This window comes from Carassius auratus, chromosome 28, assembly GCF_003368295.1.
Source record: "Carassius auratus strain Wakin chromosome 28, ASM336829v1, whole genome shotgun sequence".
Classification (NCBI taxonomy): domain Eukaryota; kingdom Metazoa; phylum Chordata; class Actinopteri; order Cypriniformes; family Cyprinidae; genus Carassius; species Carassius auratus.
In genome coordinates this window covers 4,506,663-4,578,751 of record NC_039270.1, presented here as the reverse complement: position 1 = coordinate 4,578,751, position 72,089 = coordinate 4,506,663, and the positions used below count along the sequence as shown (strand labels likewise).

The 72,089-nt window shown below is 39.4% G+C and overlaps 2 protein-coding genes across 3 annotated transcripts; both read right to left on the bottom strand.

The window, feature by feature from the left end:
• Nucleotides 1-24,266: 24,266 nt before the first annotated feature.
• On the bottom strand, nucleotides 24,267-45,522 carry LOC113047443 (gastrula zinc finger protein XlCGF57.1-like). The gene is made up of 2 exons (XM_026208813.1): nucleotides 45,124-45,522; nucleotides 24,267-26,093 (listed from the first exon to the last, which is right to left on the bottom strand). The coding sequence occupies exons 1-2, from the start codon at nucleotides 45,281-45,283 to the stop codon at nucleotides 24,601-24,603; spliced, it is 1,653 nt and encodes a 550-aa protein (XP_026064598.1). The 5' UTR covers nucleotides 45,284-45,522; the 3' UTR covers nucleotides 24,267-24,600.
• Nucleotides 45,523-46,876: 1,354 nt separating this feature from the next.
• Nucleotides 46,877-50,708, bottom strand: LOC113047498 (uncharacterized). 2 transcript variants are annotated; one of them, XM_026208888.1, is made up of 3 exons: nucleotides 50,089-50,708; nucleotides 49,831-50,003; nucleotides 49,032-49,692 (listed from the first exon to the last, which is right to left on the bottom strand). In XM_026208888.1, the coding sequence occupies exons 1-3, from the start codon at nucleotides 50,189-50,191 to the stop codon at nucleotides 49,228-49,230; spliced, it is 741 nt and encodes a 246-aa protein (XP_026064673.1). In that variant the 5' UTR covers nucleotides 50,192-50,708; the 3' UTR covers nucleotides 49,032-49,227. The 2 variants fall into 2 exon arrangements, 1 of the variants encoding a protein (XP_026064673.1); XR_003276260.1 differs by lacking the exons at nucleotides 49,032-49,692; nucleotides 49,831-50,003 and adding an exon at nucleotides 46,877-47,395.
• Nucleotides 50,709-72,089: the final 21,381 nt, after the last annotated feature.

Here is a 72,089-nt window from a genome sequence, read left to right as displayed (position 1 = left end):
ATAATTAAAATGTCTCCTTTTCCACAATTATTAGGGTACTTCTGTGGCAAACTTAATGCAAGTTCTTGAGCTCATTATGGATAAGACTGTTAATTTAGTATAAACGTGTGATTAAAGTTAAGTGACATACATCACTCAGAATTCATGCTCTGCATTTTCCCATCCAAAGTGCACACACACAGCAGTGAATACACACACAGCAGTGAACACACACCCGGAGCAGTGGGCAGCCATTTAAGCTGCAGCTCCCAGGAAGCAGTTGTGGGCTCAGTGCCTTGCTCAGACTCGAACCCACAACCCTAAAGCTGGGGAACAATATTCTGTTAAGGAGGGGGAAGAAATGTAAGGAGAAAAAGGGAAAAAATTAGGAGAAAATTGAAGAAAGGAAATGTTTTGCCTCTAACCTCCGAAGTAATGTTTTAAGCAGTGTATGCTTGCAATAAATTACATAAAAAATATATATATATTTTTTTTTTCCTATACATCTATACGGAGGAAAGGTTGATCACAAGGTTGCTAGTTCGAATTCCACTGTTGCCAGAAATTGAAGTTGTTACTTAATTCTGTAAATTGCCATCTTTCAGTAAAACTCACATAAATGATGTCCACATTAATGAAATTAGTTCTGAAATTACAAATGAACATTTTATTAACTCTATATTAATTATTGTTGATATGTTATTCACAGTTCTGAGTTGTTGCGTTTTTAGTATAAATATATTTCTGTTACAGTTATTTTCTAAAAAATTATAGTAAAAAATAGTCAATTTATTTCCGAAAGAATTCTTAAATTTCTCAACATTTTCAGTAAAACATACAAAAAAAAAAAAAAAGTTAATCATGAAAAAACTTTTATTTTTCAACCAGTAATAGACAATTATTGTAATTATAATTTTATAATTTTATTATTTTAGTTATAATGTTGCATATGCAAAAGAACAGAAAACAGCAAAATACACATGAATAATTTTTTTAAATATTCATGACTCTTGTGCATTCTTTGCAAGTGCAAAAGAACAGAAAACAAAACTATATACATACAACTTTTCAAATGTCCATGGCTCTTGTACATTCTTTAAACAAATAAAACTCAAATAAATAAAACTCAAAAAAAAAGGAAAAAGAACTATACACAAATAATTTTTCATATTCATTTTTTTTTTAAATCCTCCAACCATTGCTCCTTTGGCACAGTCTCTACAGAGACAGTTGTCGCTGGGTTTGAGGTCTCTCAGCTGGCGGTGACAAAACCACTGTGGCTGAAGGTTTTTTCCTCTTCCTCTTTGTCTGTGCCTGGCCCTCGGTGCTACTAGCCAGGTGGTATTGGTGAGCTGAGCCACAGCTGCGTGCACATTGGCAGGGAGTAGAGGGTCAGCCGCCATAGACAAGCGGCTAGGCAGTTGCAGCCCTTGCATCAATACTGCACTGTCCTCCCTTTTAACGCTCTTGTTGTGCTACTGAACCAATGTTGTGTGACTCACATCTACCAGCTGCAGGGTGGTCTGCTGCATAACAGAAGCATTGGCCAGAATGCGCTGCCTGATTTTCTTGTTGTCCTCCAACATGAGGACCCACCTGGACACTGTGCTTGTCCCCTTCTTTTTGGGAATCTTATGGATGTTGCAGCGCTTTACAAAAATGGTCTCTATCAGGCGACAACAATCTGGCCACTGGGCAAGTAGGGCTGTGGTGGTGAGAGCGTGCCTCTTCACATTTTCCACCCCTGGAGTGAACTCCTGCCTCTTCTTGGAGGACCTGAACCTCGCTGTGTCCAGCCTGCTCTGGTGTCTGGCATCAAACACCACCTTTTGCTTTTCATAATCAAGCAGGTTCTGCCAAAGAGCAATTGTATTGCTCAACTAGGTAGAGAGAACATATAATACATGGCATATGAGTAAACAAAACATGTGCAAGTGTTAATGTATAACAGGTCAAGGTGGGAAAGTAGAGAAACTTGAATGTTCCTTACCTGCTGGTTGGTGAGGACCAGAGGTCTGGTTCCTAAGCTCCACCAGATACTCCGCCAGGCTGTCGACTCTGTCCATGCCTGGCCCTGGCATACCAGCACTATCCAAAGCCTTGAAAAACAACAACAACCAAAAAAAAAAAAAAATCCCCAAAATGAGCAACATTATGAGGACGGTTAAGTGGGACAAAAAACAAATACATATATACATATTTCAAGATGTCTTTTTGTTGACAAGCGTCAACTTCAGAAGATACCATTTTCTTAAACGACCTAGTTATAACCGCTAGCTTTGCCTAACCGCTGCACGGTTCTTCTTCGCTGCTCAGAATGCATTGACAACACAGGAAGTTGTGCTGTGTTGCCACAAGCAATCAATGTTTAGAGCAGCGAAGAAGAAATGAAAACGCGTTAGCAGCACTGATCTATATATGACTGGATCGCTCATCGCATTCTAAACTGCCAACAGACAGTGAAGCCCCTTCTATATTATAGATCAGTGGTTAGCAGTATGTCCGCTGTTTATCAGTATTTCAGACTGGACCAACCAGACAGTAAAACGGTGACTAGGGATGCCACAAGTACTGGCACTTCACTACCAAGTCGGTGCTGAAAATTAAAAAATGTGATGATACCAGCGTCTCTGTAGAACCGGTAGTAAGTTTGAGTATATTCATTATCCGCAGCTGCGTTCAGTCGCTTCCGTGTTAGTCTAAGCGCAGGGCTCCAGACTGTAGCTGAATAGATTGAGATTGAGGAGTCACGTGCCGATTTGGGTTGATTTGGGAGGGGTCTGAGCCCGGTCGGCCCTGATGGCAGGATACGCTATCTGTTGCCAGGGGCAATGCCTTCAGAACTTCACTGAGGCGCGACTAAACATTTCAGGGCGCTTTCATTTTTGCGCATTTATTTTGTCGGCGGAACAGATCGAGACGGATCTACGAATACGCGGAAGAATAGGAAGAAAGTAAAGCAATGCAAAAACATAAGGCGAAAGAAAGGGGACCTTACAGGAACAAGCTCAAACCAAGCGCAAAACAGCGGTGTTTGGAGAAGCTCTCAGGCAGCTCCCTGCAGCGGCACGGAGACCTGAACAATTTACCTCAGTGCACACATATGTACATTGGGAATTATACTGTTTACGATGTAAGTCACTTTGCATTCACGCTGTTAATGGCTTTAATCTAACCCGGACATTTACATCTCGCAATCACACATTTAACTACCCTAGCTAACCCAGAACTGGTTTGTCCACTTTGCAGCCCCCAACAAAAAAACCTGGTACAGTATGTGTCATTGGGTTAAAATCAAATTATAACTAAGCATACACAGCTTTAGCCTACATCAAAACATGTTGGAAACGTTCGTATACATTGAACATCTCGTTACAATCTAGTGTTCAGCCGCAGTTAATTACTTTGTCATTTTGGTCAAGAAGTGCATTCTAAATGCAATGTAATTACAATACGCTAAAACGCATGTGAATAAACTTACTTTGGCCAGTACAACACTGTTTTCTTCACCTGCTGTAGATGGACCCAGCCACAGCAGAAAGCCTCGTAACTTTCCAAAGACTTGTGGCTTTTAAACTCCTGCATTGTGTAGTAACTTAAACTAAAAAATATATACAGTCTTGTTCAAAATAATAGCAGTACAATGTGACTAACCAGAATAATCAAGGTTTTTCTTATATTTTTTTATTGCTACGTGGCAAACAAGTTACCAGTAGGTTCAGTAGATTCTCAGAAAACAAATGAGACCCAGCATTCATGATATGCACGCTCTTAAGGCTGTGCAATTGGGCAATTAGTTGAATTAGTTGAAAGGGGTGTGTTCAAAAAAATAGCAGTGTGGCATTCAATCACTGAGGTCATCAATTTTGTGAAGAAACGGGTGTGAATCAGGTGGCCCCTATTTAAGGATGAAGCCAACACTTGTTGAACATGCATTTGAAAGCTGAGGAAAATGGGTCGTTCAAGACATTGTTCAGAAGAACAGCGTACTTTGATTAAAAAGTTGATTAGAGAGGGGAAAACCTATAAAGAGGTGCAAAAAATGATAGGCTGTTCAGCTAAAATGATCTCCAATGCCTTAAAATGGAGAGCAAAACCAGAGAGACGTGGAAGAAAACGGAAGACAACCATCAAAATGGATAGAAGAATAACCAGAATGGCAAAGGCTCAGCCAATGATCACCTCCAGGATGATCAAAGACAGTCTGGAGTTACCTGTAAGTACTGTGACAGTTAGAAGACGTCTGTGTGAAGCTAATCTATTTTCAAGAATCCCCCGCAAAGTCCCTCTGTTAAAAAAAAGGCATGTGCAGAAGAGGTTACAATTTGCCAAAGAACACATCAACTGGCCTAAAGAGAAATGGAGGAACATTTTGTGGACTGATGAGAGTAAAATTGTTCTTTTTGGGTCCAAGGGCCACAGGCAGTTTGTGAGACGACCCCCAAACTCTGAATTCAAGCCACAGTACACAGTGAAGACAGTGAAGCATGGAGGTGCAAGCATCATGATATGGGCATGTTTCTCCTACTATGGTGTTGGGCCTATTTATCGCATACCAGGGATCATGGATCAGTTTGCATATGTTAAAATACTTGAAGAGGTCATGTTGCCCTATGCTGAAGAGGACATGCCCTTGAAATGGTTGTTTCAACAAGACAATGACCCAAAACACACTAGTAAACGGGCAAAGTCTTGGCTCCAAACCAACAAAATTAATGTTATGGAGTGGCCAGCCCAATCTCCAGACCTTAATCCAATTGAGAACTTGTGGGGTGATATCAAAAATGCTGTTTCTGAAGCAAAACCAAGAAATGTGAATGAATTGTGGAATGTTGTTAAAGAATCATGGAGTGGAATAACAGCTGAGAGGTGCCACAAGTTGGTTGACTCCATGCCACACAGATGTCAAGCAGTTTTAAAAAACTGTGGTCGTACAACTAAATATTAGTTTAGTGATTCACAGGATTGCTAAATCCCAGAAAAAAAAATGTTTGTACAAAATAGTTTTGAGTTTGTACAGTCAAAGGTAGACACTGCTATTTTTTTGAACACACCCCTTTCAACTAATTGCCCAATTGCACAGCCTTAAGAGCGTGCATATCATGAATGCTGGGTCTTGTTTGTTTTCTGACAATCTACTGAACCTACTGGTAACTTGTTTGCCACGTAGCAATAAAAAATATACTAAAAACCTTGATTATTCTGGTTAGTCACATTGTACTGCTATTATTTTGAACAAGACTGTAATTCCCAATGCCCATATGTGTGCATGGAGGTAAATGGTCCAGGTCTCTGTGCCGCTTGAGAGCTTCTCCAAATACCGCTGTTTTGCGCTTGGTGTAACCTAAAAAAAACTGTATTCCATTGTTCCTATGTTTTCCATATGTATCGTGTGAGGTACTGCAGCAGTTTTTAACGCAGCAGTAACTTCCAGGGATGGTAAAACAGTGCAGAATTGCGAGAACCTCCTCTTAACAACACATGTAAACATGTAAACAATCCTGTTTCGCCGCTGGTATCCTTCCAACATGGCGGAGACTGTGATATCGAGGGAGGGGCTTTGTACTATGACGACGACAACTCATTCTCAATCTAGTGTCTGTGAATATTAAACTGTAAAATACTATTTAAATATTACTCCTGCAAATTTTACATCTCTGTGGGTGACGGGCACAGGTGCGCGGGAGCGCGCTGTTTTGTAGTCTCTGCCGTGTGTCACTATATGAGGACACGAACGCATATACCGTCACTTCATGAGAATTTAACGTTTCATTTGTGAAAACTGTTCGGTTTAACGTGAGTAAATTGACAATATATTAAGCTACTGTTGTAGCCTACAGTAGATTTAGCTATGTCCATGTAGTAATAATAATAATACATCTCTATTAAAAATAATTATGCCTTGACGGTTCCTTGTTTTTTACTTGTTTTGTTGTAAAGAGATTATCTGATTAATACATCATTTTTTATAATCCTAGACTTATTTGTTGCAGTTTTTTATACAGTTATATTGTAAAACTAAAATACCATTTTTAGTTTGCGGTGTTAGATTTTTGGCTGCATTTGAAGTTCTTTTTCGCTTAAGAAAATAAATAATACTGTCTAAAAAAAAAAAAAAATTGTAATAAATACAGTAGTTCACCATGTATTTGTTCATGTTTTATTAAGGGATAAGTCTGAAGCACACCATAAAATAATTCTAGCAATTTACACAGGGCTAGTAGTATATACAGCTGTATATACAGATACACAACCAGGTATCGGATCAGTACTCGGTATCGGCCGATACCCTGAGCCCAGGTATCGGAATCGGGAAGAGAAAAAGGGTATCAGAACATCTCTAATATTATGTGACAACAGGGGGGTGTTTTGTTTCCTTGAGTTAAATTTCTTGGACTTTCACAGAAAATATTCAACAAGTCATGTTTATTTATATACGTTAAATTCAGTGCTGGGGATCACGAGTTACAAAGTAACGGATTACAGTAACTATATGACTTTTTTGGGTAATGAAGTAAAGTAACGCATTACACTAATAATATTGGTAACTACACTACTTTACTAGACTATAGGAACGCGCTTTCCTGCGTTACACATGCCGTGTTTGCCTGTGTGTAAAGTTCTGGGCCGGGTTTCCCGATAACGATTGATCTTATAGTTTCAGAGTTTTTTCTACGAGTAACTTTACGATCGTTCATTATTGTTTGACGTGCATTTCCCAACAATGAACGTAAAGCAATCGCACAGCTGTGCTTCAAGTGCTTCGTAGGAGTCGCTTTCCGTTTATCAAGCGCTGAAATGTCATCTTATAGACGGTTTCATGGGGCGCATGCGTCTGGCCCTAAGTTAACTTCTGGTCTGTGGTGTGTATATCGGTCTGGCTGCGGTGCCTTCTACAAATGCAGTTAAAGTCAAGGTGATGAGAAGACTGAAGTTGGGCTCAGGTGGTTGTGATGTGGGATGTGTTTCCCATACATTTATTTATTCTTGGAGACTCCCCACGATTTTAAAACTAAATGATTTTCCAAAAGGCTTTGTTGAATAAACATGAGCACGTACTGCACGTTTAATAATAATAATAATAATTCCTTACATTTATATGTTTAAATATCAAAACGAGACACCGGTGTTTCTATATCACCGAATTTCTGAAGGAAGACTTGCATGTCATATGCCTGATAAAGCAGCATTTGTGAGCTCAGCTCTGCTTTGTTTACAGCTGTTATTTCTTTCATGTTTTATTTTTAATAATAAATCCCATTTGTTTACCAAAATATAAAGTTTGCTTACTTTTCAATATTTAAAAGAAAATCTATGCCTTATGCCTTAATTTGATAAACAGACAAATGTAAATACACAACAGAATTTCTGAGGGGAAAAAACATTTTATAAGGCTATTTTAAGAAAAATTGAATAATTGCAAATGCTATAAAAATCAAACGTGGTGAAGAAAAAATAAAACATTTCATAGGGCCCTAAACATGTAATTTTTTTTTTTACTTTTAATAAATTGCTGTGAAAATGTATGTGTTATGATTTAAATTAATTAGACATGCTTTTTGATTAATACAATTAAATTTAACCATTAAAAAGGAGTTGAAAAAAAATAAAACAGAAAAAAATGGAATCCAGAAAAATTTAAATGGAAAACAGAATTTGGAAAAATTTAAGTAAAGTAATAAGTAGTGAAGTTACTTTTCAAATGCAGTAACTAGTAAAGTAATCTCATTACAATTTACAGAAGTAAATAGTAACTAACTAATTACATTTTGAGTAACTACCCCGATACTGGTTCAATTATAGTAAACAACTTCAGTTTCAAATGTAAATTAGCAGTACAGAGTATAATACAGTGTCATTAAGTTGTTCTTCAGCAACTGCTGTTGATCTAACTCAATTCTCAATTGTTGTCTAATTTAATTAATAATATTGCTTGTAATCTGTTGCCACAATTTTATTGAGTAGATGTTGGGTTATTTATTTTTTTTACAGAGAAGCGATCGGAACAAAAGAATCACCACAAATTTAACAGGGCTCGTTTCCCACGGTTGCAAGCAATGACGTTATAAACTATCCTTTTGGGAAACACAGGGCTCGCAAAATTTCAAGATGCCTGGTAGCCCTTCGGGCAGGCTTAATGAACTTCTGGGGCCCGTTCTTCATACGTCGCTAACTCAGTAAGCTGGATTTGAATGTTGACGATTTGGCATGATCTTGGATCATTTGGTTCTTCGAAGCTCATCCCGGAGCAGCTGTCATAGCAACAGGTCCATAAGCTTAAACCTGCTCGGGAGCAGGCTTATTTCATGTAAACAGGATTAGATCGCTTCTTTTCAACCAGAACTGATACTCAAAATATGTTTGCTACCACCGCTACTTTATTACAAGAGTATCGTACGGATCCAGCGACAATAATTTAAAATAATAATCATTAAAAAATTTTTTTAGCTGTGTAGTCCATAACAGCCTACTATAGACACAGCCAGTGTTCCTCACTGAAATATTTATTTGTCGTAAAATTATTACTTCATAATTGTATTAGAGTCTTACACACATGCTATACAGATAATAGAGTCGTGCATTATTTTGAGTGATGACTGCTATTATAAGAGTGGCTTGATGGAGTGCAGGAGATGCAGATAATATGATATTGAAATGAAATGAATAGAAAATTATCTACATTGAAATAAAAATGTAAAGACTGCAAAACTATTATAAATGGCAAATCTAAATAATTGGAAATCATGAAAAATAAAAAATAAAAAAAAACATGTATCTATTATCTGTTTCATGTATCTATTAACATTTATGAAGTTTTGTTTGCTTGGCCGTTTCCTTATAAAAGTCCAGAAATGTATGTAATTGCAGTGCTCCACTGGATCCAAATTGGGCTTTTTTAAAATGGGGCTTATCACTGCCTGTTTATAAAAATTTGGGACGATCCCAGTGGAAAGTGAAATGTTAATAATTTTGACAACAATAGGACCAAGAAGATCTATTACTTTAACAAACATGGATGTTGGTAATATATCCAATGAGCAAGAAGATGGCTTCATCTTTTTAAGTAAGATCATGAGATCATCTAATGAGATGACAGAAAATTTAGCCCAGGAGCAATTTGGGGTAGCTACCACAATTGGGCTCTCATCAGATGCTTTTACACTAGATTTGATTTCATTCACCTTATTTACGAAATATTTAAAGAAATTATTGCAGTCCTTAATGGTGAAAACAGGCACCAATGGAGTAGAGGGTGAAACAATATTCTGAATAGTATCAGAGACAACTTTTGTCAGGAGAAATGGGCAGGATTCAATTGTGGTTTACACAAGGCTTTATTTAAAGCAGAGGAGTCAGAGCAGATGAGTCACGTTCACTGGATTACTCGTAGTGACTGGATGAATAGTCGAAGCATATGAATCACAGCTGATGAGTAACGCTCCACGGTAATTCGTCTGACCGCTGAGACCGGAGTGATGAGGACAGGAAGCTTCCAAGAGCTCTGTGCTTTGTAAGAACAGGGGGCAGAGAAATCAGCTAAACACACAGGACAAGATACGACAAAGGTGAGTGCCAAGAACAGCTAGAAGATCCGAGCTATTGAAACGAGTAACAACAGTCTGACAATAGACAGAGAAACACAGGGAATGATAAAGGGAAAAAATTAGAAGAACATAGAAAACAGGTGGCGGGCAATTAAGGTTCACAACACAGAAACAAGGAGGGCGGGGAAAACTCAAACAGGTAGACGCGGTGAGCTGACAAGTGATACAAACACACACACACCAAAAAGGCAGGTGATTAGACCCGAGACCCGACAGTACCCCCCCTCCCAGGAGCGTCACCTGACGCTCTAGGAAGGGCCCTACCTCGATGCCGCCGGAAGTCCTCAATCAACGAGCGGTCCAGAATGTCCCGGGACGGCACCCAGCACCTCTCCTCTGGACCATACCCCTCCCAGTCCACAAGATACTGAAACCCCCTGCCGCGGCGCCGCTCATCGAGTAATCTCTTAACCGTATAGGTAGGAGATCCATCCACAAGACGAGGGGGGGTGGGGGTGGGCCAACTACAAGCAGGATTAAGGGGGGGAAGAGAACACCGGCTTGACCCTGGAAACATGAAACACCGGGTGAACCCGACCAAAAGTTGGAGGGAGCTTGAGCCTGATCGCCACCGGACTAACCACCTTGGTGATGCGGAATGGCCCAATGAATCTGGGTGCCAGCTTACGAGAAGGTGCCCGGAGAGGCAGATCCTTGGTAGAAAGCCAAATCGGTGACCACACACATAGGCAGGAGGAGAGGACCGGCGACGATCAGCTGCGGTCTTGGTTCGGCCAGAGGTTTGGATCAAAATCCTCCTGACTTTCTCCCAGGTGCGACGGCAGCGCTGGACGAAAGCCAGGGCGGATGGAACCGCTGCGTCGGGTTCCTGTGACGGGAACAGAGGTGGGTTATAACCAACAGAACACTCAAAAGGGGACATACCTGACGCGGCCACCGGAAGAGTGTTATGAGCGTATTCTGCCCAGGAGAGCTGCTGGCACCAGGAACTCGGATTGTTGGATGCTAGACAGCGGAGCATTCTTCCTAGATCCTGGTTGGCCCGCTCACACTGCCCATTGGTCTGGGGATGAAACCCTGAAGACAGACTTGCGGAGGCCCCAATCTGTCTACAAAATTCCCTCCAGAACCGGGAGACGAACTGGGGACCCCTATCAGAAACCACATCCACCGGAAACCCATGGAGACGGAAGACGTGGTCCACCACCAGTTGGGCGGTCTCCCGGGCGAAGGGCAGCTTGGGCAGGGGGATCCACCACCTTGAGAACAACAGTGTTACCCTTCGAGGGAGGAAGCCCAGAGACGAAATCAAGGGCAATGTGTGACCAAGGACGGGAAGGGATAGGGAGAGGGGTTAGCAGACCATCAGGAGGACGATTGACCGGCTTACTTTGGGCACATGTGGGGCAGGCCAACACAAACTGTCTAACATCGGCGGCCATAGTAGGCCACCAGAAACGCTGTCGGATGGCAGACAACGTTCTCCGAATACCTGGATGGCAGACTAACCTGGATGAGTGACCCCACTCAAGGACCTCAGAGCGCAGCGCAGCCGGCACCGGCAACCTGCCCGCTGGGCACTCTCCTGGCACCTGCACCCCTCGACCGGCCTCGTCAACTCGCTGCTCGATACCCCATGAAAGAGCCCCGACCACCATCCCCTCAGGAAGGATGGCCTCGGCCGCAACCTCCCCCCCCGGAGCACCGAACAGACGAGAGAGGGCATCGGGTTTGGTGTTCTTAGAGCCCGGCCGGTACGAGAGGGTGAAGTTGAACCTGGCAAAGAAGAGCGCCCAACGGGCCTGGCGCGAGCTCAGCCTCTTGGCCGAACGGATGTATTCCAGGTTCTTGTGATCCGTCCAGACCAAGAAGGGCTGCACTGACCCCTCCAACCAGCCACTCACCCAAGGCCAATCGTACCGCCAACAGTTCTCTATTGCCGATGTCGTAGTTACGTTCTGCAGGGCTGAGACGACGAGAGAAGAATGCACAAGGGTGGAGCTTCCCATCGTGGAGGGAACGCTGAGATAGAACTGTGCCAACCCCGACGTCCGAAGCATCAACCTCAACAATGAACTGGGCTTCAGGATCTGGAACCAACAGAACAGGTGCAGAGACAAAACGGGACTTTAAAATGTCAAAGGCTACCTGTGCCTCCCGGTTCCATCTGAAGGACACCTTAGTGGAGGTTAAGGCTGTGAGCGGTGCAGCGATCTGACCAAAATTTCTGATGAATCGCTGGTAGAAGTTGGCAAAACCCAGGAATCGCTGCAGAGCCTTCCGGGAGTCAGGGACCGGCCACTGGGCGACAGCTTCAATCTTAGCGGGATCTGGCTTGATCCCCTCCGTAGAAATAATGTGGCCAAGGAACGTAACTGACTCAGCGTGGAATTCGCACTTCTCCGCCTTGACAAACAACTGATTTTCTAGTAACTGCTGGAGAACCCGTCTGACATGCTGGGTGTGTAATTGGAGAGAAGGGGAGAAAATCAAGATATCATCCAAATACACGAAGACAAATTGATTGATCATGTCACCCAACACGCTGTTGACGAGTCCCTGGAAAACGGCTGGAGCATTGGTAAGACCAAACGGAAGAACCAAGTACTCGTAGTGTCCCGAAGGAGTGTTAAACGCCGTCTTCCACTCATCCCCCTCCCGAATGCGCACCAAGTGGTAGGTGTTGCGCAGGTCTAACTTGGTGAAGACGCGAGCTCCCTGTAATAATTCAAAAGCAGAAGACATTAAAGGTAGGGGGTACCTGTTCTTAATAGTAATGTCATTCAAACCTCTGTAATCAATACAGGGGCGCAGGGAGCCGTCCTTCTTCTGAACAAAGAAAAACCCTGCACCAGCGGGAGAGGAGGAATGGCAGATGAGCCCAGCTTGAAGTGACTCACGTATATATTTGTCCATGGCCTCTCTTTCAGGACCCGAAAGGGAATATAAACGACCCTTAGGCGGAGAAGAGCCCGGGAGAAGATCAATGGCACAGTCGTAGGGGCGATGCGGGGGTAGCGAGGTGGCCCGGGCCTTACTGAAGACCGCCCGAAGATCATGGTACTCCACAGGAACACCGGACAGGTCAGAGGGGTCCTCCTGAGGAAGACAAGACACAGAGACAGGAGGAAAAACAGCTCCCAAACATGACACGTGACAAGACTGACTCCAGGCTAACACGGAATTGTTGACCCAGTCAATGTGTGGATTGTGTTTCTGTAGCCATGGGTGTCCCAGAATTAAAGGGGCCTTAGGGGAATCAATAATAAACAGCTCAATCAGCTCGCTATGGCTATCAGCAATATGAAGGTTTAACTTGGGGGTGATGTGAGTGATGGTGGTAAGGGGACGGCCAGCTAATGACCATGCTGATACGGGACTAACCAAAGGAATAAGCGGTATTCTCCAACGTTGAGCAGAAGCAGCATCGAGGAAGTTCCCCTCAGCCCTTGAATCCACAAGGGCGAGTCCAGCGTGAGACTGACTCTGGACGGAGAGTTGGAACGGCAGCGGAGTCCGTGCAGCAGGAGAGCTTGAACTAAGAACCGTGCCCACCAGGACGCTCCGCCTCACTGGTGGACCCTGGCCCTTTAACGAACATTGAAGAGCGAAGTGACCTCCCCCGCTGCAGTATAGACACGCCCCCGACGACAGACGCTCCTGCTTCTGTTGTGGTGTAAGCCGTAAACAACTTTAGGGTTTCTCTTATTCTGGTTTACAAGATTTAAAAAAAAATACTTAGATCTGGCCTGCTCCATCACTTCATTTAGCGAAACAATAAGCTCCTTTAAATGTAGTCTGTGCACTTCCAAGTTAGTGGATTTCCACAAACGCTCTACCTCAGGACATATTCTCCTAGAGGAAGCAATTTCGTCATTTAACCAAGGACAAGGATTTTTAGGAGAAGTTGTTTTGTGCTTTACAGTGATTAACAGGGGGTTCTGCATTAGTATAATCCTCAAAGAATTTGGGCTGAAAGCAATCTGAAAAATTTTCTATAACTTTTTGATTTATAATACGCCTTTTGGACACCACTGTATGAGCATCACTGACCACATTACAAGACGGGCCGTGTTGCAAGGTAAATTTTTTAATGAATATGTGCAATTTGCTTGTTGGTAATAAACATTTAAACTGTTATCCATTGTATTTTATGTTGTTGGGTATCACAAAACGGAATATAATATGAAAAAGTAGGTACTATCTTACAGCGGTCTCCTTTCCCCCACAATGCATTGCATCACGTCACGTTGGGGAGAGAATTTACCAAAAGCTGCCTTGAGAGCATTGAGAGTGACGAGAGTATTCAGATAGCGCAGAATGCAGATTATAGATAAATAGATAAATACATATATATAGATAGATAGATAGATAGATAGATAGACTAGATACAGTATATAGATAGATAGCGACCCAAACGCACTCGCTTCCCTACAGCACAAGCTTTCTAAGGCAGTTTACATGGGACGGCACCCACACAAGCACCTGTCAAACACAGCGACACACACGCGGCTACGTTTGCAACAACATTTTCACTGGAGGACGAGATAAACGCTTAGAAACGTCCATATAGCTAGCATAATGCCTTTTATTTCTAGATGACAAAGACAAAATTGACCAGTTCTACGACACTATGACAAAGGTTACCGGTACTTCTCTGAACTATTACTTCTCTGAACAGTATTATTTGTATGGGCTGTCATCGTTGTTTCGCGTGCTGTGTGAACTCGGAACTCGGAGTGCATCGATCTAGTATGAGACAAGAGTTCACGGGTGCACTTTCATGAAACGCTGGATCATACTAGACTGAGGGTTACCTTTCTTCGACTTCTCCCCAACATGACGTCATCACAGAGTTGCGTAAAAAAAACGTTTATACCAAAAACTTAAAAAATAAGTCTTTAAGCCAATTTTTGAGACATTTTAAAAGTGATATACATCTTGAGTGATTTATGTACCCATTAATCGAAAGTGGTGTTTAACCTGCAACATGGCCTTTAAAGTATATACAGCAATGGTCAGACACATGAATATCCACAACATTAAGGCAGTTTATGTCTAGGCCAAAGGAAAAAACTAGATCTAATGTGTGGCCTTTTTTGTGTGTAGCACCAGAAACATGTTGCTTCAAATTAAAAGAGTTTGTAAGTGTTAAAAACTCAGACACTGCATTACAAAAGGGATCGTCAACGTGGAAATTAAAATCACCAAGAATTAAAACTTTGTCTAATTTAATAATCGTAGATAAAAAATCAGAAAACTCGTCTAAGAACTTTCGTGCTGGACCAGGAGGTCGGTAGATTAAAATACAATAAAAGAAGTCCGTATTTCCAACCTTTGTCATTTGAAGCTTAAATGAGTTGAAAGGCTCCGACTTCGTAAGCCTACAGCGAAAGCAGTTTCTGTGGATGAGTGCGAGGCCGCCTCCTCGCCGCGCAACCCGTGGAGTTCCAAGTACGGAGCAGTCCGGTGGACATAGTTCACTTAAATGATAGTATTCCTGTTCCCGCTGCCACGTCTCAGTGAGGGCCATGAAATCAAGATTTCCATTTGTGAACAAGTCTCCCAGATAAAGTGCCTTGTTTGATATAGAGCGGGCATTCAGTAACGCAAACCGGGTTTGCCGCGCGCAATGGACGGGAAGTGCGCGCTTACCAGCGGGACACCTTGGCTAGCCAGAGCATTATCTATTGTGATGACTCTTGTAACCAGTCTGTAACCAGACGAAGGCACCGCTCGGCTCTGACAGATCTGGACCCGTCGAACCATGATGTTTGACCTCCCTGCTTTCTCTGCCTGGACTGTACACCAGGCCGCGATCCCCTCTTCCTTCTCCTGCCGCGCAGGAGCAGGTACTCCGGTGATGACGTGGCGCATTCAAAAAGTGGGGGGAAATATTCCTTATACCTGTCCCAGGTAACACACACATATTTGTCATTTGGTCCTTGATACAAAATAGTGTGTGCCGATCATATTGAATAACAGCAGAGACACAGGATTAAACTGACAGGCTTAATAGGGCATAGTATACCACTAGGCAGAGTGTTCGAGTCGTCAGAGAGGTGGCAAGTGCAATGCCGAACACAGGCACCATCTTGCTATCCCCAGAAGTCTGATGCATTCAGCTATTGTGAAACTCAGGTCTAAAAACTGAAACTGTTGTTGCTGCACTTTACACTTTGGAAAAGTTATATATATATATATATATATATATATATATATATGAGCAGACATACAAGCTGGGATTGGTAATGCTGCACTGTATTCCTAGTTATTTATTTATTTATATTTTTCATTTTATTATAAGATATTGGTTTGAGAAAGAGTATTTTATTTATTGGATAACTTTGCAGCCGTATTTTATTTCTTATTCTTTTTTTATCTTATTATAAATTATATTTTATTATTTATTTTATTAAAAAGTATTTAAAATGTGTAAACAAATTGTTAAAAAAGTTTATAGTAAACCAGCAGGTTAATGTTTGCATTTCTTTCCCTTACTGTACCGAAAATGAACCGAACCGTGACTTTAAAACCGAGGTACATACCGAACCCCTAATTTTATAGCTCCCTCCATTAACAGCATCATCACTTCAGTGCAGAGGACCTTAGCATCATCCGGCTCTACCAAAGCGGGAATCACCCCATGGAAACCCGGTGGTCTTTGTGAGAAACTGCAGTGAGTAGCCATGTTTTATTATCCCCAACACCCGCTTGGACACTCCAGGGATGGCCTACCAGGCCTCGGCCCACGTGACAAGAGGCTGGATAGTGTCGGATGGCAGGCTGCTGATTAGGGGCCTGAATACTGACTAGTGTGGAAGAGGAAAAATTTTATTTTTGATAATGTAAAATATTTATTGTGTTTGCCATAATGAAGGCGCTTTGCGTGGAACAACAGTGGGACAAGGTTGCAAAGCAGGCAGGTGAGAGAGCTTCTGGGGTGCTCCGGTAGTGGCAGGACTTTGCCCCTTCCTCTTTCTTCCCCAACAATCTGGAGGATTTAGAGGGCATTGGGTCCAACACTATCCTTTGCAGGGAGCCCTGACATCTAGGGGGTTTTGGGGCGAGCTGGCTGCTGCTGCTCCTTAGGGGGCATCACCTGGGGGGGGGGGGGGGTAGAAGGGGCAAGCTTGCTCTGATGCTGAGTTGGCACAGTCCTGGGGCAACTCGAGGCCAAGCTAGAGCGTTTGGGTAGGAAGTGTCACATGGCCTGGGACGACTTCTGTGCTACAGTGAAATGCTTTGTGAATTCTTCTACGGCCGGCCCGAAAAGACTGGATGGAGAGACTGGGGCATTGAAAAAGGCCACTTTGTCGCTCTCCTTAATTTCCATCAGGTTGAGCCAGAGGTGGCACTCCAGCACAACCAGGTTGGCCATAGATCATCCGAGGGCCTGGGCTGTGGCTTTCGTGTTACGCAGGGCCAAGTCCGTGCCGCTGCGGAGGTCATGAAAAGCAGGTTCATTAGGGCTAGACTCATCCAGGGAATGTAGAAGCTTTGCCTGGAACACTTGCAGAATGGCCATGGTGTGCAGTGTTGAAGTGGCTTGGCCCACAGAAGTGTAGTGTCAGATAAGATGTCCTCCAGGGGGGAGAGGGAGAGGTTGGATAAACAACCACCTTGCTGAATCTGAATATAGTGTCTAACTTGATGATATTTGAAGAAACATTTTGAGGGGAGGGAAAATGTATGTTTTAGCTGTTCGAAAGACATGAGTGTATCCCCCTCATAAAGTTTTTCGAAAGCTTGAATACCACAGTCAAACCATTGTTTGGTTATGCCATCTTTAAGAGCTGGGGGTAAAAAAAAATTATAATAAAATGCAGTGGATCTGAACAAAGGTTTTTCTTAGGTCTATACAAAATTTACAAGTACCAAACGATCAAAGGGTTAGAATTTAATTTCTTTAAGCAATTCAGAGGAACAAAAGGTGTTGCAGCAAGTGCTATACCCTGTACTTTGCTTCCTCTAATTGTTGCCAAGTCGGAAGAGGGGCGCATTTTGATCGCCAAATCCAAATTGAGCGCAGCTGAGCTGCACAATAATACAAATAAAAATTGGGCAACTTTAGTCCACCATTCCAGAATGTCATAAATAGTACACTTTGCTTGACCCATGGTACTTTTCCTTTCCATAAGAACCTCGAAATAATTCTATTAAGCTCCCTAAAAAATACTTTGGCAAAACAGGGGGGAGTGCCCGAAACAAATATAAGAACTTTGGTAGTATTGTCATCTTGATAGAATTTACCCCACCAATTAATGAAATAGGAAGAGATTTCCACCTATCTATATCCCCCTTTAATCTTTTAAGGCAAAGGGGCATAGTTTAAGTTATATAACCGAGATAGATCTCTTTATGTTTGTAGTCCTAGATATGTGAATCTATCCATATTACAGGTGACGGGAAAATTTCTAAGAGGTAATCGAGTAGCAGCTATATTAAGGGGCATTGAGACACTCGACTAAAGGCTCTATTGCTAGTGCGAATGAAAGGGGAGACAGTGGACAACCCTGTCTCGTGCCCCCGTCCAAGGAAAACAGAGTTGAGGTTTCACTATTGAACTATTCACTATACGTCTGAATGAATGCAGTTGGGTGGTTATAAAGCATCTTAACCATTTAGGACCAACAATTCATCTTTTGGAGGACTGAAAGCAGATATAGCCACTCAACTCGGTCAAAGGCCTTTTAGGCGTCTAAAGAAACCGCAATAACCGCAGATAATCCACTTGAAAGGCAGAGAAAATTACATTTAGAAGCCTGTGAACATTGTCAAAAAGGCATCGATTTTGAATAAATCCTGTTTGATCCATATGTACTAATTTTGAAATTATTTTTTCCAATCTTAAGGCAATCTTTTGGCAAACACCTTGTAATCGCAGTTGAGTAATGAAATTGGCCTATATGAGCCACACAGACAACTGCATTTAAAACTGTAATCCAGCAACTCGGCTAAAGCTTGAGGTACTTAATCGGCTCTGCCAGGGGTGAAACATTTCTACCATCCCCTCCATTGAGATATAAGGCATAAAAACAAAAATTAGCAATTCTGGCTCCAACTATCCTGAAACGATGCCAGCGCTCCTCTCGTACCATTTCAATGCAACAGGAGCAGTAACCTGGAACACCTGGTGGCAGAAGTAGGATATTGAGCGAAGGCGGAGCTCCTCATGCACTTTGGAGGCGTGGCCTTAACTTTGGGATGCAGAGGACATGAATTAATAGTTTTAATTAGTGAATGACTGTATGGTCATTCTTTACAGTCTTAGGCACATTAGCATTTTCACCCCAAAAAAGGGTTTTGAGCCAGGTATTTATATCTTTTACTTTAGCATGTCAGTAGGAAATATCAGTTTACATTTGAAAACATTCATTCTGCCATTCATTTTAACAATAATCTAGTGAGATAGTTGAATGCACAAGCAGTCTAACAACAAACTAAAACTTTTGCACAGTAGTGTATGTATAAAGTACATATAATTAAATTAATTCTATTTAAATAAGTGTAATTAAAGTATGCTTTCATGTGTGTTAAGGGCTGAAGAGAAACTGAAAGACGAGGAGACAAGTCTGCTGCCATTTTCAAATGAAATTTAAGGGGCCTGCTCTGAGGCGAACGTGAATTTGTGTACAGTTTATGGAGCTTAATAATATAGCTCCTCAAAAAAGCCTAGCAACGCCCATGCTTCTTGTGTACATTTCAGAGAACCAGGACAAATATTTCAAACAATTGCTCAGGCATTTAAGAGGCACTGAAATCTGCATTCTTATTCGGTTCAGTGCATACCAGTTCCCTAGGTACTGGTGCCGTTTCGGTACCCAACCCTACTCTTACAGCTGACGACTTTGAAGTTTTCTTCACAAATAAGACAAGAACCATCCGTGACCAGTTCTCCACACTGCAGACTGAGGATAACTCTACAACAACCTTCTCTCCACTCTCAGAGACGGACATTTCCAAACTTATCCTGTCCAATCATCCTACTACTTGTCCACTTGATCTGATCTCCACTCACCTCTTCCAAGCGATTTCTTCTCCAGTCATACCTTCACTTACCCACATTATCAACACCTCTCTTCACTCTGGAACATTTCCCTCAGCATTTAAGCAGGCTCAGTTAAGCCCACTGCTTAAGAAACGTATCGCTTAATCCAGCACTTCTTGAAAACTACAGACCTTCTTCTTTCCTTTCATTGCAAAGACTCTTGAGCAAGCTGCTCTCAATGTTTCCTCCTGGACAGCAACCAATCTGGCTTCAAAAGTGGCCACACAACTTAGACTGCCCTGCCCTCGGTTACTGAAGCCCTGCAACTGGCAAGGGCAGCTTTAAAATCCTCAGTACTCATCTTGCTGGATCTGTCTGCTGCTTTTGACACTGTTAAATCACCAGATTCTACAGTCCACCCTCATAAAGGTGTACATCTCTGGAACCGCACTCCTGTGGTTTAAGTGCTACCACTCAGATAGATACTTCAGGGTGTCTTGGAGGGGGGGGGGGGGGAGTTTCTAAGTCACAACAACTTGCTACTGGGGTTCCTCAAGGCTCAGTAATTGGACTACTTCTCTTCTCCATCTACATGACATCAATAGGATCTGTCATTCCGAAGTATGTCTTTGCCTATCACTGTTACACTGATGATATGCAAGTCTACTTCTCATTCCAACCAGATGACCCGACGGTAGTTGGTTCCAGCTAAACCATTGTTTCTTAACAACTACTCTATAAAGCTGGGTTTGTCAATCATAACTCCTTCCAAGCTTCACAGACCATGTTGCTACAATGACACGGTCCTGCAGATTTGCCTTCTAAAACATTAAGAAGATTAGACCCTTCCTGTCAGAGTAAGCCACCCAACTTCTTTTCTAAGCTCTTGTTCTCTCCAGAGTGGACTCTTGTAATGCTCTCCTGGATTTCTTGCATGTACTATCAAGCCACTGCATCGATCCAGATTGCAGCAGCAAGGGATTGTCTTCAATGAGCCTCTACTCATCAGGTTACACTGGCTACCAGTAGCCACTCGTATCAAACTCAAGGTACTGATGCTTACCTACAAGACGACCACTGGCATGGGACCAACATACCTAAACTCACTAGTTCAATCTTATGTGCCCTCCAGAAGTTTGCAGTCTGCAAGTGAGTGACGACTTGGGGTGCCATCACAAAGAGGTTCAAAATACTCACAGACTAAATCACTCAGTGTGCCCACCCAGCTGGTGGAATGACCTCTCAATCTCAATTTGAACAGCTGAGTCTTTACTTATTTTCAAAATACTTCTAAAGACTGATATTTTTCGCCAACACTTAACCAATTAATACTAGCACTTACCTTTTCTTGTCTATCATATTCTCGAAGAAAAAAAAGAAAAGAAAAAAAAAACCCTGGCTACGTGTTCTGTGCTAGACTGAGACTTGTCACGGCACTTGTATACTGTTGTTGTTCTATTGTTCTAATTTTAAGTCGCTTTGGATAAAAACGTCTGCTAAATGTTTAAATGTAAACATGCCCCAAAATGACTCGCTGTGAACAGAGCGGTTTTTGATAGGGCAACATTTTTTGTTTTAACACTACAATTAAGAAATTTTAACCAAAGTATGTTATAGACTTTTTATTAAGACCCTAAAGATTCACATCAACTTGTGGAAAATGGGCATCCGATAACCCCCTTTACATTTGTCTTAAAGTCATTTACATGCAAAAGATACTTAGCAAGTTCAGTCCAGTTCATCTTTATTCATTTCCCAAAGGCAATTGGTTTGCAGCAATTAAAGCTGCAGTAGGTAACTTTTGTAAAAATATATTTTTTTACATATTTGTTAAACCTGTCATCAGATCTTGACCGTAGAATATGAGACAGATAATCTGTGAAAAAAAAAAATCAAGCTCCTCTGGCTCCTCCCAGTGGTCCTATTGCCATTTGCAGAAATACATCGCTCCCATTAAGAAACAACCAATCAGAGCTGCGGTCCGTAACTTTGTGTTCAAAATGTAGAAAAATTTATATAATAAGCGAGTACACCATGAATCATTTTCCAAACCATGTTTTTGGCTTGTCCTGAATCACTAGGTTGCACCTATAATAAGTGTTTATATTCAGACTATTTTAGATTGCTTCAGGGGTACCACGGCAGAGTAACCCAGTACCTTTGTGATTCTTCAGACATAAACAGAGAGAAGTAGTTCCAGCTACGATGTTCTTCCGCAAGACGCAAGCAGTTCTGTTTATTAACCGCTAGAGCGTCAAGTTACCGACTGCAGCTATAAATATTTAAAATAAACAATAAAAACAATATACATACAAATAAAACAATCCATTTAATTCCTAATAAGATCTTACCTTATATATTAAAACTTCAAAGTTAAGAGGATAAATGAATATCTAACTGATTTGTCTTTCTAATAGGGGTTCTATAACGAATGCCAGAAGGGAGATGATGAAACTAACAATATGCTCTGGGCTTTCCCCAAAACTTGTCTATGATATAGTCATCTGCTTCCTCCCCATTATTTCACTTCCCTGGTTTACAATCCTCTAAAAGACAATTCTTGTTTTTTTCACATTTAGAGAATTTAACCAGCACAACAGAGAAAATATAACAGTAACTCAATATAGGATCAGTAGAACATGCACATCAATGTTTTGTCAATATGTAAGTTTTTTTTTAATGAAATATCCAAAAACCACTAGAATAGTGTTAAATGTTTCTGAGAATTTTTACATCCAGAGAAATAAACAGTTTTAACTAGTTACCCGGACCATGTCTATAGTGTCAACGTGTCACCTGCCAATGACGTCACAACCAGGGTTCTAAATTAACTTTTTTGATCACCAGCCAATGTGGCTGGTAACTTTCTAAAGTTACCAGCCAATCAGAATTTCCACTAGCCATTTTTTTTCTTCGGTAAAAATAACAAATTATGAGTGCCACTAAATGCATTTGATCATTTTATTAACATTGTTGGCATGAAAAACATCAGTTTAAAAACTGTACTCACGAATTCATAAACTGTTACCTTGGTTTAACAAATTGTGCCCACGAATTTCCAATCCGTGCGCTCAGTTTTTGTAAACCGTACCCTCGGTTTTTGAATCCGTACCCACAAATTCATAATCCGTGTGCACACGTTCGCAATACGTTCCCACGGATCTGTAAACCGTACTCACGGATTCATGCAGCAAGCTCCTGTTAACAAAGTTTTATTGACTATTATTATGTGGAATAGGTTTAATAATAATAAAGGAATAATCTTATAATAGCAACTGATTATTATTGTACAATAAACCTGGCATTGTGACTAACTCTGGAGTAAATTTTTCCTGTTTTTTTCCTGTTCCTGTTGTAAATTGTTTTGGATAAAAGATTCTTATGCATAACCTGTATAATAATATATAATAATGATAAAAATAAAAATAAAGTTATTTTATCATTTTAATTTGTAGGCTAAATAAATGATTACAAGAAAATAATTCATGAATTGCTTTATTTTTAAATAAACTTTGACAGTTTTGTAAATGCTTGTCTACAATTCTTTCTTAACATGCATGAAGACTTATTTTTCTGATTTTATTATACTAAGCTCCATCCACCCCACCTGCCGGAGTTAGATGCATGTTTCACTGTTAATGTTTTTAATAAATAATGAGGCCGAAAATAACATTGCATTCAGTTAGAGAGAAAAGGAATGAAAACATAACCGGCATATTATTTGTTTTGTATTGCTTTTTACCCTTATTTTCTTTTTCGCGTTTTTTTTTTTGGGGTCATAAAACACAGGCGGCTTTGTCTTATCCTATTGGTGATTAATATAATAATCACTATTAAAATAAACGCTAAAAAGAAGACTATTTGTGAATGCTGATCGTGGACTCATTGGATACTATGAAAAATAATGTTTAATAAACAGAAATGAATCTGCCGGTGGGGGCGGAGCTACAAATGCGTGTCAGTTTACAAATACAAATCCGAGGGAACGGATTGTGAAAGTGTGCGCACGGATTATGAATTTGTGGGTACAGATTGAAAAAACCGAGGGTACGGTTTACAAAATCTGAGCGCACGGATTGGGAATTCGTGGGCACGGTTTGTTAATCCGTGGGTACAATTTGTTAAACCGAGGGAAGAGTTTATGAATTTGTGAGTACGGTTTATAAACTGAGGGGACGGATTGCAAAACCGTTGTCACGGATTGATTTTTTTTTCTCCTAAAGGTGACGTGCGGGGCTCTCCGTAATATCCTCATCCCCTGCCTCGTTCCTCTTTTCGCCCCCAGAAATCTGTCCCAACCACCGCCACATTTAGTTTAATATTAATTTTTTTTCTTTAATAGCTAACTCCCTCCTCTTTCAGTCTATGCTCCCTGCTCTGTCTCCATTCATTCTTCTTCCTTGTGTTTTCTGATGGACGCTATTCGTTTCCATGTTTTTTCGCGCTGGTTTCACTGCAAACTGCGTGCAGCCAATGAGCATATGAAACGTCATCACGTAGCATTACAGCACAGTGTTCGTGGGAAATGTAGGAAGTGCTGCCAGGGGGATAAATGACCGAGAACAGAACCTCATGTCATGCATCACCAGCCAAACTGGCTAGTAAGTTTTAATTAACACCCGCCAAAATGAATTTTAACCCGCATTTGGCGGGTGTTAATTTAGAACCCTGGTCACAACGCCTTAATTTTTGGTTTTGTTTTGTAGAAAACATATGAACACCAAAGACACTTTAATATGTTGCATGTTTTAATAGACACAGAGTAGCATTATAACAGAACTTTCAAATGTATCTAGTATGATAAAACAGCGCTGCTTTACTCCACATTCGGATGACTGGAAGTAGCTGACGTGGTCGACTGTGACATAATAAAGCTCCGCTTCTTTCGAGCTGTACTTGTATCAAGTTCGTTCAGCGGCATCATCTCGCTTCGACAGCTTTCAGCTTCACCCTGCTTCATTCTATTATGTTAATAAATCATTAGCTCATCCATGAACATGATTTCTGTCCGGGTCCAATCAGATTTCATCGGCTGTGAGGATGAAGACGACTATGATTCCACACTCAACAGCCATTCAGAAAAACTGTGCAAGGCTTTAATGAAGAGTTAGTAACCAAAGGAACCTTGCAGTGTCCTTTCTGTGTCAGTCTTTCCAAACTGAGAGCAGCTGACTTTATCCCAGTATGAATTAACATGTGCCTCTTAAGACTTGATTTATGTCTGAAAGTATTTCCACACTGAGAGCAGCTGAAAGACTTTATTCCAGCATGAATTAACATGTGATCCTTAAGATTTCTCTTACATGTAAAACTCTTTCCACACTGAGTGCAGGTGAAAGGCTTTTCTAGAGTGTGAGATACCAAATGATAATCAAGTTGTCCTTTCTTTGTAAATCTCATTCCACACTGAGTGCAGGTGAAAGGCTTTATTCCAGCATGAATTAGCATGTGCCTCCTAAGGCTTGCTTTATGTCTGAAAGTGTTTCCACACTGAGAGCAGACGAAAGTCTTTTCTAGAGTGTGAGTTATCAAATGATAATCAAGTTGTCCTTTCTTTGTAAAACTCTTTCCACACTGAGAGCAGGTGAAAGGCTTTTCTAGAGTGTGAGTTACCAAATGATAATCAAGTTGTCCTTTCTTTGTAAAACTCTTTCCACACTGAGTGCAGGTGAAAGGCTTTTCCAGAGTGTGAGTTACCAAATGATAATCAAGTTGTTCTTTCATTGTAAAACTCTTTCCACACTGAGTGCAGGTGAAAGGCTTTATTCCAGTATGAATTAATATGTGGTTCTCAAGGCTTGATTTACGTCTGAAAGTGTTTCCACACTGAGAGCAGCTGAAAGGCTTGATCCCAGTATGAATTAACATGTGGTTCTTAAGACTTGCTTTATGTCTGAAAGTGTTTCCACACCGAGTGCAGCTGAAAGGCTTTATTCCAGCATGAATTAACATGTGATCCTTAAGATTTCTCTTACATGTAAAAGTCTTTGCGCACTGAGAGCAGACGAAAGGCTTTTCTAGAGTGTGAGTTACCAAATGATAATCAAGTTGTCCTTTCTTTGTAAAAATCATTCCACACTGAGAGCAGCTGAAAGGCTTTCTTCCAGCATGAATAAACATGTGCCTCCTAAGGCTTGCTTTATGTGTAAAACTCTTTCCACACTGAGAGCAGCTGAAAGGCTTTTCTAGAGTGGGAGTTACCAAATGATAATCAAGTTGTCCTTTCTGTGTAAAACTCTTTCCACACTGAGTGCCGGTGAAAGGCTTTACTCCAGCATGAATTAACATGTGGTTCTCAAGGCTTGCTTTATGTCTGAATGTGTTTCCACATCGAGTGCAGCTGAAAGCCTTTATTCCAGCATGAATTAACATGTGATCCTTAAGATTTCTGTTACATGTGAAAGTGTTTCTGCACTGAGAGCAACTAAAAGGCCCTTTGACTTCTGGTTTTTTAATGCTGCAAGATTTTTCTCCATTGACATCACAATCTTTCTGATCCTGATATTTCTCCTCCATCTCATTCAGATCTTGTCTTTCTTCTTTCATTTTCATCAGGCCTAAAATAAAAATGAATGAAAATCAATTGGTATGTTTAAAAAGAAATAATATTAAATATCTGTGCATGTGTTTAGATGAAAATTAGGTCAAAACTGTCGCTTTCTGTATTCAATGTTTAGTTTGGTCACACAGACACACACACAAACACACACAAAAACATTGAACCCTTTTGAAATAAATACAATCTGACAGAACTTGAATAATTACACATCAGAAAACACTGATTACAGAACAGACAATAAGATAAAATAAACAAGTTTACTTCCATGCTGTGAGAATGCTGTCTGGGATATGTAGCATAAAACAAGTCATAAGGCTCAATTTTTCAATAATTTCAATAATCTATGTATGCATAGGAAAATATTTGGCAGTCATACAGGTATTTGGAATGTATCTGTTATCTAAGTGCAAAAACAAAAATAAATATTGTGAAAATCACCTTTATGGTCCAAATTAAGTTTGTAAGCACTGCATATTACAAATCAATAATTAAAATTTGATTACGAAATGTACTAAATATCTTCATAGAACACTGATCTTATTTTTGGCATAAAAGAAGTAATGAATAATTAACGATGGGCCATTGAATTATTAGAAAATTAATGCACACCAGAGGTGGCGAAGTGGTCATAAAGTTAAGTTTCACCATTACACCTCAGGTGTGCATTATTTTCTAACAATTCAATGGCCTATCGTCAATAATTCCACTTATATGGTTGCCACACCTCAAGACATCGATCAGATGAGATATTTCACAGCATTTGTCCTATTGTAATTAATACTCTTGTGAGTAGGACTAGTTTCTAAGACTGGGTACCGAACTTCGATGCCTTTATGGTATTGAACAAAAAACTTCGATACTACGAAAAATAATTTATCTTTCGGTACCCAATTTCAGTTCCAAAAGCCAAGCGGCCATTTTTGTTTTTGCCAAGTGGCTTTATCTGTGTGAGCATGTAGCATATGTGCATGTAAGGACCTAAATTCGCCGTGATTGGCTGTTCACCACCACGTGACGTGACGGGGAGGATTTCTGAAGATACTCGCAGTCACACAACACAAGTGTAGTTGTTTTTTCTCAAAACGTTTCTGTTTTACATTGCCAAAGAGGTGTAAAGTGTGGCTACACTTTAGAAAAGTGGATGCTGAGTCAGCAAAGTGCAACATGTGCGTTAAGAGTATTAGAACCAAAGCCGGCAATACCACCAATTTAATGAAGCATTTGTTTGGATGAGCGTTTTGCCCTCCCTCCCTGTTTAGTTCTAGTCTACTCCATTGCTTATCTTGAAACATGCCCCCTTTTCACGTCGTCTAAAAACAATGAGAGAGAGACAGATTTATCCAGTACAACGAATTTCTCTAAGCAGCTGGCAACTGTATACGTTCTCTTAAACCATAACTGACTGTGTTTAAGAAAATACTTGCAGAGACAATTATTTTGATATAATTGTGTGTGTATGTGTTCATTCAGAAGTTACGATACGTGAAAGATGAATTCATTCTCTGTACGCGCATTGTCTGAAATGCTGCTCGCAGTGCGTGCTTTGAATGAGTGAGCACAAGCTCAGAATGTGCGCAAATTGTTTAAAACGCTTGAATCAGCAATATTAAAAACAAGTGCAAATGATCAGCTACGATCCGTCACTTCAAGCAAGTGAACAACGCAAAGCAAGTTAGGAATTTTACATCACTATTCACGATAGCCCATCGGACTGGAAAACACAATAGCTCCGGAATGTGGGGCTAACGATTTTGCGAACCTTGCACCTCAGATCAATCCAGTTTGTGAAACACTGGTTTCCACACTGGTTTCGTTAAAAAAATATATATATTATTTTAAAAGATTGACTCAAAAGAATCATCGGCTCACTAATCGGATCATGAACTTGTATTACCAAGCCAAAGATTATCTATTATTGAACATCTCAAATGAATAAAGACTTCAAGTTCATCTGTAAAGCACATAAAGCAAACGTTTGAGTTTATAAACTTCTATTTCATGCATGATTTGTATGGATCTGTTAACTGAATGCAAAGTTAATAATGTTATTCAATGAGTGTGAAGTGTTACCAGAATTTGTTTTAATTAAGGTGAAAAATAAAAGTTTTGTGTTTAATTTGTGTTGATGTTCAAATGGATTTTAAAACATATGGTATCGAAAAAAATATCGTTAGGAATCAGTATCGAAACTGAGGTATCGAAATTGGCACCGGATCGAAAGATTTTGAACAATACCCAGCCCTACTAGTTTCTCCCCGATCACATCCCGGTTCTAATTCCAAAACTTAATTTTAGACCTTGAGCCTTTGATAGCAGACTAATGCATTTAATAACTAAGCTGATAGAAGGGGGGTGGGGGGAGGACTTGAATTACATCTGAGTCTGTCCATCTCTCAAAAGTGTTTCCCTAATGTCTCTAACGTATGGGGCGGCGTTTATAAAATAAAATGTGTAAGAAAAACTGGCCAGATTTGACTACAAAACTAATTTGTGCTAGATCTACTACATATATACAGGGTTTCTGCAGGCTTTAAACAGTCAAATTTAAGACATTTTAAGACCTTTTTATGACCATTAGCATTTGAATTTATGACCTACACGAATTACGATAAATAACTTCAGTCATTAAAATTCCTTTCAAAAGTCTTTTTTATTATTGACTTTCATTGAAAGTAACAAGTTTTATTATTTAAAGAGTTATTCTATTATTTCTTAAGATTAAGAAACTGAAGCCATCGCCTTCTTTTTCTTGAGTTTTAAGAACACAGAAACACTTGTAACATTATAAAGTAACATTGTAAAATAACAATTATTTTATGGCATTACTTTCCAAAATAACAAGTGTTATTTGTGTTTGTCACAGTATTCAACACCCACAGACAGGGCGTAGCTGGGGTCAGCCTTGAAATTGTTTAATTTGTATGTTTGTTGATTTTTATTTATTTTTGCTATTTACACGTTTACGTTTTTTTTTCAAGTTTGCAGGTGTCAAGGTACAGAAACTACATAATTAAATGTAAAATAGCACAGGATAATCTTCTATGTAAAAATTAAATAAACAATCAAACCAAAATGTATTCAGACACATTGAACATTTCTCACATTATTAGTGTTTATTTGCTATTGCTTCTAAAATGGTTATAAAATATGACAAGAATTTCAAGTTAAACTCTGTCAGAACAAATTCGTCCGGATAATGTCATAACTTTGATAGAAATGTACGTAATGGATTACAATTAGGGCCGGGACTTTAACGCGTTAATTGAGATTAATTAATTACACAAAAAATAACGCGTTAACTAAGATTAATTAATTACAGAAAAAAATTCCCGTATTTTTAATAACTTAATTTTGCACCGCGGAACGTTTCTCACTGGATGAGTTTCGGCCCACTGCTCCGGGTGTGTGCTCACAGTGTGTGTGTTCACTGCTCTGTGTGTGTGCATTTCGGATGGGTTAAATGCAGAGCACAAATTCTGAGTATGGGTCACCATACTTGGCTGAATGTCACTTCACTTTCACTTTCTTATACTGGAGCACCAACTAGCGTTCGCATATCACCGCAGCAGCACATCCAGCCTCAAGTATCACCTCAACGCAAAACATATAGCAGCTAGTGTGGACTTTACATTTTAAGTTGAACTATGTATTGTTTTGGCCAAGGTTGTTGAGAGTTGGACTTACTATGTTATGGCCTCTGAAGCAACAGAGAGATGTTTTCTAATAGTCAGTGTTTCCAATGTTCTGAATGTAATTGACAGTATTGTGTTTTTATTTAAAAAAAACACTTTCATAGGTTTCAAGACCTATAAGCTTCCTGAATTTCTGAAATGTTCTATTTCTAAATTGTTTCAAAATATGCTATTGCTACACTTCACGGCAAAAATTGCACTGGTCTGCTAGACTTGGTTGAACAAAAATAAACAATATTTTGTTGCTTAAGCTTATGTATTCAGTCATTATTCAATGGTATACTATAAATCCATGTGAAAATAAATTACTTCTCACTGTTCTCAGGTCAAATATTTATATGCGATTAAAATGCGATTCATTTCGATTAATTAATTACAAAGCCTCTAATTAATTAGATTAATTTTTTTAATTGAGTCCCGGCCCTAATTACAATAAACCAAAACTACAGACAACTGTTATTATGACAATATTTAAACAACTATCAATACTTTGTTGACCAATTACCAAGCAATGCTTCATTTTGTTCAGACTGTGGTTTGAAAAGGTTGCATTAGCAATTCAGAAAAAAGCAATGCATGGTGCTTTATAAGGTGCTGAATAATTTTTGTTCCAAATTTTTTTATATATATATATATATATATATATATAAAACATTTATATCTATCAATTTCACTAATAGTTCACTGTATGAAGATTCTTTGGGTATAATATGTCACAGTTTGCTTATACTCTCTTACATAAATGTATTAGTGTCCAGTACCTACTAGTAAAATATGTATATCGAAAATTATATCTGGAGTCTGGATAATTATTGGTTTGACTGTGCATAAATTCTTGTTAAAACTACAAAGTAATGCAGTCAAGAGCAGTGAGTGATTTTTCTTTCATTTTCTTGGATTACCATTACAGTAGCTAAATTAGGCACGGTCACTTTAAGAGACGATAAACGCATCTTTTTCCTCAACTGTTTACTATAACTTAAGAAATAACTGACAAATAACTGAAAAAAGGTGGGTATTTTAACATATTCTGTATGTATTTGTAGGCACAAGAGCAAAAAGCAAATTCGGTGTACAAACGTTTTTAGACGCCTTTCTCTGCGTGAGCCCTGAACACCTGAACACCGTGGTACTAGGGCTGTGCAAAAAATCGAATGCGATTTTCATGCACATCTCATCAGTAAAGACACTCCTGTAATTAGAAGTATATCTCCAGCACATATTCAGTTCAGATCATAGTTGCCAGGTTTTCACAACAAATCCTGCCCAGTTGCTTCTCAAAACTAGTCCAAAACTAGTCAAAATCGCGTTTCCAGGTGGTTCCCCGATAAAAAAAATGCTTTGTGGGGTTAAATTTTAAGTTTTATGGCATGGTTGCCTTGGTAAATTCGCATTTTAGGTGCTAAATATCACGTTATTGGTATTGTCGCTTCGACCCGCGGACATGAAAAACAACCACATACTTGACAACATTGGTTAGCATTTACTACACAGAGCCGTAATTCACTGACAACCTGCACTAAATTTTAAAATCGATGGTGATTCTTTGTCGATTTTGAAAGCGATTTTGTGTTAATTGTCGGTAGACTACGGCTCTGTGTAGTAACTGCCACTCCACCTGAACCAGTGTTGCCAAGTCTGCGGTTGTTATCCATGTCCGCGGTTCGAAGCAACCCCAATACCAATAACGTGACATTTAGCCCCTAGATTGCGAATTTTCCCAAGACAACCAGGCCTAACAAAAAAAAAAAACTTCTATTTTAACCCCGGGAAGCATTTTTTTTTATCTGGGAACCTCCTGTAATCGCGATTAGTTTTGGACTAGTTTTGAGAAGCAACAGGGCAGGATTTGTTGTGAAAACCTGGCAACCCTGATCTGAACACACGTGCTGGAGATAATACTTCTAATTAAAGGAGCGTCTTTACTGATGAGATGTGCATGAAAATCGCATTCGATTTTTTGAACAGCCCTACGTAGGAACTGAATTGGGCTCTTTCACATCCTTTTGTTTGTTCAAAACTGCGATTAGTAGCCTATTTGTTCGTTCATGTGCAGGAGGGACTGTCCGTGATACGCCGCTCTCTCTCTCTCTCTCTGCACCGAACACAGCGCCCGAGTAACCAGCTACTCAGTTCAGCTTTTCCGCTCAGTTCAGCTTGTCGCATCTTGTGTTTGGATGCTTGATAGCGAATGTTAGCGACGGCTTGAGACAGCTACTAAACGCACCATCTCCGAGCCATAGATCGTTAAAGGTACATTTTCCCATTGTGATAGACAGGATGATTTCAATTAAGCGAAGCAGTGACTCAGTATGATACAGAATGTTTGGAATTCACACGGGTTTCTGTGAAAGTCCTGGCAAATCTGTATGCTCAAGTCTGTACGCTGCCGCATGCACCTTGTAGTTCTGGAACGCTGTGATACCAGTGTGATACCACCCAGATTCCTCATACAGAACTACAACAGGCGAAACAAATGAATGCCGTTGCGAGCACATTTTGATGGAAGAACAAATTAATGGACTAGCATATCAATTTAAGACGTGGCTAAATGTTTTTTATGACCTTGTATGGAAAATCCGGACGTTTTTATGACTTTTTATGGCCTTAAATTCTATATGTGTGTGTGTGTGTGTGTGTGTGTATGTATATATATATATATATATATATATATATATATATATATACACACACACACACACACTGACCTAAAGGTTTATTAGGAACACCATACTATTACTGTGTTTGACCCCCTTCAGAACTGCCTTAATTCTACGTGGCATTGATTCAACAAGGTGCTGAAAGCATTCTTTAGAAATATTGTCCCATATTGATAGGATAGCATCTTGCAGTTGATGGAGATTTGTGGGATGCACATCCAGGGCACAAAGCTCCCATTCTACCACATCCCAAAGGTGCTATATTGGCTTGAGATCTGGTGACTGTGGGGACTATTTTACTACAGTGAACTCATGTAGGGATGCACCGAAATGAAAATTCTTGGCCGAAACCGAAAACCGAAAAAGAGAAAACCAAGGCCGAAAACCGAAACCGAAACACCGAAATAAATTATGCCAATTATTAGTACCATTGCATTTATTGCTATGACCGTGTACTAACTTTACTAAAATTAAGATATTGCAATTGCATAAATTAATATTAAAGTTTCAAAGATAATTACAATTACATAACTTATAAAAAAAAAACCATAAAAATACAATTACAAATGATGTAAATATTTATTAAACACATTGCAACAATGCACAGTATAAAATAAAATTCAAACTAAAAATTTATCCCACTCATGTGTATATTTAATAATAATGTACAGGCCTACTGGCCTGCAGAAAGGTTTTAAAATGAACAGTTCTCTCATAAAAACAAAGTGCATTTAGGTGAAGTGCATTTGAAATTTTTCTATGTAGGACTAGAAAGTGGCATTACTTCTCCAGTTGGCAAGACTCTTATCACTTCTGGGGATGGGGAGTTCAGACAGATAACCATCTAGCTGTTGAGCAGTTGAGCTTGTCATCTGCCTGACATTTGAGAAATATTTGAGAGAGTGTATTTAAATAGGGCCAGGGCATAAATAAACATTTTTAGCAAATTAAAGCAGAAATCTAGCAGAAAATCTAGCATATGGCTACAATCTGATATTATGTATGTATATATGTTTGTGTGTGTGTATAAGAACAAAATAGCCAACGTATTATTATTATTTGAGGCACTTTCTTGCAGAATTCCACTGAACATATCAGACAACGATGGTGCATGCCCCTCATCTGGTGCAGAGACCAGTCTTTTTTTCTGCGCTCTGATCTGTCTCCTATGCAGGTGCACGTGCACGTGCAGGTCGCGGTTTCTGTTTGCGTCATCACAACATTTCGGCCGTGTTGTTTCGGTGATAAAAGTCTATCGGCCGAAAACCGAAAAGGCCATTTTCGGCCAAAAATTTTCGGTGGCCGAAATTTCGGTGCATCCTCTAAACTCATGGTCATGTTCAAGAAACCAATTTGAAATAATTCGAGCTTTGTGACATGGTGCATTATCCTGCTGGAAGTAGCCATCAGAGGATGGGTACATGGTGGTCATAAAGTGATGGACACGGTCAGAAACAATGCTCAGGTAGGCTGTAGCATTTAAACGATGCCCAACTGGCACTAAGGGGCCTAAAGTGTGGCAAGAAAATTTCCCCCACACCATTACACCACCACCAGCAGCCTGCACAGTGGTAACAAGGCATGATGGATCCATGTTTTCATTCTGTTTACGCCAAATTCTGACTCTACCATCTGAATGTCTCAACAGAAATCGAGACCAGACCAGGCAACATTGTTCCAGTCTTCAACGGTCCAATTTTGGTGAGCTTGTGCAAATTGTAGCCTCTTTTTCCTATTTGTAGTGGAGACCCCATTGGGTTAGAGAGTCAGACAAGCAATCGAAGGGTTGTGAATTCGAGTCTCAGGCCGTCAGGAATTTTAGGTGGGGGCAGTGCATGTACAGTTCTCTCTCCACCCTCAATACCATGACTTAGGTACCCTTGAGCAAGGCACTGAACCCCCAACTGCTCCCCGGGCGCCACAGCATAAATGGCTGCCCACTGCTCTGGGTCTGTGTTCACAGTGTGTGTGTGTGTTCACTGCTCTGTGTGTGTGTGCACTTTGGATGGGTTAAATGCAGAGCACAAATTCTGAGTATGGGTCACCATACTTGGCTGAATATCACGTCACTTTTTTTTTTCCTTCTTTTTTTCCACTTTTTATATGGCGTCAATTGCTTGATTTTTTACCCGAAAAAAAAAAAAAAACTCACCATTATTAAATACAGATATTTTATTAACATAACGAATAAAAATACCACCATGGATAGGCTGAAAAAAACAGAAAATCGGCAAACTGTGGAACCAAACAAATAGCCATAGAACGTTTATTGCCCTGCCAATATTAGAACATTTTTACCAATGATACGGTTTGTACTTCAGGGTCACACACACGCGCATCTCGTCAGTAAAGGGGCTCCTAGTATATATCCAACCCGTGCATTTAAGATCAGGATTGTCCGGTTTTCAAAACAAAACCTGCTCAATTGCTTTTCAAAACTAGCATAATCGCGTTTTGTTCCTGGCGATAAATACACTTTTTTTTGCCAGGTTTGCTTTGGTAAAATTTGAATTTTAAGCCGTGTTTCTAACTAAATAAAGTTCTGGGTAAAAAAATTCCCCTCAGAAAGTCCCTGCTGGCGAGGTAGTACTTTTTCAAAGTTCCGGAACTTTCGGGGGCGGGACTTTGGGCACCAAACATCCTGATTGGTTGAGTTCAGCAGCATTGTGATTTCAACCAACAAAAATCACAAGCTGGATCCGGATCTGGCACCTCCAAAATCCGATCCGGCAACTCATTTTGGCGGATCCCCCCTCCTCCAGGGGCGGCGTTTCCGTATGGCAGACAGAGAATAGCCAGATATGTGCCGTGAAAAATGATCCAAAATTCTTATCTCTTTTATAATTAGTTATTATTACTTTAGAAATCAAAGGGTTTTAGAAATATTTAACCAATGATAAGTATTTAAAGGAGCTTGTAAAACATTACACCATTGGATCCTCAAGCTCTGAGCAAAACCTCGTCAGTTCACGCGCCTTCACTCAGATCGACGTGCGCGTAGCCTGGAGAAGACAGATCTCAAGAAAACAATAAATAAAAACAATAAGCAGAGTGATTATTATTAATCGCCTATGCAATTTTTTTGTTTTTGTTGACATTTCTAATCGTAAACACAGCCATGTTGAAGCCTGCAGTAAATGTTTTGCATTATGGCAATCCACTCTGCTTATTGTTTTTCGAAAATGTTGCACTCCTGTTTGTCATTGTACACATAACTTCACGCCAATAAATCATCAGAAATATTGGTCTATACATTTATCTATATTTGGTGTTATTTGCTGTATAAAACTTTAGACATGCAAAATTGATTTTACAATTGATTCAATGAACACTTGTCCCTCAAATCAAACAGGATTTTTTTTTTCACAAAAGTGACAACCCAAGAAAGCAAAGTAAACGGTCTCTCATTTGTAGGTTGCATTGATACGTAGCGGTGGATGCAAGTAAAACAGTACCTAATTTTTTTTCTTCTCACCTGAAATTCATGCAATAAACATTTTTCTGACAAAGATTTAAATTTGTTTGTGGTATATATAGCCTGCATCAAAATGAGGTTTGCAATTATGTGCCTGAAGGTGTGGGTTGAAGACCCAGTCAGTGACGTCACGATATGCTAATTTGATAATATGCTAATTTAAAATGATATGCATATCACAATCACAAAAAATTACTTTTTTTTTTTTTACATTGAAACTTGAAAAAAAAAAGACTGACCTACCGACCCTTTAAAAAAAAAAAAAAAGAAACGTACTGCAACATATTTTTAAAGATGGCCTAATCTAACAGCAATGTTAAATGTTTGGCATAGTCTTTTGTGAGAGGGGAAGAGCACTAACAGCATTTTTTTTTTTTAAATGGCACAAATAGTACCTGTCATTAATAATTAAGACATATTCTATTCATCAATAATTGTTTTATTATTATTAAAAAATATATATAAAAATTAAAGCTGCAAGCAGCGATGAACGGGCCCTCGCAACCGGGCTCACCGGCAGCGAGTGGCTTTAGTTAATAGGTGAACGGTGAGAAATATGCATTTAAACTCATAAATATAAGTAGAATATATCAATGTTTATTCCATATATGTGCCAATCTTCCTGTTGCCAGCAGGTGGCGCTATCATTATAGTGGAATATTGGCCTTCAGATGTGTTCAGGGCAGGACTTTTGTCGAACATGTGAGGTTTGGGGAGGATTGGACATTCTATTCCTGAGTTACAACAACATCCTATTTCATGGCGAAACATCAAAATTTGTCAGGCCGCCATGGACACGCCCTTTAACGAAACCTCAAGATCTCCGCAATTTAAGATTGCAAAAGGCTTTAGATTACACTGACCAAGTTTGGTGTTGATCTGAATAAATCTCTAGGAGGAGTTCGTTAAAGTCCAACCCCTGAAAATGACAACACTAATTTTGCAGAGAAAATTCTAAATAACTGACTTCCTGTTGGGATTCGGATTTCGTACCAAGAGACTTTTTCGTAGATATTGGTGTGTTACATGTGTGTACCGATTTTTGTACATGTACGTGAAACATAGCTCGAGGCGCACTCCGTTTAAAGTGTATGCACTCCGTTGAAAGTGTATAGGTGGCGCTATCAAGCCAATTTGCCACACTTGATGGAATATTGGCCTTCAGATCTGTTTAGGCCAGGACACTTATCACACAAGTGAAGTTTGGGCAAAATCTGACATTTTATGCCTGAGTTATAACATCTTTCATTCCCATGGCGAGACATCGAACTTCATCACGGCGCCATGGACACACCTTTTAACAAAAACTCAAGATCTTCACAACTAAACATCACACAGGTCTTTAGATTAGACTGACCACAAAAAAGACATTGATGTCATAAAATTTCTAGGAGTAGTTTGTCGCAGTGTAAAATATGTAACTTCCTGTTGCCAATAGGTGGCGCTATGACTATAAGTGAATATTGGCATGTAGATCTGTTCAGGTCAAGAGTCTTATCCAACATGTGAAGTTTGGGGCAGATTGGACATTGTATGTCTGAGTTACAGCAACTTCCTTTTTCATGGCGAAACATTGAAATTTGTCAGGCCGCCATGGACCCGCCCTTTAACGAAACCTCAAGTCCTTCACAATTTATTATCGCAAAGGGCTTTAGATTACACTGACCAAGTTTGGTGTTGATCTGAATAAATCTCTAGGAGGAGTTCGTTAAAGTACAACCCCTGAAAATGGCAAAAACAACACCAATTTTGAAGGGAAAATTCAAAATAACCGACTTCCTGTTGGGATCCGGATTTTGTTCCAAGAGACTTTTTTGTAGGTATTGGAGTGTAACATGTGTGTACCAATTTTTTTACATGTACGTGAAACATAGCTCGAGGCGCACTCCGTTGAAAGTGTATAGGTGGCGCTATAGAGCAATTCTGCCACACCCGGTGGAATATTGGCCTGCAGATCTGTTCAGGCCAGGACTCTTATCACACATGTGAAGTTTGGGGAAGATCGGACATTTTATGCCGGAGTTATAACATCTTTTATTCCCATGGCGAGACATCGAACTTCGTCGCGGCGCCATGAACAAGCCTTTTAACGAAAACTCAAGATCTTCACAACTGAACATCGCACAGGCCTTTAGATTAGACTGACCACAAAAAAAGACATTGATGTCATAAAATTTCTAGGAGTAGTTCGTCGCAGCATAAAATATGTCACTTCCTGTTGCTATAACTGAATATGGGCATGTCAATCTGTTCAGCTTCGGAGTCTCATCAAACATGTGAAGTTTGGGGCAGATTGGTCATTGTATGTCTATAAGTTATAGCAACTTCATTTTTCGTGGCGAATCATCGAAATTCGCCAGGCCGCCACGGACACGTAGGGGTGTGACGGTTAGTATATAACCGTGAGACCGGCGGTTATAGTTGAACACCGTCATTAGAACTCTATAACCGCCAAAACCGTGTCATTAAAATATTTTTTACAAACATTTTTTATCAAAAATGATTTTCATTTTTTTAGATAGGATCATAAGATTCGTAATATATCGGGAGACATGGTTTTTACCACTTAATGAAGTTTTGTAAATCAGACATGATATTTACCACCTCATTAAATGTTTCTTTGTAGAAAACCTTTCTTAAAAACGAATTTTGTTTTGTAAAAATTTTATCTTAATTTTAATAAATGTTTCATAAACCAATTGCATGTATTTTAATAAATAAGAAGCAAATACAGCAGACAATGATAACCGTGACATGGAAGCACCAGCGCGCCGCGTTCACTTGCACTGCACTGTGAACTAGAGCGCATCTCATCGTAAATGAAACTCAGCGCAGGCCTATGCCTCATACATTATCATTAAATATCTTTGCTGCATCCTTTCTAGAAAAGACAATGGCTTTTTTTGCGGCTCGCATCAGCAAAGCACTGCATCGTCCATAGACCGCAAACCAATCAGCGGATGGCGGGCGGGTGCGGCTTTGAAATTTGCTCAAAAAACGTTGGTGCGGATGATGAGTTTTGTGATGTGGTTGCGGATGAAATAATACCCCATCTGCGTATCTCTATCGATAACAACATTTAACACTACACAAATATTAATTCAATTTTTTTAATTTAGGCGATTAATTTCCCATAGTGACATAGGACTGAGGTGCCGGATCCAATAAAAAATGTTCCGGATCCAAAGTCGGAGGTGACGGAACATGTTCTGGTTCAAATTAAAACTTAATGAAGAAAGGTAAAACCGATGGATCTCGTTGCGAAAAAAAATGTTACATCGCCTATATGGGCACATTTCGGGTTTAAACCAGATGGCAACGGAAAACCAGAAAATCTTGACGAGCCTGTGTGCAGAATATGTGGAAAAACGGTATTTGTTACAAATGCCAACACCACTAATCTCCGTAACCATTTGAAGATTAACCACCCTGCGGCCTATGCGGCCCTTGGATTAAGCACTGCTTCTGCTGCCGCTCAACCAATCCACATCTGGCCAGAGGCAGTTGAATATGGCCGAGGCATTTTCCAAGGTGACGAACTATAAAAAAGACAGCGACAAATGGAGAGTACTAACAGATAGTGTGACTCGATATTTGGTAGTAGGAATGCTACCCTTCCGGACGGTGGAAAAAACGTTCATTTAAAGAAATGTTGAATACTTTCGACAAACAGTACGAGTTGCCTGGGAGAAAGTACTTCTCACAAACAGCTGTTCCGGCCTTGTATAGTAAGGTAAAGGATGACGTGCAAAGAGAACTCCAGGAAATCAGTAATTTTGCACTGACAAGCGTGAATATGACCCCATATATGATCCTGACCGTTCACTACATAGCAAAAGACTGGTCACTGAAATCCAAGTGTTTGGAAACAAGCTACACGCCTGAAAGCCACACAGCGGAACACTTGTCCGAATGCCTGCAGTTAGGATTGCACGACTGGGGTCTGGATGAAAAGAAGCTGTCATGTATCACTACCGATAATGGAGCGAACATTGTTGCTGCAGTAAGGCAATTAGGATGGCCGTGGCTAAATTGTTTTGGACATAACTTGCATCTGGCTGTTACCAACGGTGTAAACAGTGAAGCTGCCCGAACCGACCGAGCTATAGGTCTATGTCGGTCCCTAGTGAGCGTTTTTTCTCAGAGCTGGAAGAAAAAGAAAGAGCTGATAAAGGCACAAACAGAACTTCAACTCCCACAGCACAGCCTTATTCTGGTAAGAATTGTTTTAGCCAATAGTTAACTCTATATTATACTGTTCTATTAATATGCATGCTAAATAAACAGTAATTTTAAGCAATGCTGATATGGGTCTTGCAGATAAGGTTATAATACTAATATAGAGTAGTCTTACTCATTAGATTTTCATTATTATATTCTATTAGTTTTTGCCAGAATTGGTTTTAGATTATTTTTTCATCTGCATATAAATCATAAAGGCAGCAATATGCTATAGCATGGTACTCGTTTAATTTTTTTCTATTACTGTACGTCCTCTTCCAATAATCATATATTTTATTATTTCACAGGATTGTCCGACACGGTGGGGAACAAAACAGAAAATGATAGAGAGAATTTTGGAACAAGAGCAAGCGATCGCACTTGTCCTGGTCTCAGATAGAAAGCACCAGCATCTGATTCTTAAATGGCAAGATAAAGAAGTTTTAACATCGCTTCAAGAATCTCTAAAACCTGTGGCTGACTTCACCGACATTCTCTCTGGGGAACGTTATGTAACAGTTTCTTCAGTAAAGCCTGTCCTGCAACTGTTGACATGCGATCTTTTAAAACTAAACCCCAATGAAACGGATCTGACACAAAATATTAAACGCAAAATGTCCAGCGTACTGGAGGACAAATACAGTGCCCCAGCCACTCAGGAGCTTTTGGCAAAGTCATCTTTCCTTGACCCATGATACAGAGGCAATGGGGGGGATGGATTGGAGGAGACAAAAGATGCACTCCGGGGGGAAACTGTATCAGCTGACGAGGGAAACGGAGGCGGAGTTAGTGGTGCTTCAGAGGCTGCTGCTGCTGGAGATGATTCGGGAGAGGTCTGTGCACCACCCCCTCCCAAGAAGAGAAATCTTGGAGATCTCCTTAATAAACGGAGGTCTGAACTCTCTGCCCCTTTATCGATCGGAGCGCGCGCTGACACGGAGTTAACCCGCTATCTCCAAGAACAACAAATTGATTCTACGGCAGATCCACTAGCATGGTGGCGAGACAATGAAACGCGCTATCCGCTCTTAGCAAAATTGGCATGTAAATACATGTGTATTTGTGCTACAAGCACCGCATCAGAGCGAGTTTTTAGCACTGCGGGGAACATAGCTACCCCTGTCAGATCGTCACTCAAACCGAGTAAAGTGAACATGTTGGTGTTCCTGTCACGGAACTTGGAAGTTGAAAAAGATTAGGAAATTAAAATGTCATTGCACTTTTTTTTGTTTCCTTTATTTAGTTTAATTAAGGTATTATTAAAACAGTCGTTGTTCGACTTTTTTTCTTTGATAAAGGTATGTAGATTTTATCATTTGTAATTTAGGCCTAGCCTACTCATTCATTTTTATGCTCTTATAGAATTTAAGTAGCCTACTTTTTTAAAAGGTTTTGTTTACTGTGTGTGATTTATTTAAAACAAAGCACGGGCATTGCAAATGTTTTTTTTTTTTTTTACGGATTTGTTCACTGTGTGTGATTCATTTAACGGAAAGCACATTCACTGCTGTTAATTTTAAATAAACGTAAAGCAAGTAGCTAATCAGTGTCTGCTCATTTATTCAAACTAATATCCCCCCCCCCCCCCCCCACGGTTATGTTATGAACCGTCACATTTGACTCACGTCATAACCGTCATCACCAAATCTGAAACCGGCACACCCCTACGGACACGCCCTTCAACGAAAACTCAAGATCTTAGCAATTTAACATCGCAAAGGCCTTTAGATTAGGCATACCAAATTTGGTGTTGATTTGAAGAACTCTCTAGGAGGAGTTCGTTAAAATACAACACATGGAAATGACCAAAATTACACAAAATATGCTCATAATATTAAAAATAACCGACTTCCTGTTGGGTTTAGAATTTCGCTCCAAGAGTCTTTTTTGTAGGTATTGGGTGTGTTACATATGTGTGCCAATTTTTGTGCATATACGTGAAACATAGCTGGAAGGCTGTTGATTTCCTTGGTATAGGTGGCGCTGTCGAGCCATTTTGCCACACCCTCTTCTGAATCCTATATCAGACAAAAATTTTCACCAGGTTTGACGCGTGTGCAAAGTTTCATGCCTTTTTGAGCATGTTAAAGCCCTCAAAAATGTGATTCATTCGGGAGAAGAAGAAGAATAATAAACAAAGCAGATACAAGAGGGTCCTCGCACCTCGGGCCCTAAAAATAATAAGATGGAATAAGGGACATAATATTTCTGATGATTTATTGGCGCGAGGTTATGTGCACAATGACAAACATACGAGCCTGTCTAAATGATGAGGGAAAAAACACCAGTGTGGAGGGATGTGTTGATGTGAGTGAGTGCAGGTACAACTGCAGGAGAAATGGCTTGAAGGAGATGAGATGGAATAGGATCAAGCGGGCAAGTTGTAGGGTGATTAGAAAGGATGAGTTTTGATACTTCTGCCTCAGAGATCGAAGAGAAGGATGTAAATGAGTGTAAGGTTGCTGGTGATATGAGTTGGACTGATTGTGGTGTGGAAAGTTGTGCACTAATGTGTTTAATTTCATTAATGAAAAACGTTGCAAAGTCGTCAGCTATTAGAGATGAAGCAGGAGGAGGAGGAGGAGGACAAAGAAGTGAGGAAAATGTTTTAAAAAGCATGCGAGAGTTAGACGAATTGTTAATTTTGTTATGGTAGTATGTCATTTTAGCAGTGGAGACATTAGCAGAGAAGGAAGATAGGAGTGACTGATACACATTAAGGTCCGTAGTATTTTTGGATTTCAAATGAGATCCTTAAAAATTAGGCATTCAAATTAAGAAAAAGCAAATAGTATACACACAAAAATTAAGTACAATTTAAATATACATGTTGTTTTCACTGTATCACAGATAATTGTTTTGATTAAACACAAAAAAAATATTTAGTATTAATATTTTTAATTAAATTGAATAATAACATTAAAATAATTAATATGACTTCAGGTATGAATAATAGACATAGACATTTAAGATGAATTACAAAATTCTGCTTTATTGCCAACAAGTCACATTAGCAATGAACATTCACTATTCTCTAAATATTATACTATCCAAGAAAATTGGCCCATTATTGTTTAACATTTACATTATTAACATGTTGTGATAACTATATGTCCCTAACAGGGTGGAACATTTTCAATCTACCCATAATTATTATTTTTGAGTCCCTGAGCTTGACCAATATGCATTCCTAATAGTTAAACATGTTACTATTTTGTTAGAATGCAAAAAAAAAAAAAAAAAATTATATAGGGTGATATCAGGTAAAATGGGCCATCAGGTAAAATGGGCCATTTAAGGTTTGGGGGTCCTAGCCCCTCTGGAATTTAGAACCAATGACTACAAAATATTTCAAACTATTGTCATAACTGTGCTTAACAAGTAACAGGTGATTTAATTGGTTTATGGTTGCTATGGTGGGTGGGGTAATAATTCTTATCAAGACTGCACCAGAGAGCTGCATGGTAAGTAGCCTGGCATACCAAATGTAACTAAACTATTATAAGGATGATAAATCTATAAAAAAACAAACATGCACATAAAAAAAATATGCATAATATCTGCCTTGATGGCATCAATCAGAAAAAATGTTGTTAGTTTGGTATAGGAACATATTTTTTGAAAAAGTGATGTTTTTCTTGGCGGCCCAATTTACCTTAACCCACTCAGGTAAAATGGGCCACATGGTTTCAGCTAAAATGGGCCATCATCTGTGTCACTCACAAACACATATACACATGTGTGTAAATTTATCCAGAGCGACTTACAATTACTATATATATATATATATATATATATATATATATATATATATATATATATATATATATATGTCAGAGGTCGCACACCTCTGGAGCAACTAGAGGTTAAGTGTCTTGCTCAGGGACACTGGTGGATTTGAACCCAGGGCTCTCACACCAAAGGTGTACAAACATAAAATGTGATCCATGTTCTGCCTGGTTTCATGAGAGCTGTGGTGAAGAGAATGGTATCTGTGATGACGATGGTTTAATTTGCAAAGACTGTGTTTGAAAAAAACTTTCATCACACACACACACACACAAATCAGTTATCAGTTATCAATTTTGAATGTGAATTTTTGTAATTTGCACATTTTGTTCTAAATATATTGTTCACACACATACACACACACACACACACACAAACACACACACACACACACACACACACACAAAAACACACACGCATACACACTCAGACACACACACAACTGACATCAGTTCACTGACCTATGTTGTTCCAAAATTGACTTTTTTAATTGCACATTTGAGTATGTGGGTTTGCACCCAAAATGTATTTTTTTTTTAATGGCACATATGGATATGTTTTTTTTAATGCAGTTTAAATGTTATGTGGCTGTATAAGCAGTTGTTATGAAATTAAAATTGATGATAAATTACTATTTCCCTTTGCAGTTTGAACGGCCCATTTTACCTGAACAGCTGGCCCATTTTACCTTAAACTGCTCATGCAAAAAAAGTTGGCACAACTGATGTTTCAAGAACTGTAGGGCCTAAATAATTATATTTTATTACATAATTTCAACACAAAATTATCAAAAACAGTCATTATTAATCATAAATAAACATGGAATAGGCATATATGGTATTGTATTATTGTCCCAAACGATTTACCAAAAAGTGGCCCAATTTAGCTGATATCACCCTATATATATATATATATATATATATATATACTTAAAATACTAGCGTAAAATCTAGTTCAGTCTCACATTCTCCGAGTTCAACAGTTTTATGATTCCAAAAAGCAAAAATAAAGTTTAATTAAAATGATAATTAATTTTTAATATCCTCTGTGTCAGTTCGCTCACATTTCCATAAGAATTTCTAAACAATGATTTAGGCTAAGACATTTTAAAGATAGTTAAGGTCTTTTTATTAAATAAAGGAACTTTAGATGTACCACAAATATTCATTAAAGATCAGAATAAACATCTACCTCCTTGTTCCTCGTGTTTTATTCTCCAGGTTTCTGGTTCCTCGTGTTTTATTCTCCAGGTTTCTGGTTCCTCGTGTTTTATCCTCCAGGTTTCTGGTTCACTCATGTTCTCTTCTCTCTCTTCTTTAACGAACATCATTTTCACAGCAGCAGATCTCATTTCAGATGATACTCCTCCAGATATTGCTTGCTTCAAAACTTAGACACGACTTTTGAGGACAAGAATATTACAGGTATTAAACAAGTATCACAACAAAACAACAGAGAACGGGGTAAAATAAATCTTCTTCTTCTGAGGTTTAAAGGTGTTTGGCGAATAACTGAATGTGTCTTAGCGCCACCTGCTGGACTGGAGTGATAGGCGGCAAGAGGAGGGTAATAAAACGTGACAATTTGTTTTCCTTTGAGAGAAAAAAAAAGTAATTTTGCACAAATAAATGATAAATAAATTACAGACTTGCGTGTTATTTGATCTACACCAGCAGCCTTCGTGAATGATGATTGGTAGAGAAAAATGAGGGAAGTCAATTTTTTCAGTGAAAGTCAGTTGGTTAATGGCCATTCCAACGAATATTTACAATTTGCTTCCAAGATTAAGTTATTTGTTTTTAATCTCTCTCTCTTTTTTTCTTTTTTTTTTAAAGGGCACTTATTAAGTAAAAAAAAATGTTTTAGCTGGAGTTTGGACATAAATGTGTGTGTGTGAACTGTGTGTGAACACAACCACCATACATTGATAAAAATCCACCTACTCCTCCCACACCCAATATTTTATCATCTATAAACAGGGGTGTAGGAGCCATGTAATGGGAAAATCATGTGACCTAATGTTTATGGGAGTGTCATTCATTAAGTGGGGTTAAAAACACCTGTGGGGTGTGTGCGGGAGGAAGGGAAGAATGGGGGTGAGTGCTGGAGCACATATTTTGTTGTTTGTACAGGCTTGTACGGTCCTGTACAAATAAAATAACATGTAAGCTTTTAAGGAAACGCGTCACGAAAGTTATTCTTCCACTCAGCTCCTTAGCGGTCTTTGGATTGTTCTTTATGCTCCGCTACAAGGGGGGCACATAATTTTTTCAGCCTGAAAAAAGTGTGTGTGTAGTTTAATTTGTAGAAGACCAACATCCCAGTGAGTCCCGACACACACACATACTCACACAGTCTGGTTACCTAAATTAATAAAACTTTATTTTTTAAAGAAATAAATCACAAAATATTTCTAACATGTTTTAATTTTGCTGTTTTTTATAATTGTATTACTTAAATAAGGATAAAGAATGGCATTGGTATTATTTTTAGTGATAAAGTGTGGGGGTTTTTTATTAGCATATTTTTGTGTTTTGCTTTGGTACCGAAATTGGTACCGAGAACCGTGGATTTTCACTGGTATCGGTACCGAATACTGAAATTTTGGTACCATAACAAAACTAGTTGTACCTCTCTGGTTGTAGTGTCCTCAGTGCAGTGTTAAACAGGATGGCATTGTAAGACACACAGGATTCAAAACACATTTGATATATTTTTTAAATATCTGATAAACTTTTGAATGTTTGCAGTTTTTCTTACTAGTCAGATGGTTCATAGTGCCTGGAGAAGTTTTTTAACAAAATGTCCACTCCAACTCTGCTTTGATGATATAGGTGAAATATATTGTGAAAAAAGCATTTTTAGTTATTTAATAAGGTTTCTCAGATCACCTGTGTTTCCCATATCTGTATCAGCAGGTCCCATTAGAGGACTTTTTTCTGACACTACTAAAACCACAATACAATTTTTTTATCAATATTTATCTACTCTACAATGAAAGCAGCGTATAATCAGGAATCATAGAGATGAATTTACTACCTTTTTTACCACCTCCACAATATTTTTTACTACCAACACGACATCAAGCAGCAGCCCTTTTTTTTGGGGGGGGGGGGAGACAACAGAACAACAGGAGACCAGGGTGGGTCAGGGCATTCAAGGATCCCAGACAGTGCAGAACGGGCAGGATTCCAGGGTGGAGCAGAAAACCACCATATCCGTATGGTCAAGACAGAGGCCCACCCGGGAGGCGCAAGGACCGCCACATCCGTGTGGTCGAGACCGAAGTCCCCCAGGCTGGAGCAGAAGACCACCACGTCTGTGTGGTCAAGACCGAAGCCCCCCAGGGTGGAGCAGAAGGCCACCATATCCATGTGGTCGAGACAGAGGCCCACCCGGGAAGGCGCAGAGGACCACCACATTGGGATTGAATTGACGGGAGAGCAAATCTGGTTGGGCAAGTCTGAAACAGAGAACATGAACAAGTTAATGGTAACCTCCGTGGCCACGACAGGATCAGTCGAGCGCTCAGAGAGTTTGGCTGAGACGTGACGAGGCTCTGGACATTCTGCAGAGGCGAGGAGAGACTCCGTTAGTTCAGCAGTGACATGGGGAGGCTTTGGGGAGAGATTTGAAAATCCACTCCTGTGTCACCATCACCCTCTACTTCACACACACACACACCTGCAACAGCAGCCACGAGTCGCATTGGAGTGACGTCAACTCCCCCTTGGACTGATTGGCTCAGCGCAGCTGTCAATCTAGAACTTGCGGGCCAATGGTGACGCTGAAGCCTACCCTGATTTACATGAAACTCAAATTGCAACCTTTAAAACATGCAAGCGCAGAACGTGGAAACAAGAGCAAAGGGGAAAAAACCACAAGCTCACAAAAAAATTACATATGAGCAGGAAACCTGATTTTGTTTGAGATTTGGAAAATTTTGAATTCATGTTTCAGTTCTGTGCAATAGAATTTTAAATGCGTTTACATTTTAGATGTACGCTTATTATTTTTTCATCCATGACTGCGCTTTTTGTTGTTTAAAAAAAACTGCATGTGTTTTTCGGTTTTGTGCGTTATTATTTTGCTTGTGTTTTTAAATATTTGATCTTTGCTTGTTATTTATTTTTTTGAATGATACCAGTTCCAATTCAAAAGCGGTTGAGGGAATTAAATAGCAGTTTCTATCTTTATGGCAGACATCCCATGTCTCCCAGAAGTTCTGGGACTCTCCCGCATATTGATTGCGGCTCCCTGATGCCCGCAAATTAGCTAAAATTTCCCCGAATCTAGAGCTCCAAACCGTGAAGAGCACACGCAGAAAGGCTGAGGGAGCGAGAGACCTTGCGTGTGTGCTAGTGTGCATGTGTGCCTCAACAAGCGCATGTAAGACAGAGAGCATCCTGATTGGCCTGTTTCGGTAAGTCCACCAATCAATTGTCATTGTGGGCAGGATTTTATCTCTTATGCCCAACCTAATTAATCAGTTAACTGTATCTAGAAACAGGAGTGCCATGGCAGAGGTAGAGTGTCGAAACAAAAATGAAAGTAAAAGACAAATTTTTTTACTTTACAAGGGGTGGGGGAGGGTGCTGGGGATACCGCCCTGAAATGACCTTTTGCATGTTGGGATGTCTGCTATAGACTAAACTAAAACGGCATGTTGAATAATGTACAACAAAATAATGCTTATAGATCGGTTTATAATTAAACAATTTCATCATAGAGCATGAAGCTGTCAAATGGGCTACTTATTTACCCCAATAACTTTTGGGGATAACTCCCATTTTCATACACAGCACAATTTTACAACACCAGTAACAACAGCCCATGTTCCTCATGAAATGATTGACAAAACACAATGAACAGTGAGTAGGTGAAAGGGACAACACATTAGTCAAGAGAGAATATTTAATAGTTATAGAAGATCATCAAAAAATTAACTAATAAAATTGGTGATGGTAAGTAGATCACCACATCATTTCTGCCTGCATTACACACAAATCAAACATCGTGCAAGTAAAGTGCACACATTTACTACAAATATAATTTCAATGGAAGTATATTAGCTGTTCTATATGTTTTAGTCTTTAGTTTTATTATAACTTAATTAATCTTGACTGATCAAAACTTTGAACAACACGTTACATTTGATACAGAAAGAGAGAGTTAATGTACGGAATTACAGATGACTTAGCTTTAAAAAATTTCTGTTGCGCTTCTGTTTGGGTTGTGAGAGTTGTCGATTTTGGGTCCGTAATATATGATGGATTCTGACTCTATTAAATAGCTTCACCATGTATACAAGAGTGTTTTGCGCTTTTCCTTGACACACACAACTTCCCTGCACTCACTGTTGTACACCTCCATGCCGCTATTAAATAGCTTCCTTCCCAGACCAACTGTGTGGATGACTGACCTGATTTTTCTCCTAAAGTTTGACTCCAGGGCTATGATGAAATCTACCAGTTCAGTGGTGGGCACTTTTAGGCCTTTCTCCCCCAAAGTGAGGTCAGTGTATAGTTTTTCTTTCAAAAAAGTGTACCTCAAATCAGGGATAGTGGAAACAGCTGTAGTGAAAAGTGGACATTCATTACTGTCACCAAATTTTCCCACCACTTTACTGCCAATGTAAACAGCCACGTACACCAGCACATTTTCACTGTGTTGAAAGGCAGGCACTGATGACATTGGTGTGTTGCTCAGTACGTCCTCATCTTCAGGAGGGTTGTCAAGCTCCAGGAGAGCATTCCTGCTCTAAAAATGATAATAATAGTAGCCAAATCTACAGATATAAGTGTGAATATTACACAATTTTTTTTCCACTAGATCTAGTTTTGTTAACCAAAGCGAATTGTTTTTCATAAACCAGTTCTGATTCTGAGTTGTCAAGACCTCATGTTCTTGGAGATAGCTGGTCCTGGCTGAGCCCTTTCCTTGAATTTTGAGATCCTGAGCATTACTAGAGGTAGAAGGCTTGTCCTGGCTGAGGATTCTCTCTGGCCTCTCTGATTTATTGATCAAGGGAAACTCTCTCTCCCTGATCTCAGTGTAATTCATTGTATCTTCTTTATGGATAATAAAATATAAGCAAACATTAATAGTTAATTATAAATGTTAATATATAAAGTTAAAAAAAAAAACATTACTTACCATGGTCTCCATAGCATGGTTTTGTTTGGTGGGGATAACACTGTCTGTGTGTTGAAGGGGGGCCTCTCTCAGCCACCCCACTATCTGCAGCCACTGTAGTCATGTTCTTTCAGAACCATGTCTGTGTCATTGATGACCTGGGGACTCTCCTGGGAGGCATATGCACTGAACTGCAGTAGGAAGGTGTCAAGATCTTGCTCACAGTTGGTCTTTTCAGAGTTGTTGAACATCAGTCCTGTGGCCAACGGCTGATATTCACATTTAAACTGGAGAGAATCAGGATTGTCATGATTACCGCCACGAGCTGAAACAAACATACACACCACCATGCTAAATACAGTAATTACAATTACAACAATTTTTAATTCCTAAGTGTTTAAAAAAAAGTGTGCCCCAATTCAAACTAATACCAACATTGTAAATTAAGTTTGGTACTGAGAGCATTATATATATACTGTATATATATTTTTTACTGAATACACTTAACCCTTGTGCGTTGTTGAGGACGTTTTCGTCCACTAGGGGGTAAAGTTGAGTCTTATTTTGGCCACAACTCTCTCTGTTTGAGCTAATGGAATGATTTTTGGTGACAAATCTTATTTTGACCCATATTTTGGGAAAATGCTTTGAATTTTTTCAAAAACTCAACGGTACACTCTGGGCAAATTCACTACCCTTTCGAGTTGTTTGTGGATGAAAACATCCACTAAATTAAACTGCTGTAAAAATGTACCAGATAAATATCTTTTTCACATTTATTTTGCATAAATCTATTAATCAACCTCAGTCCTGATCAAAATTACCAAATGTTTGAAAAAATTCCAAGATTTTAACTTTTTAATTACCAAGTTCATTAATTATGTCACTGATTTTTGAAAAAAAAAACACACACAAAATTACATATATTCATTATAAAAAGTGATTGTGGACTGGATATTTTTTTACCTTTTATCACAGTCTTGGGCATGTCAAAGATTAGAAACAAAATTGGCTTTGATGCATTGTTAGTTTTTGTGCAGCATTAGATTAAATTTTTTTCTCCCTAATTAGTTGTTGGTGGCCGTTTTTGCCCCATTGACTTCCATTATAACAACATTTTTTGATTGCAAAGCCATGACACCATATAATCATGCATTCTTGATTGTTTGTGGTTTTCCCTTTTGGGAAGAGGTAAAAAAATATATTTTTACAGTTGATCACTAGGTGGGACCATTAACCAGTTTCTGGCTTGTATACGGAGTTTTATGGAGTATAACAGCAAATTATAGTGTTTGTGTGTGTGTGCGATTCTTGATTGTTGGTGGTTTTCCCTGTTGGGAAGAGGTAACATTTGTTATTTTTTACAGTTGATCACTAGGTGGGACCATTTACCCTTTAGATAGGCCTGTGCAAAAAAAGGCTTAGTTTCTGGCTTGTATATGGAGTTATATGAGGTAAAAAAATATATTTTTACAGTTGATCACTAGGTGGGACCATTAACCAGTTTCTGGCTTGTATACGGAGTTTTATGGAGTATAACAGCAAATTATAGTGTTTGTGTGTGTGTGCGATTCTTGATTGTTGGTGGTTTTCCCTGTTGGGAAGAGGTAACATTTGTTATTTTTTACAGTTGATCACTAGGTGGGACCATTTACCCTTTAGATAGGCCTGTGCAAAAAAAGGCTTAGTTTCTGGCTTGTATATGGAGTTATATGGAGTATAATAGCAAATGATAGTGTGTGAGAGAGAGAGAGAGAGAGAGAGAGAGAGAGAGAGAGAGAGAGAGAGAAAGAGAGGGTGTGAGAGAGACCTTTGTGCACTTACCTTGATGTACAGTACCGGAAAAAAAATCCAAATATGCACCTCATGCTCTTAGAACTACATGGAGTAAACAATAAAAAAAGAAGTGTGTTTATGCACCTGCTGCCTTTTGATGGTGAAAAGTACAGATGGCTTATATGTGAAATGCTCGTCTTTTCTTGATGGTAAAGCCAGTTTAAAACCTTAAAATCCTGTAAAAAAATCTACTTTGCATTAAATTTATGAACATAATGTATTATGAACCAAAATGCAATACCAACTTCAAATAAGCTGCAGCTCGCTGGAGGGTCACGCTACATAATCATTTCTAACAGGTGCATAAATACACTTTTGTTTACTCCATGTAGTTCTGAGTGCTGAGGTGTACATTTTGATTTTCTGAAATACATCAAGGTAAGTGCGCAAAGGTTTCTCTCACACACACTCTCTCTCTCTTTCTCACACACACACACATACACACTCAATATAATATGCTGTTATACTCCATATAGCTTCATATACAAGTCAGAAACTAAGCTTTTTTTCACAGACCTATCCAAAGGGATAATGATCCCACCTAGAGATCAACTGTAAAAATAACAAATGTTACCTCTTCCCAACAGGGAAAACCACCAACAATCAAGAATCGCACACACACACAAACACTATAATTTGCTGTTATACTCAATATAACTCCATATACAAGCCAGAAACTAAGCATTTTTTTGCACAGGCCTATCTAAAGGGTTAATGGTCCCACCTAGTAATCAACTGTAAAAATATATTTTTTTACCTCTTCCAAAAAGGGAAAACCACAAACAATCAAGAATGCATGATTATATGGTGTCATGGCTTTGCAATCAAAAAATGACGTTATAATGGAAGTCAATGGGGCAAAAACAGCCACCAACAACTAATTAGGGAGAAAAACATTTAATCTAATGCTGCACAAAAACTAACAATGCATCAAAGCCAATGTTGCTACTAATCTTTGACATGCCCAAGACTGTTATAAAAAGTTTAAAAAAAATTCAGCCACAATTACTTTTATATTGAAAATAAGTTATTTTGTGTGTTTTTTCCCCCAAATCAGTGACATCATTTATGAACTTGGCAATTAAAGAGTTAAATTCTTGAATTTTTTTTAAACATTTGGTAGTTTTAATCAGGACTGAAGTTGATTAACAGATTTATGCAAAAAAAATTGAAAAAAATATGAATCTGATACATTTTTACAGGAGTTTAATTGAGTGGATGTTTTCATCCACGAACAACTCGAAAGGGTAGTGATTTTGAACAATGCACAAGGGTTAAATCTTAATAAGTGTTTTTTTTTTTTTTGAAGAACATCCCCGACTACAAGTAAATAACGTGTAAGGTAAGGTGAATACAATACACTGATATATAGTAGCCTATATATTGAGTACAACATTGATGTTATTTAACTCTAATGGATGAGTATGCATTTTCCAGGCAGGATACATCAGAGAGGGCAGATTTAAGCTTGCGAGAATCCTTGAGGCGCTGGGAGTTGAAGCAGTCAAAGAGGCCATCAAAGTTCTCGCAGAACTTGGCAGCAGCCATGTAGTTTCTCTGTGGTTGACCTTTGAGTTGCTTTATCTGTGCCAGTGTCTTGATTCCTACAGCAACTGTGTGACTCAAGGCCTGTGTAGCTAACTTTACTCTCATGGCGGCAAAAGGAGGGAGATAAACATGCTTCTTTGTGAGATGGCAACACAATCGGATCTCCTGTCTGCTGTCGTAAGCATATAGATCTTCCAGAACAGCCCAGGTGATTTCATCTCCATCCAATGCAAAGCCGCGGTTGAGCCAGTTGTTGCGTATGTTTTTTATCAAATGAGGTGGATCCCACAGGCAAAACACTTTGATATTATCAACCTCAAAGTATGGCTGCTCCTTTGTCACCCCAAGGCGAGCAAGCATTGCAAGATTACCAGCACCCTGGTCACAAATGAAGACTATGCACTCCATTCCAGGCTTCCTCAGCTCACGAATTCCCTCAAGCAGCAATGACTGAAGCCGGGAATGTGGTATGGGCCCACTTGTGAAGCAATATCCAAACAGTTGCTTCCACTTCCAGAAAAGGCCTCTTACATAAAGGCTGAGGCGTACAGTAGTTGGCCACAAATGGACTACGATGACTTTTTCCAAGATCCTCAAAGCCTTTAACTCTATCTGCAGGCTCATCATAATGGACTGCCTGTTTGAGGGACATCTCGTCGGTAATGATGGCACACAGGGGAAGTCGTGGCCTAATGGTTAGAGGGTTGGACTCCCAATCAAAGGGTTGTGAGTTCTAGTCTCGGGCCGGACGGAATTGTGGGTGGGGGGAGTGCATGAACAGTTCTCTCTCCACCTTCAATACCACGACTTAGGTGCCCTTGAGCAAGGCATCGAACCCCCAACTGCTCCCCGGGCGCCGCAGCATAAATGGCTGCCCACTGCTCCGGGTGTGTGCTCACAGTGTGTGTTCACTGCTCTGTGTGTGTGCATTTCGGATGGGTTAAATGCAGAGCACAAATTCTGAGTATGGGTCACCATACTTGGCTGAATGTCACTTGACTTTCACTTTCATGCCACTTTCATACCTTGTTCCTGGGCGTCATGGTCTCCATTGCCTTCTTTATGGTGGACAGAATGCTTTGATTAAAACCAGGTTTGAAATCAAGAGACTTAATGACCTTCTGCAGTGTGCGGACAGATGGCATCGAAAATACTTTGCAGAGTAGCCGATAACACTTAGGACTGGCATCAGGGATGGAGTGGAGGCTAAACGCACGTAAAAGCCGTTTACGCACCTCCCAAAATTCAGAAATATCATTTCCAAAGTGCGTTTATCCATCTCTAAATTGAGTTTATCCACCTCTAAATAGCCTATAGTTCCTATGACATTTTAAACTAGAAAAAAAAGTTTGTTGAGACAAACTTTAAGCATGTTTCTAGCATGACTAGCATGTTTATAGCATGATTAGCATGTTAATAGCATGTTGCTAACATATTGTTATCATGACTAACATGTTGCTAGTATATTTCTAGCATGATTAGCATTTGACTAGCACATTTGCTAACATGTTTCTAGCATGATTAGCATGTCGCTAGCATGTCTCTAGCATGATTAGCCTGTTTGCTAGCATGTTTCTAGCATGATAAGCATGTTGCTAGCATGCATCTAGCATGTTTCTAGCATGATTAGCATGTTGCTAGCATGTTGTTCACATTTTTCTAACATGACTAGCATGTTGCTAGCATGTTTCTAGCTTGATTATCATGTGACTAGCATGTAGCTAGCATGTTTCTAGCATCATTACCATGTTGTTAACATGTTTCTAGCATGATTACCATGTTTTTAGCATATCGTTAGCATTTTTCTAGCATTATTAGCATGTTGCTAGCATGTCGCTAGCATGTTTCTAGCATGATCCTATCTAATCATGTTAGCAACATGCTAGTCGCAAGCTAGTCATGCTAGAAACATTCTAGCATCATGCTAATCATGCTAAAATTATGCTGGCGACATGGCTAGTCACTTGCTAATTATGTTAGCGACATGCTAGATACCTTGCTAATCATGCTAAGTAAATGCTAGTCACTTGCTAATCATGCTAGCAACTTTGCTAATCATGCTAATGACATGGTGTGACGACTCGTAAGAGAGGAGGAAGCAATTGCAGGTAATTAGAATGGTTGTTTATTGATGGTAGAAAATACAGTGAAACTGAAAGATGAAGGCACAGTCCAGGATGTGGGCAATGGTGACGGAAGGTCTACAGTGGCGTGAGAAGTGCTGGATGGTGAAGTCGGTGGTGACGGTGTAGACGGTCGATGGATGAAACCAGGAAGTGACCGGAACACTAACACGAAGACGACAACACGAACACAATCCAGAACACTAACACGGGAGACGGTAATCCAACAGGGAGACTGCAACATAAGTGAGGATCTGACAACAGACAGAGAGAGAGGTGAGTATATGTAGCTGAGGGGTGATGAGGATCAGCTGGAGCGAGACAATCAACACCCAGGTGACCACAATCAACTAAACGAGCACATGGAGACAACGTAAGTACAAAAACAACCACAAAACATGACACGGAGGAAACACTGGATTTCCTACCGTGACACATGGTAGTCACTTGCTTGTTATGCTACCAATATGTTAATCACTGTCTTTTTTAAACTTCTTAAACTTTTACATCTTTTTAAACTTCACATTTTCAAACTTTTCAAACTTTCTGGTCAGGCTTTCTCAAGCCAATTTAAAGTTTGTCTTGACAAACTTTTTTATCTAGTTATACACATCTGATGGCCTTTTAAACTGGCTGGGGTGGAAATATGCACTGCACACCCTGTAGCTCTGATGGAGCTGCTGGGAGCTTATCCCTGTCAATGAAGCATTCCTCAGGTTCTGCATCCATCTGGCACACCTTCAAAATGTTGTACATAATTTCATTCATTTCACTTTTTGGAGTTGCACCTAACTAACTGTCGGTAACGTTAACGTTAACTTTACTGGAGCTGAAGAAACTTCAACGGGATCATAAATCGGATTATCATAAAGTTGTCAGTGTGGATATTGCACATATGTGCTGTTTTTATGTTTATTAGAGGTTGAATTAAAAATTAAATACTGCCAAACCACCAATACTACCTCTGAATAGGATGTCTACTTCATAAATTGTATGAAAACTATGGAAATATATGGTTCAGATCACTCAAAACATATATGAAAATAGAGGAGCCCTTATATGGTCAGTAAGAAAGCTTGGCTTTCCATCTAGTGAAAAAGTTTTGGTACTATGCCCAAATAAATCTGACTGAAAGCTCATTTTTTGAGATATCAACCTAAAATGTGAAACACAACTTTTTTTTTGCTTTCATTTTCTTGCAGTTATGGAGTAAAATATATTTTGTAATATATATATTTTTTAAATAGAATATAAATAATTATATATTTTAATTTGTACATTTTAATAAACTCAAACTTATATAACTTTTTTTCTGTTTCACTTTAATAATTTCACTTCAACAATAACCTAGCAAATGTGTTCTTTAAAACAAGACCAACCATAAGTCTATATTCCAAAGCATTCTTGAATTACAACCATTTTAGTTTGGATAGTGATTTTCATGTTTATGCGAAAAAAGGGTGACAGTTAAAGGGTTAATTTAGTGATAACAGTGAATTAATAAAGCGGTCATTTGCCAGGTCAGGTGTTCATATATCTCTGAAAATATGCGATTTTCCCATTTCGAGTCTTGACCCAATTTTGACCAAATACATAACGTTAGCAAACTGTTACTGCGGTCATGGGATAGCTTACATTAACGTTACAGCACCTGTTATCGTTGACGTTAGCTCACTTTAACGTTAATAAAACACTTTTCTATTTTACCTCTCTGAATCTTTGGGGAATCTATGAAATGCTAGTTACTTGGTTGTACACTGATAGTTGTTACAGTTGATGGCAGAACACTGTTTTCTTTGTTTCCAATTTACAGACATAATGTTGATGCTGCAGTGTATACGGTAGTTCTGCCAACGGTAAAGCCGTTGGTTCAGTCCAAAATGGCGGCAGCGCGATAGCAGTTTTGATTGTTTTCAAAACTGCAACGGAGTTTCCCCTCTTGTTACTTATATACTCTTTGCTGATACACATGACTTTCGTGAACAAGCTGAATGAAGGGATACATGTAGTTCGTGAATGAAATTAACTGGTACATAGTTTATCTTGTTCGTGAACGAAATGAATAAGAGTAAACCGGGTTAGTCTGCCATTTATCATGTCAATCTCGGAAAATGCAAAGCGCAGTTATAGGTACTGTGCACACGTTTTGATATTTAACAACTCTCTGTTTATGTCTATGAAGAATCACAAAGGTACTGGGTTACTCCGCCGCGGTATCCCCGAAGCAATCTAAAATAGTCCAAATATAAACACTTATTATCGGTGCACCCTAGTGATTCAGGACAAGCTAAAAACACGGTTTGGAAAATGGAGTATGGTGTACTCGCTTATTATATAAATTTTTCTACATTTTGAACACAAACAAAGTTACGGACCGCAGCTCTGATAGGTTGATTTCTTACCGGGAGCGGTCCGTAACTGCAAATGGCAATAGGACCACTGGGAGGAGCCAGAGGAGCTTGATTTTTTTCACAGATTTTCTGTCTCATATTCTACTGTCAGGACATAATGACAGGTTTAACAAATATGTAAAAAAAATATATATTTAGGTATGTTACAATGTTTTCACAATAACTTTGATATTGTGAAATATATTTAACTGAAAACTGAATACAAAATACATCACACAATATTTTAACTTTACAGTTCAGTAACAGTGGAGTTGGAAACAACACTATTCATTAAACACTTAATGTATTCAGATGAAAATGTACAATATTAACAAATTCACAAGCAGTGTTTTCAGATCCCCCAGTTACAAGTTTCAAGTTTTAATCAGAACACTAACGTTACAGTGTAGTAAAATAAGTAAAATCTAATTCAGTATTTTTTTATTAAACTAAGTACAATCAAAACCTATCACAAAAGGTCAAAGCATCTCTAGCAGAAGTGACAGTGAAGAATTTCTTACCAATGTTTCAAGAACAAGCTGGATCCTTGATGAATCTACAAGGGGAAAGAAGAAATTGTTTACTGACAAGTTCTTTAAAAAAAGCAGGATTTCATTTTATAACATTTCTTTAAACCAGTGGTTCACAAACTTTTTTATACCAAGGCAAGTACCACTTCAGAAAATATTTGTTATTAAATATTAAGTTCCACCATAATGACCAACATTACATTTCAGCAGCATAGTACTATTCAGCTACAGCTCTACAGTTAAAAAATGAGGCAGTTTTATTCTAATAAGAATATTAATTGTTGTCAGCCACTTTACCATGGTAAATACAGTTTGAACATGTGCTTACATCCAGGTAAATGAAAACTTAAAGTTTAAATTAAAATAAGTTATAACAAAAGTTACATAACTTTACTGTACTTTAACTGTACTTAAATGTAAAAAAAAAAAAAAAAACTTACTCAAAGATTGAATTAAAATGTATTAACATTAATATTTAATTTAGTGATTCCCCTGTGTAACCACTAGAGGGGCCTGACACTGAGAACCACTGCTTTAAACAATCCTAATTCTATGAATTTCTAATGAAATTCATTTTCATTAATATATTAAAATTGTACCGACATTTGCACTTATATGTTTCAGAAAACACTTTGAAACTATTATTAGAATAAAAACATATATAACACACCTAATGCATGGGATTCATATCAGGAAAATGTGATTTCTAAATCTCTAAATGACAGACATTAACACATAACCATACCAGCAACACATTAGGTGAGCATCTAACTTGATCATCTGTGATAAAGCAATGCAAAAATACACACACGGGTATTTATTTATCTTCTGCAGGTTACATGTCCTTTAAGCTACGCATTTGTAAACTCTGGTTATACTTTACTATTTTCAAAAGATAAGAAAGATAGCGATTTTCTTACCACATTTTGCCAGTATGTTTGGAGGTCCTCGCAGAACACATCTGACCCTTCTTGTGGGCACAGTTTTTGTTCTCCATTGACATGTCACGACTCAAATTCGCTCAAAAAAAAAAAAAAAAAAACAGGCAAACATTAAATAATTAGGGACCGACCGAGCAGTCAGTTATAACAAGCAGCAGCTCACAGTTAGCTGCCTCACTTACAGAAACACGACAATAGACTATGCACGATTACTTTCGCATTGTGTCTCAGCCAGCTCATCTACATCCTGTGCTGTGCCTGTGTGAAGAATTCTATGGAGACGATGGCAAATTACACTCGGTGTTTACAAGAGCTTCCCGCGATTACGGTGAATGACGTTAATCGTATTGTGAGGCAGTCAGCTGTCACACCCAACAGTACGAAGGAGAAGGGCCTTAAATTATATATTTCGAGCTACATCGACAACTTTGAAGGTGAGTATTCTCTCATTTCATGCTAAATCCGACTAACTTTAGCATTTCCGTTCCTGACCTGTCACACCAGTCTTTGTATTGTTTATATATTTTGTTAAACGTAAATGTATAGTTTTACGTGTCTTCCCTAATGCCTAAAGTGCTTGTTTGTGCAGTGTACATACAAATTGTGGAAAACTAATTGTTACTGACTTTGAGTAATTTCTCAGTTTCCAGTAAGGATCAGTTTACAGGAGAAGTCAGCGTGAGGGCGACATGTTTCAGGTCGATGAGGAAGTCAGAGAAGCCCCATAGATTGAGAGTAGGAGAACACAAAAGACAGCTGAACTCTAAATGAAATTTATGTTTTAAACAGAAGTTGTTTGTGAGTTCTACAGCTGTACAAAGATAGGCATAGTCAGTAAATGGGTTCATACGTGCTTCAATTTAATGATAGTAGTAATTACAGTATATGGGTTTAGAATCTATTTACATATAACATTAATTCCTAATTCTTGTTTTTGTTTCATTTAATTATATTCGCAGATTGTATTAAAGTACTCTCGTGCTGTAATACTGTCACAGAGCTGTTGTTCTTGTTGCTGGGACAGTACTGTGCAACCACATTGTTGCACTACTCTACCAAGCAGCCCACTACTCACACATAAGTGCAGTTCCTCCAGTTCACAGCTGTACTGAAATGGAGCAGAGCTGGCACAAACCCAGAACAATGTTAATTTAAATTGAATTTGCATATACAAATTATATAAAAACTGAACTACTGGAAATGCACTAAATTAATAAATGCACTGAGCATCAAAGCTGCGGTAGGTAACTTTTGACGCTCTAGCGGTTAATAAACAGAACTGCTTGTGTCTTGCGGAAGAACATCATAGCTGGAACTACTTCTCTCTGTTTATGTCTATGAAGAATCACAAAGGTACTGGGTTACTCCGCTGTGGTACCCCTGAAGCAATCTAAAATAGTCCGAATATAAACACTTATTATAGGTGCACCCTAGTGATTCAGGACAAGCCAAAAACTTGGTTTGGAAAATGGATTCATGGTGTACTCGCTTATTATATACTCTTTTCTAAATTTTGAACACAAACAAAGTTACGGACCGCAGCTCTGATTGGTTGTTTCTTAACAGGAGCGATGCATTTTTGCAAATGGCAATAGGACCACTGGGAGGAGCCAGAGGAGCTTGATTTTCTTCACAGATTAGTTTAACAAATATGTAAAAAATATATTTTTACAAAAGTTACCTACTGCAGCTTTAAGTAGATTTTTTTATTAGTTTTGTAAGTACTATGCATGAACATAAACACTGCTTTTTAGGAAACATACTTTTTCTACATAACTAGTCACGAACAGCATTTCTGTGGAAAATCTAGTATTACAAATTTTGTTGCAATAATGATTTTATTAATTGTATGCCCCCTGTGTGTTTTCTAGGGAGTCAAGCCTGGTCCTGTCAACAGAATGCTGGTTCTGTCTGCAAGACCGAAAGAGAGGAAGCTTGCTGAGGGGTCAAGGTACAACACAAAAATTCTTCAATGTAGTATTTTACTTTTTTTTTTTTTTTTTTTTTACACATTTACACTTCAAAAAGTGTAAACAATAATTAAATCATTGGACGCAAATTTATTTTTGTTTAAAACTTTTACTATTACAGCAACTATATTATTATATTAGAATTAAGTATTGCAGATAGCCATAAGGAGCAATATTTGCTTCGAAATTGATTTTTAACAGCATTTTAAGGGCATATTTTTTTTAATTGTATAAAATACACTAACATCTATTCATGTCAAATACTTTAGCTCATACTAAAGAAGATTAATATAAAATGAAACATTTGACAAATTTAAATTAAAAATGAAAAATATGAAAGATTAGACTGATTAAAACTAAGGAAATGTACTTTTTGCTTAATACTTTTATATTTTAATTTCAGGAGTACCCTTTACAAGGGTTTCACCAGTGAGCTGCCTGACCTCTCATTCCTCCAAGTAGCAGAGGCATATAAGGTCTTTGCCAGTGCTGTAGCCCCTTTTGTCAACACTATGGAGATGTCGCATGATTATCCTTTGGTTGATTCTGCCTTTGGCAAAGTTCAGTATGGAAGTGTGCTGTCATTCCAGCAGCCAGCAGCAACAACACCCAACATTACTCACCATCAAGATGCCCCACCACCGCCACCTCTGCCACTAGTTGGTCACAGCCTTGACACATCCGTTTGCTTGTTTGTCCATAGTGAACATAGACAACCACACATGAAGTCACTGGCAGTAAGTTTGGATATGGCACACAAGATAGAGCATGCCACCAAAGAACAGAGTGCATCACTTGATTGGGACTCTGTCCGAAAGCCCCGGGTAACAGCGTCACGTTTTAGGGAGGTTTGTCATGTGCGTGGCCAGAGCTCATCTGAACACCTGGCTGAAAGAATCTACAAGGGAACTCGCCAGACAGCAGACATGAAGAGAGGTCTTGAAATTGAATCTGCTGCAATTGAGGAATACTGTCTGCTGCGAAAAGTAAACTACCACCCTTGTGGATTCTTAATTCACCCCGATGCACATTGGCTGGGGGCCTCTCCTGATGGGATTATTTTTGACCCTAAAGAGCACCATGTTTTTGGTCTTTTAGAAATCAAATGTCCAAATGTCAAAAGTTACGTGGACTGTCCTTACCTTAAATTTAACAATGGCACACCAGAACTGAAACAACAACATGTATACTATTGGCAAGTTCAAGGACAAATGCTGATCTCAGGATTGGACTGGTGTGATTTTGTCATTTATGCACAGGATGACATGATGGTCCAGCGCATCTACAAAGACCTCAAAATGTTTCTGAACATTCGAGAGAAAGCCGACCATTTCTTTTCTTACTTTTACCTGCCAAGATGCCTACAGATGTAAAAAAAAAAAAAAATAAATAAAAAAAATACGGACAATCATTTAATAGTGTTTAAAAAATGTATCAAAGTTTTTTGTATTAACACCAAATCACTGTACAGAAAATGCTTATCAAAGTTATTTATATTTACATGTTTACATTACTGCATTGCAGGCATCACTGTACAATTTTTTTTTATATTTGCAAGTTTACATTACTACATTGCAAATGATCAAAGTTGTATATATTAACATGTTTCTATTTGAACAAAAATAAATCCAAATTCAATCCCCAACCAATGTTATCTCATCTTTAATCCTTGGCCCATGCTTTTAAGGGGCCATTTTGATAATTTACAAGGAGGCAAGCAATGGTGTACAGCTGGTTGATACTCCCTGTGATGGAAAGAGGGATGACTGCGTCGAACAGCTTGTGTTGCTTCACCCTGCGGATGAGATGCTCAACGTGGACCCTTAGCCGAGCAATGGACTGTCTCCCCCTCACTTCATCGGCTGACATCTGTTCCCGATTCGACAGGTAAGCAGGTCTGTAAACTCTGCACGGGACACAGTCATCAACAAGAAAACCTTTGTCGTCCATTATCACCATTACATGTTTCAACAGCAACACAATCCCAGACTGTTTAAAAAGCTCTTTGTCACTGACAGAACCTGCATACAGGGATGACACAAAGGTGATTGCACCATGTGGTGCCATGCCAATTAATCCCTTGAAGGTGCAGTGGGACTTGTAAAGCCCCTTTCACACTGCCATTCCGGCAAATACAGGATTAAAGTGTTCCTGTAATTGTTCCCTGGTCGCTAGATTTGGCACTTTCACACTGCCAGTGATGACCCGGTATATGTGCGTGCTTTCACACACAACCCTTGAAAATCCCGTAACAACACGTGAAATCAGCGCGTGACGTGTAATGTACAAGTCGACAAAGCTTGGCACGTTATACTTTAACTGAAGCAAGCAAACGATCTCGGCGTCAGCGCGGAAAGTGAGGAACTAACTGATCTCTGCTTCATTACAGTTTGCACATATGTTTTCGTTGCGAATGTTGATCTTCCTTCAAAACAGCCGGTAAAAGAGTCGCACGATAACGTGCGTCATCACTTCGATACGGAATTAGATCTGGCTTTTGTTCACACAAATCCGTATAAAATTCCGGATCGATTACCGCAATGTTACTAGGTCCCCGACCCGGGTTCAATTCGGTAATCAATTCCGGGACGTGGTTGCTTTCACACAGAAGGCGACCAGGCAATGTTACGGGAATATTGCGGGTCCGACGTGCAGTGTGAAAGGGGCTTAAGTGGAGAAGACTTCACTTTGAAGCAGGAGAGAGGATGGAGTTTGGCAACGCAACTCTGTGCAGTAGATCACTTGTGTGACCTGGAACTCATTGGGTAGATGAGCCTTGACTTCCTCCTCAGACATCCAGATGCGGACAGACCCAAGAACGGTGTACAAACGGCTAACAGTAGACTGATGGATGTTGAAACTGTTTTAGTCCAACAGAGAGGTGGACCACGAAGAGGAAGAACTCATCAATGGGCTGCAGAGACTGACCCTGTAAAAATAACAAGATTTGCAATTTATTTACATATAATGTGTTGGCTTCCACTGAAAATGTAAAGTTGAGTTTTCTTCTTCTATTTCTTTATTTACCCATGCACTGCCTGTTGTTCCAGCTTCACTCCTTATTGTAGTTGCTCTTGCTCTTGACACACGAATCATGTTGTGGGATGCAGGCTCAATGAGTTTCCAGAAAGCCATTAAATGGCTGTAAGTCACAAACCTAAGTGAGATGTAGGACATATTTTTTTTACATGAATATAAATCATAAAATCACAAACTAAAATGAATTACTTGAAGGAAAACACACACACACACACACACACACACACATATAGATGGTTACACTTTATTTTAAGGTGTCATTGTTACAATGTAATTATACAATATTAATAGTAATATTAACGTAACGACACTGTAAAATAGTGTTATCATATATATAATGTATGTGTCTATATATACAGTATATTGTGGAGGCAAAGCACATGGTTACACTGAAAAGACACATTTGTTGCAGTTTACCGTAATAGTAAGTAGCTTTATTGCTAAAACAACTGCATTTGTGTAAGACAACTGTAATTATGTGAAAACGTTCAAGCTTTAGAACATTTGCATTTTCAAAGTAGTCAGCACTGTAGTTAGTAGTCTGCCATTAACAATCAGCAACACCATTTTCTATGAGTGTCAGTGACCCTTTTTTTTATTTAAGGTAACCAAACATGGATTCAGCAGCCCTCAGGGTAATCTTTGACCACAGGATAGAGAAGCTAACACTGCTATCTGGAATACCAGAGCCCTTGGAAGACTTACACTCAGCTGTCAGGGAGGCTTTCAATATTACAGATGATATCAGTCTTCAGTATATGGATTCAAATTTTGAGGACTTCACTCCACGACTCATATTCGACACAGATCCACCATAAAGGTTGTGACAGTCACACCAATAGTTCTTACTTTGTTTCCATCCAATGAAAGTTTCACTGTGTTATCACAGACCAATCCCTTGATACTACCTCCTCTGCATGTACTACCATACAGGACTCCCATGACATATGAGATTCCTCTGCTAGCACAGTCATCCTGTCTCAGAATAACAATTCCCAGAAAGGAAACAAAGGGCAAAATAATCAATCATTCCACACTTCTTTGTGGAGACTGAAATTGTTCTTGAAAGAGCCAGTGAACTTTACAGAAAAGATGGGACAGTGCTAACTACCCTAAAAGTCAAGTCAGACATACTTGAAAAGCCAGCTCAGTCCATTTACACACATAATGCATATCCATCCACTCTGCAGATTCTTTCCGTTGCTGAAGCACTTGTAAAGGCACACCCATGTCTGAAGGATCGAGGGAGCTTTTTAGGCCTTTATGCATGGCATACAAGCATTAAATATAAAATTGCTAACTATCGAACGAAACTCAGAGGTTTTTGCCATTCCTGAGGTAACATGCAATGCTCTAAAATACAAACATCTAGATGACAGGAAGTCTGTGAAAAAATGTTAAAAAGCCAAGAAGAGCTGAAGTCAACTACCTCCCATCTTTCCCAGTAGGTGAAGATGAGAAAACTTTGGAAAAAGAACGAGAAGAGCTGGTGGCAGAATTTAAGAAGAGAAACAATTAAAGGATGGTAAAGGAAAAGATGAACAAAACATTTGCACACTGTTGACATAAAATCATTAATCAATGTCCAAGTGTTCAAACATAAAGGAACGATGGCCAGCCCTGTTTCATTCTTTTCAAGTGAGTTACCAATCATGTTTAGAGTTTAAAAGGAACATAATGTATCTGAAAACCCCTTCCCAAAACATTTTTCTCTCATTCCATATTTCAAGTGATTGCATTTTAACGAATGTGCAGCTCGAAGCTATATTTATATCCTCATTGGACCTTCACACATTCCAAGCTGCTAACACTATTTGGTTTCAAAGGAGGAGCACTTGGAAAAAGACTGAAAACTGAGATGGAACTACTGAAGGTACAGTTTATAATGACGCATGCAAGCCAGTTGGTTTAAAGGTGCCATATGCAGAAATTGAGGTAAAAATATCCATAACATGACCTACACGCATCAAAAGAATGAGAAGAAATAAGGGCGATGATGTCATTAAAAAAATTTCAACTTATAGTGCTGCAGAGATATCAACCTTAATTAGCATTAGCATTACTAGCCCCGGCCCGACAGGTGTCGTAATACCAGTTTCGACCATGGGAGGCGGTATGCGGGCAACATAACCACCAGCCAACCTGCAAAACACGAATAACTCACACGGCTTGTGGGCGTGTACTTGAACCTGATGTCAATCGTGTGGAAAGTACAGCCCACTACTACTTCATTTCAGTTCAGGGAAGAAAGAGAAATGATGTCTCAAGCCCTTGGCAAGAGACCCCTACCACCACCACCCGCTACAGGGAAACAAATATAAGGATCCTAATATTTCGTCCACAACAATATTTAATGAGGTTAACTTATTACTCCTTGTGGTTAGTCTGCACGAGATCAACAAGCTTGTTTGCTTTGCGGCCGCTTTAAATACAAAATAAGCATTCGATCTACGTTACAGCATCTGAGCGCTCACAAATCTTTCTGCAGCATCGTGAGCAGAGCGGCAAGAGCGATTTTTTATGCTCTAGACGCCGGTGGTGTGAACACACATTTAGGCTTCGGCTATGGCTGTAGTGTTGTTGTGAAGGTAGGGGCGGAGCATAGAGACTATGCCGTTTCTCGTTTGTTACTCTAGAGTAGACCAATTCACTTTATTGAGGCATACTGCCCCCATCTGTTACGGAATGTGGAGTATGACTTGATTTTTTTTGCCAAACATTACAGATGGCACCTTTAAGGGTGAGCGGAATTGTTTATTCTTGTTTTTTTCTTTATGATCAGCAGGTAGTACTTCCAAATATACAGTTAAATTAAATATTTAACGTGATAATAATTGGGTTCTCAAACAAAAAATCTTCCAAATGCATGCATTTACAAAATGCATTTACATTATGTTACATTGATTCCTTGAGTTAAATTTATTGGACTTTCAAAGAAAATATTCAACAAGTCATGTTTATTTATATAAATTCAGTGTTGGGGGTAACGGATTACAAGTAACGGATTACAGTAACTATATTACTTTTTTGGGTAACGAAGTAAAGTAACGCATTGCATTAATAATATTGGTAACTACACTACTTTACTAGACTATAGGAACGCGCTTTCCTGCGTTACACATGCCGTGTTTGCCTGTGTGTAAAGTTCTGGGCCGGGTTTCCCGATAACGATTGATCTTATAGTTTCAGAGTTTTTTCTACGAGTAACTTTACGAACGTTCATTATTGTTTGACGTGCATTTCCCAACAATGCACGTAAAGCAATCGCACAGCTGTGCTTCAAGTGCTTCGTAGGAGTCGCTCTCCGTTTGTCAAGTGCTGAAATGTCATCTTACAAGGCTGTTTCATCGGGCGCATACGTCTGGCCCTAAGTTAACTTCTGGTTTGTGTTGTGTATATCGGTCTGGCTGCGGTGCCTTCTACAAACGCAGTTAAAGTTAAGGTGATGAGTAGACTCAAGTTGGGTTCAGGTGGTTGTGATGTGGGGTGTGTTTCCCATACATTTATTTATTCTTGGAGACTTGCCACGATTTTAAAACTAAATGATTTTCCAAAAGGCTTTGTTGAATAAACTTGAGCACGTACTGCACGCTTAATAATAATAATAATTCCTTACATTTATATCTTCAAATATCAAAACGAGACACAGGTGTTTCTATATCACTGTATTTCTGAAGGAACACTTGCATGTCATATGCCCGATAAAGCAGCATTTGTGAGCTCAGCGTTGCTTTGTTTGTGCTTTGTTATGTTTCATTTTTAATAGTAAATCCCATTTGTTTACTAAAAAATAAAGTTTGCTTAATTTTTTTAATATTTAAAAGAAAATTTAAATGAATGTTTTATGCCTTAATTTGATAACTAGAAAAAATGTAAATACACAACAGAATTTATGAGGGGAAAAAACATTTCATAAGGCTATTTTAAGAAAAACATTATATATATATATATATATTTTAAGTTGTTATTTTTTTGCATTTAAATAATTACACATGCTAAATAACATAAATAACATATGGTGAAGAAAAAATATAACATTTCATAGGGCCTAAACATGTCATTTCTTTTTACTTTTAATAAATTGCTGTGAAAATGTATAAGTGTTATGATTTAAATTAATTAGACATGCTTTTTGATTAATACAATTATATTTAACCATTAAAAAGGAGTTGAGAAAATTAAAACAGAAAAATCCAGAAAAATGGAAATGGAAAAAGGATTTGGAAAAATTAAAGTAAAGTAATAAGTAGTGAAGTTACTTTTCAAATGCAGTAACTAGTAAAGTAATCTCATTACAATTTACTGAAGTAACTAGTAACTAGCAACTAATTACATTTTTTGAGTAACTACCCCAATACTGGTTCAATTATAGTATAACAACTTCAGTTTCAAATGTAAATCAGCAGTACAGAGTATAATACTGCTGATTTCAGATTTTCTCTTGTGACCAATATTTAATAGGTTCTGAGGGTGTACTCACACTAGGCACAGTTGCCATGAACCGGACCCGAGTATGATTGTCCCCCCTCCCCCCTCCCCCTCTGGCCTGCACTCACATATAGGGTTTCAGCATTCGTGCCGGAGCACGCTTACGTCATTATGGTGCGACGGTTTCGGGATAAACAGGAAGAACGGCGCTCTATGAACACAATGGAGTGCATCGCTCTGTTTTCTTTGTGGATAATTTTGTGTCGTTTGGTCCACAGCCCTCTCACAGCCTGTTGTTAAACAGATGTGTCGCCTTAGTGGCGCGAAAATTTTCACGTAATCGTGCTACTCGTTTGAGGATGTTTGCAAGGTACCAGCTGAAGTGCAGTAAGGACTTTGCAGTTTTTTAGTTTTTATGCGTTTTGCACCTCTGCCGTAGACCAAAGCGAACCTTTCCCTGCCATGTTGGTTTTGGAGCGTCGCAAAACCGTGACGCAACACGTCCTTTTCCGTGCTCCTTCACGGTTAGCGCTCACACTGCATGCGAACAACGCCCGAGTCCAACTGAACCGTGCCCTGGCCCACCTTTTCCAAGCGGGCCAGGGCCGGCTAATCGAGCCGTGCCCGGGCACGATTCGGAGCACTCGCACTAGTCAAATGAACCGCGCTTTGGTGGTCAAATGCACTCGGGCACGGTTCAAACTGGCTAGTGTGAGTACACCCTGAGTGTCACTGCTGTTTAATTTTGCAGGACAATGAAGACCAGGCAGAAATTGAACAGCTTGTAATGGCAGTAGTTGTGATCAAGACAGGAGCTTCCTGTGGCAATCCAAAGGACATTGGAATTGTTGTTGAGGGGGTTATCCCAGGTGTTCCCAGTGCTTGCTGTGTCCTCCTTGGTTCGACAAATGCACTGAACCTCCATTTTCCCAGGCATCTAAAGTATACCTTTGAGGTCCTTAAGAAACGTTACTTGTAGCTGGATGCTTCAAATCTGTCAAACAGTAACTCAGGTCCAAACTGCTGTCTTAAAATAAGATGGTGGGATCTGTTCTGTGGTTTCATGTTGCCAAACAAAGACCACAGATTTGAACATTTTGTGCCTAGAAAAGGAGAAATGCCAAAAAAAGTTGTTCTTCAAAATTGAGCTGTTCTCATCCCATATGAAAACATGAACAACACATTGATAAAGAATAGTGATGTTAATTTTGTCATTGTGATTGTGACCAAAAAAGCTTCTTCAAGTGACTGTTCATTGGACACTAGAATCAAGTTACTTGTTGTACAACTAGTTGGTAAAACTTCTTACTGCCCTTGAAGGTATTCCCATGGTCTCGCTTTGGCTTGACCTAATGTATGCATTGAGTCTCCATAATCCAGACCTCCAAAAAAAAGGGCACCCAAATGGCTAGCGCCAGCCCTGTCTCCACTGCTAAAATGACATACTACCATAACAAAATTAACAATTCGTCTAACTCTCTGAAGGTTTTTTAAAACATTTTCCTCAATTCTTTGTCCTCCTCCTCCCCCTCCTGCTTCATCTCTTTGCAACGTTTTTCATTAGTAAAATTAAACACATTAGTTCACAATTTTCCACACCACAATCAGTCCAACTCATATCACCAGCAACCTTACACTCATTTACATTCTTCTCTTCACTCTCTGAGGCAGAAGTATAAAAACTCATCCTTTCTGATCACCCTACTACTTACCCGCTTGATCCTATTCCATCTCATCTCCTTCAAGCCATTTCTCCTACAGTTGTACCTACACTCACGCACATCATCAACACATCTCTCCACACTGGTGTTTTTCCATCATCATTTAGACAGGCTCGTATAACTCCACTACTTAAGAAACCCACCCTCAACCCATCTCTTTTAGAGAACTAAAGACCAGTTTCCCTTCTTCCTTTCATTGCAAAAAACACTTGAACGAGCCTCTACATTTCTCACACACAACAATCTCCTTGACAGCAATCAATCTGGCTTCAGAAGTGGACATTCAACTGAGATGGCCTTGCTCTCAGTTGTTGAAGCTCTCAGACTGGCAAGAGCAGAATCCAAATCTTCAGTACTTATCCTGCTTGATCTGTTAGCTGCTTTTGACACTGTTAACCACCAGATCCTCCTATCAACCCTACTGGCAAATGTCATCTCAGGAACCACACTTCAATGGTTTGAGTCTTACCTATCAGATAGGTCCTTCAAAGTATCTTGGAGAGGTGAGGTGCCCAAGTCACAACATCTAACTACTGGGGTGCCTCAGGGCTCAGTTCTTGGACCACTTCTCTTCTCTGTCTACATGGCATCATTGGGTTCTGTCATTCAGAAACATCGCTTTTCATACCACTGCTATGCTGATGACACTCAACTCTACCTCTCATTCCATCCTGATTATCCGAATGTCAAGACTTTTTTTCACAACTTTTTTCACAACCACTATATAAGGCAATGGTTTTTCCCTTTGTTGTGTTTTTGTGGTGCTGTCACGCAAGAGATGTCTGCAAATGTTCTAACAAAACGAACGAGCGAGAATCTCAAGAATAGTCTGTGATGTGGGGCTATCTGGATGTGAAAGTAAATGTCTTTCAGGTCCAGCGAGAAGAGCCAGTCCCCGGGGCAAATCTGCGTGAGGATCTGCTTCAATGTCAACATCCTGAACTTCCATCTCATGAGGGAGAGGTTCAGTAGTCTGAGGTCTAAGATGGGTCTGAGAGGTGCTTTGCGTGGAACAACAGTGGGCCCAGGTCGCATAGCAGGCAGGTGAGAGAGCTTTTGGGGTGCTCCGGCAGTAGCAGGACTTTGCCCCTTCCTCTTTCTTCCCCAACGATGGAGGAGGATTTAGAGGGCATTAGGTCCAAAACAATCCTTTGCAGGGTACCCTGACGTCTAGGGTGTTTAGCGCGCTTAGTGGGTTTAGTCTGATAGTCCTGGGGCTACTCGAGGCCAAGCTTGAGAGTTTGAGCAGGAAGTGTGGCATGGCCTGGGACGACTTATGTGCTGCAGTGAAATGCTCTGTGAATCCATCTACGGCCGACCCGAAGACACTGGATGGAGAGACTGGGGCATCGAAAAAGGCCACTTTGTCGCTCTCCTTAATTTCCAGCAGGTTGAGCCAGAGGTGGCACTCAAGCACAACCAGGTTGGCCATAGATCATCCGAGGGCCTGGGCCGTGGATTTCGTGTTACGCAGGGCCAAGTCCGTGGCGCTGCGG

Coding starts and splice junctions, on each gene's coding strand:
- LOC113047443 (XM_026208813.1), bottom strand. CDS start 45,283: ATGAGATCTGCTGCTGTGAAAATGATGTTCGTTAAAGAAGAGAGAGAA. Junction 26,094..45,123: donor AAAACACGAGGAACAAGGAG/GTAGATGTTTAT, acceptor TTTTTATTTTAG/GCCTGATGAAAATGAAAGAA.
- LOC113047498 (XM_026208888.1), bottom strand. CDS start 50,191: ATGACTACAGTGGCTGCAGATAGTGGGGTGGCTGAGAGAGGCCCCCCT. Junction 50,004..50,088: donor ACCATGCTATGGAGACCATG/GTAAGTAATGTT, acceptor TTATCCATAAAG/AAGATACAATGAATTACACT. Junction 49,693..49,830: donor GCTATCTCCAAGAACATGAG/GTCTTGACAACT, acceptor TATCATTTTTAG/AGCAGGAATGCTCTCCTGGA.